A 71,832-nucleotide genomic window follows, 5' to 3' on the forward strand; every position below is an offset into this window, starting at 1 on the left:
ACAAGTAATAGGTGGTAGCATTTGTTAATTTACTGAAGTAGGTATCAACTTTATTTTCAATTTTTAGCACGAGAGAATAATGTTGAATGTGTTTCAATTGTTTGGACTTGCCGCTTTGCAACATAAAAAAGATGAATCTAATTACTTTGACATCGTAATCTTTAATTCTGCAACATTTTCAAATATTCTCCAGGAACTTATAAGCGAACGAATTAGATACAGGTCTCCCCATTATCCGAAAGTAAAGCGATATTATGAAACGCTACATAAGCTGAAAAGGCGTTAGTCGAAGAAGCATTAATTTATATGGGAAACATCTCCTCTTTTTTCGTAAAAGTGAAAATCCTCTTCAGATTTCTTTCAGTTAGAGAAAACAGGGACAGATGTAAGTCTTTTGCAAAAGCAAAGTGGCTAAAGCGAATTATCCAACACATATTTCTTGGTAACCTGACTCAAATAAGTATCAGATTTTGTGATTATTGATATAATAGATAAAAGCAGATCTAATGTTGGATTGAAAAGCAACTCAGTCTGTGCTTAGGTACTCTCTAATCAACATTCAGAGCAGCTCTTGATATATTTCTGTTGAAGGTATGATTTGAAACCATCCCTCTCATCTAGTAATCGAGACACTGCCACAGCTGCACAAGCTCCTTTCATAATGTTCCCACTCAGGACGGCAGGAATGCAATATTGTGTTTCATGTGGTTTCTCAAATGAAAACTAATCAGCTGTTTAGTGTTGTAATTTGAATGGGAATTAATTAGGTAGTTTCTGTGTGTAATGGACTGGAAATTAAACAATATTTTACAATATCGATATAATAATGAATGATACTCTTAAATAAACAGGAATCTCATGACAATTCTTTGAAAGACAAATTGACAAAACTGCGCGATCATTGTACTTTGATTTTAAAAATGCATCAGTCATTCAATGTGAATATTCAGCTGAAGACAATTTCCCTTCCTTTCAACAATGTACAACTTCCACAAATTCAAAATGAACAGGCATTGATAAAGGAAGGAACAAGCAGATGGCAATTCTATTTTCTTTACATAAACGTGTGATGAATTTTAAGTCAGTTTCATATATGGAAAAAGGAAACTTATTGTAGTTCGAAATACAATAAACGTTAGCATGAAGTGAAATGTAATTAAATCAATTCAACTGTGTTTACTCAGTTAAAATACAGTTCAATATTCAAAGTAATCGAGTGATTGTACTCTGCAATATCTTTACATTAATTCAGTGCTGAGATATAATTGCACATTTATACCCCTCATAGTGACGCAAAATTGTGCCAGGAGTTAGAGGAGGCAGGGGAGGTTCTTAATGAGTACTTTGCTTCAGTATTCCCGAGTGAATGGGACCTTGTCCTTTGTGAAGACAGCGTGAAACAGGCTGATCTCGTCGAACAGGTAGATGTTAACTCTGAGAATGTGCTGAAAATATTGAAAAATCACGGATTTAGATAAGTCTCCTGGGCCAGAAAGGATATAACTTAGGTAGTGATGGGAAGGGAGGCAAGGGTTTACTGTGTGTTGGCAATGATCTTTGTAGCCTCACTGTCCACTGGAGTCATACCAGATGATTGGAGGGTGGCAAACGTTATTCACTTATTCAAGAAAGGCTATTGAGATAACCCTGGGAATCATCGATGAGTCAGTCTTACATCAGATGTGGGCAAATTATTGGAGAGGATTCTGAGAGACGGGATTGATGATTATTTGGAAAAGTATAGATTGATTAGAGATGGTCAGCATGGCTTTGTGAGCGGCAGGTTATGCCTCACAAGCTTCATTGAATTATTTGAGGATATTACAAACACATTGGTGAGGACAGAGTAGTGGATGCGCTGTATATGGATTTTAGCAAGGTGTTTGATAAGGTTCCCCATGGTAGGCTCATGTGGAAAGTAATGAGGCATGGGATACAGGGAAACCTGCCTGGTTAGATAATAAATTTGCTGGCCCATAGAAGACAGGGTGAGATTACATAGACAGTTTTCAGCTTGGAGCATGGTGACCAATGGTATTCTGAGGGGATTAGCTCTGGAACCTCTGCTCTTTGTGGTTTTTGCAAATGACTTGGATGAGGAAGTAGAAGGGTGGGTTAGGACGTTTGCCAATGACACGAGGGTTGGTGGAGTTGTGGATAGTGTGGAGGGCTTTGTAGGTTGCTAGAGGACATTGACAGGATGCAGAGCTGGGCTGAGAAATAGCAGATGGAGTTCAACCTGGGAAAATGTGAAGTTATTCATTTTAGAATTTCAAATTTGAATGCATAGTTTCAGATTAAATGCAGGATTCTTGAAAATGTGGATGAACAGAGGGATCGTGGGGTGCACGTCCATACATGCCTCATGCTGACATCCAAGGTGATAGGGTTATTAAGGTGGTGAAGGTGTGTTGGCTTTCATGAGCAGGGACATTGAGTTTAAGAGCCACGGGGTTATGCGGCAGCTCTATGGATCCCTGGTAAAACTACACTTACAATATTGTGTTTGGTTCTGATCACCTCATTATACCAATGATGCAGAAGCTTTAGAGAAGGTGCAGGTGAGATTTACCAATATGCTACCTTATGAAGAAAGGTTGAGGGCTTTGGTCATTGCAGTGAAAGAGGATGAGAGTTTACTTGATAGCTTTGTATAAGATGATGAGAGGCATTGAGTGGACAATGAAATACTTTTCCCAACAAAGTGGCATAATTTTAAGTTGAATGGGGGAAGTTGTGGTGCGATGTGAGAGATAGTTACTTTATAGATAGTAGTGGGTGTGTGGAATGCACTGCCAGTGGTGGTAGTAGATTCAGATCCATCAGGGACATCTAAGTGACTCTTGGATAGGCACATCAATGATAGTAAATGAAGGTCATGTTGGTTAGTTTAATCATAGAGTATGATAAAAGGTCGGAACAACATCGTGGCCAAAAGGCCCTGTACTATACTGTACTGTTCTATATTCTATGGATGGAAATGAACGAATAATGATAAATTTCATCGTGGTATTTGACCGTGCAATCTGCAAAAATGACCAGGAATTGTTGCAGGGAAAAGTAATTAGGTTTTTCTAACTTTATAAGGCTGGGATTACACAGATCATTCAAATGAGCTAAAGTCATATTTTTAACAATGCGTGTTGCATTAGAAATAATGGATTCTTTTGTAGGTGTGTTAATTGGAAATAAAATGGATTTTTATATTACTATTATAGGTACTCGGGAAGATTGGATTAAATTCAAATATAAACTTCACTGCAGTTGTTAGCAAGACTAAACCAAAGCACATAATAATTATTGTCATGCAAATTCCTTAATAATTACTGTTAGAATCCTGAAAAAGGATATACTGTACCATTTTTCAAACAGTCAATAAATTAAATTGTGAACCTCAGTATACTTGTTACCCAGATCAATTATTATGCAATTATTGTAATGGTAATGACTTAATAACTAATGCTAAAACCTAAACAGATAAATTGGTTCAATACTTTGTAAGCATGTTGCTCTGAAATTGATTGGATATTTATTAAGATCGGTAAACTGAGAGATCAAATATAAGAGCTCGCTTAATAGAATTGAAGGAAAAAATGAGACAGTGTTTATTGAACAGGATTGTTTTTGTTTAAAAATGTAGTTGATTCAAGAAATAATATTTTTTCCTCCATTGGTTTTCTTGTACAGACATTCTTTAAAAGAAATTGTCATGATTCAATGTTGAGACACTTGTGTCAGAGTCTGCAAAGGGGAGAGTGAGAGAGAAGGATTTTTTTAAAAAGCAGATATGAAAGGAACTGGCGAGCAGAGGAGCTCCAACTGCAGTGTCTCACCCTGCCAACATCTTAGTGGGTGAGCTGGAACGCAGACTAGTCAAGCAACAAACTAATACAGTCATACGCACAGAATCATAGCTTACAATGTCCTAGACACCATCGTCACCATCCCTATAAGCCCTGTCCCACCGGCAGGACATGGATGTAACTGAAATGCTGGAACATATAGGGTTATGGACTAAGATCTGCAGAATGTGATCAATGTGATTTATTTGACACTTCTCCAGAATATTAAACTCCAGTCAAATTCGAAAAGTTACTCGTCATCCGACTTTAACCACAAACGTCAGATAAACAATTATCAGAAAGTTACAGCACAGATCGAGGCCACTTGGCCAATCCTGGGTACGTGTTGGCTGTAATAGAACTCCCCAGGCTTTACAGCTTTTTGTACTCACCATTGAGAGCAACAATTTTAGACTGTCCCTCTATGCTTTTGTAATCTGTTTTAAACATATTTCTTTTTCAGCTGCACACCTTGTTTCCTTGTTGCTTTCCCAGCCCTAACTCTATTCCCCGTGGCCTTGCGGGAGGAACATTTCTGCTAATTAATTTCTCCTGCATTCCCCCGTGTGACAGACTGTCTTTCTGTCTTTGTCTCACCCCCACTTTACTCACAACCTGTTACATTTCTGATGGTTCCCAGACCTCTGTAACTTTCACTGCGTCCCCCGGGTCAATGGCGCGAATTTTGAATTCTCTTCCTCATGAGATAATCAGAAATCTTTCCGGTTGCAGTTTCCCCCAGATTTTATTTTGAAAAGCAGAGCATTTGTGTCAGAGTCAAGTATTTGTGAGCCTTCATCCACTGTTCCGAGCATTTGGATGTAATTTATGACCCTCCCACAGATGTGTAACGTTACTGGATTGGCCATGCTAACATGGCAGTGTGCAATTTAGGTGGGTTGGGCTAGCCATGGTAAATGTGGGGTTATGGGGGTAGGGTGGGTGAGCAGGTCATTGCAGGCTGGATGGGCCGAATAGACTCTTTCTGCACCCACTGGATTCTGTGATTCTAACTAGTTGTGATTGTTGTCCAATTTTCCCCATGCCAGGTTCAATCAACTCAGACACATATGATTCTGTGGGTGCTCACTCACTCCTTCCCTTCAGTTTAAAATCAATTTCGCACTGTATGTGAGGGTGGGAATGGATTTGTAAATATAAATACTCCAACCGAAACCCGCACAGGTCAGGAACTGTTTCTGCTACTTTCATCACTCACAAAGAAGAGGAAAATAAAGGTTCAGTCACAAATCTTACAGGAACATCGCAGTTATAATCATCAAGAAACGCTGAACAGCTCAAAATGCTTTTCTCAAGAAAAGAGGAGGCTCAGAGACAGCCTGGTGCAAGTAGAAAGTAATGTGTCTGTGTGTTCAGAGATTTGTGGTTGAAATCATTGGGTTGGAAGCATGTTTCATTGCCCCAGATCATCAAAAGTGCTATCTAAATGTGCATCTTTCTTTCTATCTGTCGGAGTTAACAATCAGATGGACAGGTCAATGTCTGACTGTCTTACCAAATCCCTGATTGAATCTTCTCCCCTCACAAACTCAGGTGCCTCACCACTCATTGGGTCATGGAGAAAATCTGCCGTTACAATGAGAACTGTCTTTGCTGTCAGCTCTCCTCGTGCTTCCACCTAATCCCCACTTCCCTTCATTAAATGCCAGCAGCCTCAAGTCCACCCACATGGACATGTTAAAGAGCATGACAGGAGATTGGATTGAAACTGAGAGTTCAATAGCCCGAATGAAATAGGAAGAAGGAAATAAACGGTGATTGTGGATCCCAGGGGATACAGACTCCAGGATTAGTCCTTGTGGGCATTCCCGCAGTAATACAAGACAGCATTCCATGATGAGAGTTAAACCCGGGTGGCAGGAGAGGGAGCCACTGAACATTAGCAGGTTGAGCTCAAACACAGGAGGTTTGTTCAGTCAGTAACAGTGTGTTCGACATGGAGGTGAAGCGAGCAGTGAGGGGAAATGTTACCACAAGCTGATGATAGGTAACTTTCATTGGAACAGGAGGAGGCCAACCAGCCCCTCGACTTTACTCTGCCATTCATGATGATCATAGCTGATGTGTGACCTAACGTACAATTTTCAAAACCCTCTAATTTCATCAATAAACTCCTCTGCAACAGACAAGATGAGTATTGGAAAACTAAACATCTGCAAATGCTGGGAAATCATAAAATAAACAGAAATTGCTGTAAAGATTCAGCAGATCTGGCAGCATCTGTGGAGAGTGAACCTTTCAGGACCAGTGACCGGTCAGGTGGCCAGCTGCAGCTGAACCTTCTGCCTGTTCTGGAACACTCTCTGGAACAGGTTCTGGTGTGAGATTGTAAATAATAACTGAGAGAAACAGGAGGACAGGCTAAATCAGAATAAGGAATTAATTTAGCCCTCCCAGTGGGACACTCACCGACACAGTCACACTGCGGAGAGGCTGTTCACCTGCCCCACGTATGGGAAGGGATTTACTCAATCTTACAATCTGCTGAGGCACCAGAGATAGCACAGTGGATTTAGACCCTTCACCTGCTCCATGTGTGAGAAAGGATTCATTCAAAACTCTCACCTGCGGAGACATTACTGCATTCCCACCGGAGAGACGCCATTTACCTGCTCAGTGTATGGGAAAGCGTTCACTCAGTCCTCTGACCTGCTTAAACACCAGCAAGCTCACTCTGGAGAAAGGTCATTCACTTTTTCCCAGTGTGGGGGGAGATTCACTCAAATGCAACACCTGCGGAATCCCCAGTGAGACCACACAGGGGGAGAGGCCATTCAGATGTTGTGTGTGAGCGGGGATTCAGTGATTCATCCTGCCCACGAGACCCCAGCGTGTTCACACTGGTAGGAGCTGTTCACCCCTCTGTGTGACAAGGGATTTGCTGCGTCTTCAACACGATTGAGAGACCAGTGAGTGCTCACAGGGAAGTGGTCATCCCCTGCTTCATGTGGACTGCAGGACTCTGATTCTGATGTTACTGTCCATCAGAGTCAGGAGTGGACCTTGTACATGATTACACTGCTGGAGTATTGATGTTGTTGTTGTGAACCACATTAACTGGGCTGGAGGTGACTGAACTTACATTGCCACTTTCTGAACCTCAGGATGTCTCTCTGGGCAGTAATTTTCCACAAACGGCAATGTGACAATGAGCAGGGATCATCTGTTTTGATTTAAATTGTGATTGTAGCACGGCTGCTTCACAGCATCAGGTACAAGGTTTGAGTCCAGCCTTGTCCAACGGCCTGTGTGGAGTTCCCACATTCTCCCCATGATAGTGTGGGTCCCCTCCAGGTGCTCTGTTTTACTCCCACAGTCCAAAGATTTGCAGGTTAGTGGATCAGTCGTGCTAAATTGTCCACAGTATCCAGGATTGTGCAGAAGAGGTGGATCAGCCATGGGAAATGCAGTGTTACAGTGTTAGAGTGCTCTGGGCGTGATGTGCTTCAGATGGTCGGTGGGGTTTGATGGGCCGATGCTTTCCTTCCACACTGTAGGGATTTTATTCTATGATTGAGGATAAAGGCTACACAGCAGGGTGTCCTTGGAGAAGGAGCATGTGGTGTGGATCAATGCTCTGGATGCCTTTAGATAGGGGTGGGTACCGTAGGGGATATAGTGCTTTATCTCCACTACACCCCCCTCCGCACAACTCTACTTTGATTTAGTCCCTTCTCACCCTGTCCCTTGTAATGGTTTGCTTGGCCCATAATGGGCTTTGTTTACAAATACTCAATTGGTTACACAAATGGTTTACTGCTGGCGATTATATGTCTAGATTAGAGTGGCGCTGGAAAAGCACAGCAGGTCAGGCAGGATCCGAGGAGCTGGAAAATCAACGTTTTGGCAAAAGCCCTTTTCCAGCATCCCTCTTATCTAGGCTCCGGTTTCCAGCATCATCGGTCCTCACTTTTGCACTGCTGGTGATTATATGTTAACCAAAAGCAAAATGGCTTAATGATGATTTTGATGGTGGGAAGATTGCTATGATCACATTTCTTGGTCTGAGAAATGGTGAAAAAGAACGCTTCACAGCTCACAGAACGAGAACTGAAAAGCAGTTAAATCAAGCAAAAGGTTCAGACAGGAAGGGAATATTTCCCTGGAGTTTGAGTAGCTGGAAACTTTACATTATTTTCTTTAATTTTATTTGCTGTGCAAAAACTTTTACAACATTTTAAAATCAAAATTTACAAACCTTGTGTTAAAGATAAATGTTAAATAAAATCCATTAAACCATCCCTCACTGAAAACTGTTGTGGAGGTGCAATCTCCTGGAGAATCCCTGCCCACTTCTTCCTACCCGGGCTTCATGGCTAAAAACAGATCTGGGAGATAGCAGCAGCAGGAAACCAGTTGGCCTTTCAATCCTGCTCCACCATTCAATGGGAAACAGCTGACCATCCAGCTGAGTCTCCTGTTCCTGCTGTGTTCCAATCCCTTTTCATGACTTTACCTCGAAGAACTATATCTAAGCCCTCCTTTGGCTTCACTGCCTTTTGTTCCAGTGATCTTGCTGTGTTGCTGTGTGGGTGTCGGCAGGGGTAATGTGATGGTGCTGCCTCCTGGAGGATGCACTCAGCGTCCCTCTCCATCCTGCAGTTACATCAATTGGGTTTCAGCAACGAGAGTAGAACCCACTTCCAGGATATGGGCATCACTGGCTCAGCCTGCATTGATTGCCCATCTCTAGTTACCCTTGAGAAGATGGTATCAAGCTGCTGTCTTGTACAATTCACGTTTGGCGCAGAGAGACCGACAATGCTGTGAGGAGAGTGTTGCAGGATTTTGGCCGAGTGATTCTCTATCTTTGGTTCTTCAAATGCTGGTTAACTTAATCACAATCTGCATGTGATTTTGAGATTTCAGTCTGCAAATCTTCAACATCTAGCACCCTGTATAAAGGAATGTGTTCAGGTTAGAAATTCAGAACAGACTATTCTAGTTTCTCTGGAATATCTTTTCCCCTTTCTTCCCCCAAAGCTGTAACCCTCCAGCCCACTTACTCTCTCCCACCGTTCTGACTCTGCTACCCCCTAATGTACACCCTCCACATTCTCATGGAGTTGTTGATAAACAGATCCATGCCACCACTTCCCGTCCCTGGTTAGACTCTGCACCCTTTCTGGGTTCACTTCTTTACCTTTCAGTTGCTGCAAGTCAATAATGTAACACAAGAATGAAGCATAAGGAAACAGAAAGGAAGGTGGCATATCCTGGACAGAAGAGGAACCTTCAGTCTGGGAGAATGGGTCAGATCCTTCTTAGTTCCCCATTAGTTGATTCCTACCATTACAATGAATTGGGGATGGAGAGTGGTCCTACATGGGTGTAGTGACAGACCAATACTATGAGCAGATACAGTCAATCACAGTGTGAAAAACTTTCTGCAAAGTGTATTTACCCAAAGTACATGCTCCACAACCCGCCCACATTCTGTACATGTACAGTGCCAGGTTTCCCACACACGTGTGGTCCCTGCTTCAGGGATTGTGGGAGTTGTAGTCCCCATGAAGCCACTGGGGCCCTGACTCTGGAAAATCAATGAAAAGTGTGGACTGGAGGGTGTTGTGTATCGGATCCCCATTCAGACACACAGAACGTATGTACTGTCACTGGGTTTTACTGAGACACCTGCTTCCACAACCTGATTTTCTGATGTAAAGAATATAGATTCAGCCAACTGGGGCGTGGGGTGGTTCATAGGAGGAGCAGATTTTAAGCAGAGGTGGCTCAATGGTTAGCATTGCTGACTCACAGCATCAGGGACCTGGATTTGATTCAGCCTTAGGTGACTGTGTGGAGTTTACACGTTCTCCCCGTGTCTGTGTGGATTTCCTCTGGGTGCTCCAGTTTCATCCCACAGTCCAAAGATGTGCAGGTTAAGTGGATTGGTTATGCGAAATTCCCAGTGTCCATGCATGTGCAGGTTAAGCCATTAGCCATGAGAAATACAGGGAATGCATGAGTCTGAATGGGATGCTCATCAAAGAGTTCGTGTGGACTCCATGGACGATGACCCTGTTTCTACACTGTAGGGATTCTATTCCATTCTCATGAAGAAGAATGTACCTATCTCAATGTGCTGTGAATCTGTGGAATTCCCTATTCAAAACGCAGTGGATGCCAGGACAATGAGCAAATTTACTGAAGAGATACAGATGTTGAATTTGCAATGAGTTGAAGGGTGAGAGAGAGCAGGCAGGAAAATCCAGCTGACACCGAGGTGAGCTCAATCATCACCATATTAAATGGTGGAGCTGGTTCGAAGGGCTGCATTGCCTCCCCTGTGCCCAGGGCTTATCTTCTTACGGTAATAACTGGAAAGCTGAATCCAAAACTCACCACCTTCACCAAAGGAGATTTTCAGCAACAGCAGGATAGTCAGGTGGATTAGGATTTCAAACTTAGATAGTGAGGAAGCGTGTGGGAGATAATGATTTTACAATTTTAAACTGAGGTGAGTTAAAAATCACACAACAACAGGTTATAGTCCAACAGGTTAAATTGGATCATGATGAAGGAGCAACGCTCTGAAAGCTAGTGTGTTTCCAATTAACCCTGAGGGACTATAACCTGGTGTTGTGAGATTTTTAACTTTGTACACCCAGTCCAACACCGGAATCTCCAAATCATGTAAACTAAGGGGAGACACTGATTTATGGTTTTAGATTGTGTCGTACATTCACACTGTCCAGAATACTCTGTTGTGAATATCTATCCTGTACTTTATTACAAAGCCAAGGTCTCTGACAATGAAAACCACAACACCCAGGAAACTTTGCCTCACCTCGTAATCTGATAAACGACTTGTGTTAAGTCTGGTTGAATTTAGAATACAGTTGGGAAGAAGGAAGATTAAATCCAATCCCAAGATCCTGTGCTTAAATAAAGGAGACTACAATAGGATGAGGCAGGAGTTGGCTAATGTAGACTGGAAGCAAAGACTTTAAGGTGGGACAGTTGACAGACAGTGGAAGAATATCAATGAATTTTTCAAACTGCTCAGCAAACGTATATATCAGTGATAAGGAAGGACTGTAGGAAAAGGAGTAATCTACCATGGGTGGCTAAGGAAATAAGGGAGTTTATCAAATTGAAATAGAAAACATACAAATTGGCAAAGACCAAGGAGAAACTAGGAGATTAGAAAAACTTTAAAGATCAACAGAAAGCGAGATGGGATTGCGGGAGAAAAGTGACGAGTAGCTATCCCCAGGGCCAGAATAGCAGTTTACACTGCTAGAGGGGAACCTATTGTGTGGGGAACATATGACCTTTGTAATTGTTGAAACACTTAACTGTTACCATAGAGATAATCCTGATCAAGTTCAAAATCAGAGCACACTCCAAAAGCTTGTACTTCCAAATAAACATGTTGGACTATAACTTGGTGATGTGTGGCTTTTAACTTTGCCCACCCCGCTCCAACACCAGCTCTTCCACATCAGATCCTGACAGACAGCCCCACTGAAACTGAAGTGCCTGTCAGATACGTGACTGAACCACAGGGGTGTGGGGGGAGGGGTATGTGGTTTAACCACAAAGTGCTGAGCTGAACTCTACTTTTTAACAGTCATTGCCATGGAGATAATATTGAGACAGCGTCCATTCAAAACCACAAACCACAAAGGTATAAGAATGGGAGCCATACATCGGACAGGCAGGGAGTTACCTGATACTGCCTGGAGGTGTTCTGCATGTACACTATCCAGGTAACTGCCAAGTCTCATCAATAAAAGACTCAAAGAAGACCTCTCAAAGGAACAACAATTATCACGAAAGTGTTAGAGCTGGGTAAGCTAATGGAGGTAAAGGTAGACAAGTCTCTTTGCCCTGATGGAATACATCCCAGGGTACTACCAGAGGTGGTGGGAGAAATAGTAAATATATTTGGAGTCAGAGTCCTACAACAGAGACAGGCCCTTTGGCCCAAACTGGTCCATGCCAGCCAATATGTCCATCTACGCGAACCCCATTTCCCTGCACACTTGGCCCATATGCTTCTGACCCTTTGCTATCCATGTATTTGTCCAAATTCCTTTTAGATGTCGTTAATGTACCCAACTCAACCAATTCCACTGGCAGCTCAGTCCATATACATACCACCCTCTGTGTAAAACAGTTGCCCCTCAGGTTCCCTTTCAGAATTTCTCCTCTAACCTTAAACTGATGCCCTCCACTCCTTGATTTCCTGGGAAAAAGACTGAGTGCATTCACCTTACCCAAGCCTGTCACGATATTATACAAAGGCAGAAATAGATCTACCCTCTGTTTCCTCTGCTCTAAACAAAAACAAAACCTCGCTTGTCCAACCTCTCCCTCTAACTCAGAACCGAGCCCACTTCTTCTGCACTTTATCCAGTTTAATGACTGAAACCTACATTGCATTCATCACATTTCCAGTGTCTCCCCACGGCGCTGGAACCGACGTGACAACGCCAATGGATTAAAAGGCATGATCGATAATTAACCCATTTACAACAATCCCGTTTTCAAAGTACTTTCCATGGTGCAGGGATCCTTGTGTCTTTCTGGTTGCATGATTAATTAAAAACTTGTCCTCATACAAAACAAATCTGTAACTTAATTATTCCTGAGAAATGTGCCATGATTTTTCAGACTTTTAAAAACAAATGAAATCTCTCTCCAGAGTCACCACACTAACATGGACTTGGCTGTGTCTCAGTAATGTTTCCAGACACACTGACATTTGAAATATTCGCCCACGGACAGAATACACACCTTTCCTTCCACATGAAAAGGCCAATGATATTCAGATTGGCACGGATCAAGTCACCATCAAAACTGAACAGGAAGTTCAGTTTGAATTTCTCATCCACAAATCCGCCCTTTCAGTACTCTACAACAGAGAATACAAGTCGCTGAATTCAGCTTCCTTGCTCCTGCTGCAGACTAAGGACCAAAACAAAGGTGTGGCACGATGGCGCTGCTGCCCCACAGCACTAGGGTCCCAGGTTCGATTCCAGCCTTGGGTGACTGTGTGTGGAATTTGCATGTTCTCCCCGTCTCTGCGTGGGTTTCCTCCGGGTGCTCCGGTTTCCTCCCACAATCCAAAGATGCGTAGGTCAGGTGAATCAGCCATGTTAAATTGCCCATAGTGTTAGGTGCATTAGTCAGAGGGAAATGGGTCTGGGTGGGCTACACTTCCGAGGGTCGGTGTGGACTGGCTGGGCCGAAGGGCCCGCTTCCACACTGTAGGAAATCTAATCAAATCAAATTAATGAATCTGACTCGGAGCCTCCTGGGTGTTGGTGAATCCTCCCCCCACTTTCCAGGGTTTCCTTCCTGGTCAGACCCACATTATTTTTTTTTCCAATCTGGAACCTCTTATTTATTTCCCCTACACCGACCCTCTGATGAGAACCATCCTGCACACACTGGACAAATCATAACTGGTTGAACTAAAATGAACCAAATTAGAACTTTAATTGCAGGCCCACCTTTGTTCTTTTCCATAACATTCCTGAATCTTCACCCGAGTTCTGAGAACTTTCTGCAAAATGCTCCCCCCACTGATACGCCGACCACTTGTCACGATACCAGGGCAGGGACCATTCCACTGGGTCCTGTTCTCAGAGGGAGGAAGGGAGGGAGCTGCCAATGACAGATTAATCCCACACATCCACAGACTCTCTCCCTGGCACTGACCCATACTGCACATACGCCAACAATTGCCCAGCACTGCGCCCGAGCACCGGTTCCCCCCTCCTAAAGAACATGCTCCAGATCACACAGGTGCCTGGGTGATTGACAGCAGCTGTGCCCAATAGAGTGGAGGGGGCGGGGCTGGAGAGGTGGGACAATGGGATTGTAAACAACGAATGAATGTGGAGGACACTGGGGGATGGACAGGTCAGTGAGAGACAGGAGCAGTGCAGCAGCAGGAGGGGATCCTGGACAAACTGAGCAATGGGAGAGTCTGACAGGAGAGAAACTGTTTGGAGGCTCAGGCAGGGACAGCTGGGACACAGTATGGCCTGGAGGCTTGGGCATGTTTTCTAATGAGCCTCTTCAAAGCGGCTGTTACGAAACTCTGAACCCGATTCTCTTGGTCCAGAGGTAAGGACACAACCACCATTTCTTGGTGGGCTAGTGGAAAGAAGGGAAGATTTTCTCAATCTCTCTCACATGGAAACTCCATGAGCTCCTCCCACTTACTCTCTACGGTAGGGATGGAGGAGACAGAGCAGATGGGACGGGGTTTCAGGATATAGGGACTGCCTTTCAAATGGAACTCATCTGTGTTATTAACAAGAATCAATACACAGTCAATAACACAAAGCTGGTGTACGTGAACTTTATCCAGAATATTAACACCCATAACTGGGTGACGCAGACCCCAATGTACAAATTTAAGTCCTGGATATTAATAACTGCTTGGTGTGAGAGAAATCACGTCTCATGAACTTGTGTCAATTGTTTTGAAGTAACAACAAAGAGGATTGATAAGGACAAAGCGGTGGAAATGATCTACACGGACTTCAGTAAGGTTCCCCATGGGAGACTGGTTAGCAAGGTTAGATCTCATGGAATACAGAGAGAACTAGCCATTTGGATACAAAACTGGCTCAAAGGTAGAAGACAGAGGGTAGTGGTGGAAGTTTGCTTTTCAGATTGGAGACCTGTGACCAGTGGGGTGTCACAAAGGATCGGTGCTGGATCCACTAATTTTCATAATTTATATAAATGATTTGGATGTGAATATAGGAAGTAATGTTAGTAAGATGACACCAAAATTGGAGGTGTAGTGGACAGTGAAGAGGATTACCTCAGATTTAACGGGATCTTGATCAGATGGTTGAATGTGCTGAGGACTGGCGGATGGAGTTTAATTTAGATAAATGTGAGGTGTTGCATTTTGGAAAAGCAAATATTAGCAGGGTGTATACACTTAATGGTAGGGTCCTCGGGAGTGCTGCTGAACAAAGAGACCTTGGAATGCAGGTTCATAGCTCCTTGAAAGCAGAATCACAGGAAGATAGGATAGTGAAGGTGGTGTTTAGTATGCTTTCCTTTATTGGTCAGAGCACTGAGTATAGGAGTTGGGAAGTCGTATTGCGGCTGTACAGGACATTGCTTAGGCCACGCTTGGAATATTGCGTGCAATTCTGGTCTCTTTCCTATCAAAACAATATTGTGAAACTTGAAAGGGGTCAGCAAAGTATGACAAGCATGTTGCCAGGGTTGGAGGATTTGAGCTACAGGGAGAGGCTGAATACATTGTTTTCCCTGGAGCGTCAGAGGCTGATGGGTGACCTGAGAGAGGTTTATAAAATCAGTAGGGGCATGGATAGGGTAAATTCACAAGGTCTTTTACCTGTGGTGGGGAGGAGGCATGATGGGGGGTGGGAGACAGAGAGGAGAGACCGAGAGGGGAGGGTGATGGTTATTTTGTAGATCTACAACACAACCATGTTCCTGTTTTCTCCCCATCCCCTTCAATCCCTCTGAAGGGCTCAGAACAAGTGCACATTCCCTGGAAAGTAGAGTTTGAGGGTGATCAAGTGCTGAAGGTTGCATTTGGAACGCTGACCTTTATTGGTCAGTGCATATATCAATAAATGGACCTGGGTTCAATTCCACTGTCCTGGATTCATGTCTGTGGCCACAGACGCGCCTATCTCTGACCCTGACTATTGGATCCCCTGTTACGATAGCTCTGCCATTCTCCTTCGTCCCGTTCTGTGCAGCGGAGCTTTCTGTGGTGCACTGAACCTGGCTGTTGCTGATTTCCCCTGAGAGTCTACTCCACCTGCTCCCCCCTTATAGAATCCCAAGCGGTGCACAATATCTGTTTGAGAAGCGGAACGATCAGTGAGGAGTCCTGCACTTCCTTCCTGAGCCTTTTACTTGATCTGATGATCACCCATTCCCTTTCTGCCTGTGTAACCCTCACCTGCAGTGTGACTAACTCACTAACCGTGCTGTCCATAACATTCTCAGTATTGCTCCACAGTGAGTTCACTCTCAGCTCCAGGTCTGAAAAACAGTTTCCCAGTAGCTGCAGATGGGCACTCTTCTTGCACACATCGCCGTCACGGACACTGGAAGTGTCCCGTATTTCGCACATTGTACAAGAGGAGCACATCACTGGTCTAAGGTCTCCTGTCACAATGTCTCTCTAGTTTCAGTTAGTTACTCCCATTAGGAGAATCTAAATGCGCTAGCAACCTTCCTTCTCTTCAGACATTTCCATTATAATCAAAAGCCCCGATCTTTACTTAAGCTGACATTTTATACTTTAAAAACTGTTAAAAAAAACTCAGCAGGTTTCACTTACAACTTGGCTGTTCCCATTGGGACCATGTGAATTTCTGAATGGCCTGAACTAAAACTGAAGCTGTGGTTCACTTTCTCCCTGTCTCCCCTCGCTCTGTTTACACCCAACTCCAAAACACTCTCATTGAGCCAGGCAGCACCCTCAGTGCAGCCCTGTCATTTTCATTGTCTGCTCACACCTACACTGCCCTCAGCCTCCTGTACTGTTCCAATGCATCTCAATGGGAGCTCAGGGACAGCACCTCATCTTTCAGCTCAGCCCTTTGTAACCCCAGAGTCAACATGGACTTCAGCAGTTTCTGGATGAACAGACAGTTATCAGAACCTTGAACATTCCACCTGAAATGGTGCTGGAATTTCAGTCCATAAGGAATTTTAATGAGAAGTTTGCAGGGAATTGAAAATGAGGAGTTTACAGGTTAACATCATGAAGTGGGTGATTGGGTCTAAATCTGACAGTTCCTATAAAAAGACGAGGTGTCATTTGGATAGGTCTACACTCTCTCTCACGCCAATAATACCTTCCACAGCTGCAGGGCCAAGAATTGAACACAAATCCAAAGGGTGATCCAACCACAGTTTGAACATCTTCCTGCTTTTTGCTTGAAAAAAAACAGATAATTTCCCACAGACAGAACAGACACACCTTTCTCCTTCCACTGTTAAATGTCAATGGTATTCAGATCTTGATGACCCTGCTGACGATAGAATATTGCTTCAGAGATCCCTGTCTCAATTATTCTCAATTAATATCCTATAAAATGAATTCACAAAACAAAACTCACAGTCAGTGCAGACTGAACAGTAAAGACAAAAATTTCTCTTTGTATGTTTTTGATGTGTAAATGCTCCGCTTTCAATCACCCCTTCCCCACCCAGGAAGAGGATATGTCCATGTGCCTCGCTGTACCTTGCCCCAAATAAAGATGGTGGCCTAACCCAGGACCAATCACCGCCTGAGAGCCACAACTATTTTCCCATTTGCTGCAAAGGTGGGACCAAGAGTTTCTAATTCAGGTCCATCAACACGTACAGGGTGTAATTAAACCCTCCCAGTCTCAACTGGATCCAACTCCCTTTTCCCGTTTCCTCCTCCTGCACACACCAAGGGTCATTCTAGGTCCAGTGACCCTTCCTCAGAACCGAGAGCAGCTGGGAAAATTAGAATCCCTACAGTGTGGAAACAGGCCATTCGGCCCAACAAGTCCACACTCACCCTCTGAAGATTTTCTCAACCAAACCCATTCCTCGACCCTATTACTCTGCATTTCCCCTGACGAATGCACCTAACCTATACATCCCTGAATACTACGGGAAATTTAGCTGGGCCAATTCACCTAACCTGCATATCTTTGGACTGCAGGAAATAGGGGTATAAAGAGTCGATAATAGGTGAGAACAGTGCCCAAAATAAACTGTAACATTTGGAAAGACAAAGGAGTGAATAACAATCTGGCTGGGAGGGTGCATAGCTGTTAATGGAGGGCACAGGAACCTGTGTCTGGCACCATCTCAGTAGATGTGGTGGAAACGGCAGCTGATGATCTACGTTCTGCGACAAAAAAACCCTGAACTTCCAGCTGCCTGCTACTTTAACACACGAGTCTGTTCCCTGGCCAACATCTGTCTCATGCTTACTGCAGTGTTCCAGTGAAGCTTGATGCAAGCTGGCAGAACACTGCAGAACATACCAAAACGCCCCCGTATTTCAAGGACTGCAATTACCCCTCCCATGTGGTCAACAATACTCTCCAGTGTATCTCCACCACTTCCCACACCTCTGCCATTGAACCACACCTCTCCAACTGCAACAAGGATAGAATGCCCTAGTCCTCACCTTCCACCCAGATACAACGCATCAGCCTCCGCCATTTCCACCACCTACAATCAGATCCCACCAGATATATTTCCCTCTACATTCCTTTCATCATTCGACAGAGACGATTTCCTGTGAATTCCTTGTCAGATCCATCCACCCTCCACTCCCAGCACCTTCACTTGCCAACGCAAGAGGTGTAAAACCTGTGCCCACACCTCCCCCTCACCCATAATGGATCCTTGCACATCCAGCAGAGAATTTCCAGCACATTCAAACACCTCACCTATTATGGCCTTTGATTTTGATGTCGTCTCCTCTCCACTAGGGAGTCAGACACCAACTTGCGGAATGTTTCAGGGAACATTTCTGGGACACATGCACCAACCAACCCCACCATCCTGTGGCCGACCACTTCAACTTCCCCACCCACTCCGCCAAGGACATGCAAGTCCTGGGCCGTCTCCACCAAAAAATCCCAGCCGCCTGAAGGAAGAAAACCTCATCTTCCACATTGGGACCCTTTAACCACAGAATGAAGGTTCCCTCATCTCCCCTCCCCCACCTTATCCCAGATCCAACCCTCCAACTCGACAACACCCCCTTGAGCTGTCCCACCTGTTCAACTTCCTTTCCAATTATCCACTCCACCCTCTGTCCATTACCCTCCACCTACATCTTCCTATTGCCTTCCTAGCTCCCTTCCCACCAACCCCACACATCCCTCTTATTTATATCTCAGCCGTGCTACTACCCCCCTCTCTCTACAATCCTGGCATTCCTGATGAAAGGCTTATGCCCAAAACGTCGATTCTCTTGCTCCTGAGATGCTGCCTGGGCTTTTCCAGCGCCACACTTTAATACAAGCTGGAAGAACAACATCTCCTCTTCTACTTGGGGACCCTGCACCCCTCTATCCCCAGTATCAAATTCAATAATTTTAGGTGCTGAACTCTCCAATGTCCTAGCGCCCTAGCCTCTTAACCCACATACCAGTCCTTTTTATCATATTGCCTGCCATTATACACTACATATGGTTAGCCACTAACAGTCCCCATAAACAGTTATTCACCCTCCCCCCAGTCAGATTGTTATCCACTCCTTTGTCCAACTGCTCCCATCTCTTTGGACTCTATCACCACCTATCATTTACTCCTTAACCCCAAACTTCTGCATATAAACTGACATTTCTTTTCAGTAACATCAGTTCTGAGGAAGGGTCAGCGGATCCAAACATTAACTCTGATTTCTCTTCACAGATGCTGCCAGACCTGCTGAGTTTTTCCAGTACCTTTTGGTTGTTGTGTGAGATTTACAGCATCCACAGTCCTTTTGGTTCTAATTTACCAGGAATTTCTAATTCAGGTCTAGCCGCCTAAAACCGTGTGTTTATAAACACTCCCAGTCCATACAAACTCAATTTCTCTCCCAGTCTCTGCTGTCTCTCTCACTCGCTTCACATTCACTGAGTACACCCGCACCACAGTGACACTGCACCTGCACAGTTCATGGTCACATGTTGGCCCACTGGACCCACCCCTCATTCACTCCCATTGGCTGGAGGATCACACCAACTCTCCTATTGATCTGAAGCTGCCATCAACCACCCAGGCCCCATTGTGACAAAAGTTGTGCGCTCCGCCCAGGAGTATTGGAGGCTGAAGGGTGACCTTATAGAGGTTTATCAAATCATGAGGGGCATGGATAGAATAAATAGATAAGGTCTTTTCCCTGGAGTGGAGGAGTCCAGAACTAGAGGGCATAGGTTTAATGTGAGGGGGGAAAGATTTAAAAGGGATCAGAGGGTCAAGTTTTTTCACAGCAGGGTGGTGCGTGTATGGAATCTTCTGTCAGGGGAAGTGGTGGAGGTTAGTACAATTAGACCATTTGGCATCTGGATGGGTATATGTATTGGAAAGGTGTAGTGGGATCTGTGCCAAGTGTTGGCGAAAATGGGACGAGGTTAGGTTAGGATATCTGGTCAGCATGGACTAGTTTGTCCAAAGGGGCTGTTTTCATGCTGTACATCTCTATGGTTCTGCACTGGCATGATCTTCAACATTCAGTGAAAGGGGGCAGTATCATAGAGTAGAGGAACTGGGGGCTATTCAGCCCATTGGGGCTGTCCACTCGCCCTCTGGAGATGGTGCCAGTCTGTCCCAACACACTTCCCATTTGCCTGTAGTCCTCCAAATCCTTCCTAAAAAGAAGCTAAATTGCAAATTTGTTTTGACAATAATTACTGAATCTTCATCCAGCTCTCGTTCAAACTGATCCAGATGCTTAGAACTTACGGAATATAATAATGTTCACATTTTTAACCTGCATTATTTGCCAATTACTTCAAAGTAGTTCCTAAAAATTGTGACGTTAATAATTTCTCCCTCTGTCTCTTTAAATTAAATATCCTGGAAAGAAATCTGCTCCTGGTTGAAATCACTGCTTAACCTTCTGAGCTCCAAGGAGAATTATCTGACCTTCTGCTAACTTTCCACATAGAGAAACTTATCTTAATTTTAATGTTTCAGTGTTATTGAGATGGACAGCACAGAAACAAACCATTCGGTCCAACTTGTCCATGCCGACCAGATATTCTAAATTAATCCCGACCCATTTGACAGCACTTGGCCCATAACCTTCTAAACCTTTCCTAATCGTTTACCCAAATCAGATGCCTTTTAAATGTTGCAATTGTACCAGCCACCACACTTTCTCTGGCAGCTCATTCCATACACATACCACATTCAGCTTGAACACAATGCCCTCAGATCCCTTATAAATTGTTTTCCTAACTCCTTAAGCCTGTGCCCCATAGATGTGGACTCACCTAACCTGGGAATAAGACCCTGGTTGTTCACCCTATCCATGTCCCTCACAATTGTATCAACCACTGAGGTCATCTCTCAGCATCCGATGCTCCAGGGAAAACAGCCCCAGCCTATCCCTATATTGCTGAAACCCTCAACCCTAGTAATATCTTTGCACATCTTTTCTGAACACTTTCAAGTTTCACAATATCATTCCGATAGCGGGGAAACCAGGACTGAAAGCAGAATTCCAGAAGTGGCTGAATCAATGTGCTGAACAGCCACAAAATGCAGTTACAACTCCTGTACTCAATCCACTAACCAGTAAAGGCAAGGATACTAAAGCCTTCTTCACTACCCTGCCTATGTATGATTCCACTTTCAACGAACTATGAACCTGCACTCCAAGATCTCTTTGTTCAGCAACAACTCCCAAGGATCTTCCCATTAAGTGCATAAGTCCTGCCCTGATTTGATTTTCCAAAATGGAGCACCTCACATTTTTTTTGAATTAAACTCCATCTGCCACTCCTCAGCCCATTTGTTTGAAGTCCCATTGTAATCTGAGGTAACCTTCTTCCCTGTCCACTGCACCTCCAATTTTGGTATCGATGTAAAGTCACTGATCATACCTCCTATATTCACATAGAAAACATTTACAGAAATGAAAAAAAGCAGTGGACCCAGAAACGATCCTTACAGCATATTGCTCATAGAACAAAGAATATTAAAATACAGTACAGACCCTTCGGCCCTCAATGTTGCACCGACCTGTCATACCAATCTGAAGCCCATTTAACCAACACTATTCCATGTACGTCCATATGCTTGTCCAATAACGACTTAAATGTACTTAAAGTTGGTGAATCTACGACCGTTGCAGGCATAGTATTCCATACACTGACTACTCTCTGAGTAAAGAAATTACCTCTGACATCTGTCCTATATCTACTACCCCTCAATTTAAAGCTATGACTCCTCGTACTCGCCGTCACCATTCTTGGAAAAAGGCTCTCCCTGTCCACCCTATCTAACGATCTGATTATCTTGTATGTCTCTATTAAGTAACGTATCGACCTTCTTCTCTCTTAACGAAAACAGCCTCAAGTCCCTCAGCCTTTCCTCGTAAGACCTTCCCTCCATACCAGGCAACATCCCAGTAAATCTCCTCTGCACCCTTTCAAAGCTTCCACATCCTTCTTATAATGTGGGGAACAGAACTGACACAATACTCCAAGTGCAGCCTCAGCAGAGTCTTGTCCAGCTGAAGCATAACGTCATGGTTCCGGAACTCGATCCCCCTATTAATAAAAACTAAAACACTGTATGCCTTCTAAACAACCCTGTGAACCTGGTTGGCAACTTTCAAGGATCTGTGAACCTGGACACTGAGACCTCTCTGCTCATCGATACTCCTCAGAATCATACCATCAGCCCAGTACTTTGCATTCCAGTTACTCTGACCAAAGTGAATCACCTCACACTTGTCCGCATTAAACTCCATTTGCCACCTCTCAGCCCATTTCTGCAGCTTATCTAAGTCTCTCTGTAACATACAACATCCTTCGTCACTATCCACAACTCCACCGACCTTCGTGTTGTCTGCAAATTTACTAACCCACCCTTCTACGCCCTCATCCAGGTCGTTTATGAAAATGACGAACAGCAGTGGATCCAACGCCGACCCTTGCGGTACACTACTGGTAACTGGACTCCAGGATGAACATTTCCCATCAATCACCACTGTCTGCTTTCAGCAAGCCAATTACTGATCCAAACTGCTTTATCTCCCACAATCCCATCCTTCCGCATTTTGTACAATAGTCGACTGTGGGGAACCTTATCGAACGCCTTGCTGAAATCCACATACACCACATCAACCAGTTTACTCTCATCTACCTGTTTGGTTTCCTTCTCAAAGAAGTCAATAAGGTTTGTGAGGCACGACCTACCCTTCACAAAACCGTACTGACTATCCCTAATCAAATTATTCTTTTCTCGATCCTATCTCTTATAACCTTTTCCAACACTTTACCAACAACTGAAGTAAAGCTCACTGGTCTATAATTACCAGGGTTGTCTCTACTCCCCTTCTTGAACAGGGGAACCACATGTGCTATCCTCCAGTCTTCTGGCACTATTCCTGGAGACAATGATGATTTAAAGATCAATGCCAAAGGCTCGGCAATCTCCTCCTTGGGTTCCCAGAGGATCCTAGGATAAGTTCACTGGGCCGGATGGGTTTTATCTATTTTCACACTCTGCAGGATTTCTGATACCTGTTCATTATGAGCCTCAATCCCACCTAGTCTAGTAGCCTGTATCTCAGTAATCTCAACAACATTGTCGTTTTCTAAAGGGAATACTGTTGAAAAATATTCATTTCGTGCTTCCCCTATCTCCTCTGACTCTACACACAACTTCCCACTACTATCATTGATTGGCCCTAATCTTATTCGTCATTCTTTTATTCCTTAAATACCTATAGAAAGCCTTAGGGTTTACCCTGAACCTATCTGCCAATAATTTCTCATGTCTCCTCCTGGCACTTCTGAGCTCTTTCTTTAGGACTTTGCTGGCTATCTTGTAACCCTCAAGCGCCCTAACTGAGCCTGCACATCTTATCCTAACATAAGCCGCCTTCTTCCTTTTGAAGAGAGATTCAATTTCCTTTGTAAACCACAGCTCCCGCACTCTACAGCTTCCTCTCTGCCTGACAGGTATATACTTATCAAGGACAAACAGGAGCTTTTTCTTAATCTTTGAGGGTCCCTATTCTCTGCCTGGTTACTCGTTTATCCTTAGTGTATTTCTGGAATCTCTGGATTCTCTGGGAACCTATTTCCCAAAGCTCTCTCATGTCCCGTTTTTGCTGTCCTGGTTTCCCTCGAGGAGACTCCGACTGCCCCTATACTCCTCCAGGAATTCACACAAACACAGGTGTCTGCACCTGCCGTATCCCTCCTTCATTTTCTTGACGAGACTCTCAATTTCTCACGACAGGCAGCATTCCCTACACTACCTATTAAGGCCTTAACAGGAACATACTGTCTGTGTACTCTCGTTGTCGCAGGCCTATGGACGCAATGGCAGATGAGGACAAAGAAGCAATCATTATCAGTAAAAAGGTAATGCTGGGCAAGATAAGAGCCTAAATATAGATGGGTCGCCTGGCCGTGATGGAATGCATCCCAGGGGACGTTAACAGATGGCTGAGGGTAAATAGCAAATGCACTCGTGATAATTCACTAAAATTTGCTGGACTCTGGGACAGTTCTGACAGATTGGCAAGCTACAAATGTGATGCAAATATTTTAAAATGGACCTGTTAGGGGACCTGTGGGGAAAATGCCCGATCTCTTAAGGAAGAAATAGTGAGCTATGTTGATAGAAATTATCTCATTGAGCAGACACAGCATCGATTCATGAAAGGTAGACTTCACTAAGATGAGTGGTAGAGCAATGTCTGCAGAGGCCACTGTCAGTCTGCACAGGGTTACAGATAGGTTAAGTGAGTGGGTAAGGATCTGGCAGATGAAGGACAAGGTTAGGAAATGTGAAGTCATCCATTTAGGTCATACTAACAGCAAACTGATGATGAAATGATGAAAACTTGCAGCACGCTGCTGTACAGAGGGAGCTGGGTTTCCTTGTGCATGAATCACAGGAAATTGGTTTGCAGGTGCAGCCGGTAAATAAGACAGTGAAGGGAATATTGTCCTTCATTGCTAGAGGGATGGTTATGCTGCAGCTGTACAGGGTGCTGGGGAGGCCACACCTGGAGTACTGTGTACAGGTTTGGTCTCCTTACTTCAGGAAGGATGTACTGGCACTGGTGGGAGTGTAGAGGAGGGTCACTAGTTTCAGTCAGGATTTCAGAGGGTTGGCATATGCGGAGAGATTGAGGAAACTGGTAGTATGCTCATTGGAATTTCGAAGTATGGGAGGTTGGATAGGAAAAAAATAAAATTATGAATGGAGTAGATAAGATAGAAGCAGGGAGGTGATTTCCGCTGGGGGTGGGTCAAACTAGGGAGCAGAGCATCAAAATAAGGGGGCATCAGATTTAGGACTGAGTTCAGGATGGACTTCTTCAGATAAATCTGTGAATCTGTGGAATTTGCTGCTGAGTGCAGCAGTTTCGGTTATCGACTTGACTATCTTTCGGTCAAAAGATAGATTTGTGAACAGGAAAGGAATTAAGGGTTATGGTGAGAGATCAGGAATGTGGACCTGAGGCCATGAAAAGATCAGCCCTGATCTTATTGAATGGCAGAGCAGGCTTGAGGGGCCAGGTAGCCTACTCCTGCTCCTCTTTCTTATGTTCTTATGTTCCCACTTTCCAGCCTGGGAATAGCAAGGGAATATTGAAATTTCTCACCATGTACTGTCAAAATTCGCCTTTGTCCAATTTAGAGCACTGTTTAGATCTGGTCTATTATTTTCTGTAACTATTTTAAAACTAGTAGAATTATCAGAGAACCCTGACAGCGTGGAAGTAGGCCATTCAGCTCATCACAACCACACTGACCCTCAGAGACTCCTACATTACCACTGTAATGTTGCATTCCCCACGGCTAATCCACCTAGCGTGCACATCCCTGAACAATATGGGCAATTCAGCCTGGAAAATCCACACAACCTGCATATCTTTAGATAGTGGGAGGAAACCAGCGCAAACAGATGAAATCCACGCAGATAATAACAACAAGGTGATCATCCCTTTCTTCTTTCCCAGTTCCACCAAAATAACTTCACTGGACGTACTCCTAGAATTATCCTCTCTTCAGCACAACTGTAATGCTACCTCGAAATAAAAAGGCCACTCCGCCTCCTCTCATGTCCCCCTTCCTATCCTTCCTCTTGCATCGATACCCTGGAACATTAAACTGCCAGTCCTACTCATCCCTGAGCAACATTTCTGTAATACTCATGATATCATAGTCCCATGTTCAAAACTATACCGAGCCCATCTGCCTTCCCTGTCAGACCTCTTGCATTGAAGTAAATGCAGTGTAACTTGTCAGTTCTACCTGGTTCTGTGCCTTGCCCTTGCCTGCCTTGACTGTCTGACTTCTGAACTGTACCAGCCTCAGACATACCTCTTTTCTCACTATCTCTTTGGGTTTACCCTCACTGGATTAATGCCACCTGAGTAACACTAGCAAATCTCCCTGCCTGGATATCAGACACCTTCCAATTCAGGTACAATCCATCCTTCTTATGCAGGTCAACTCTACTCCAGAGGAGATTACAATGATCAAAAGATGTGAATCCATCTGCCCTATACCAGCTCCTTTGCCAATCATTCATCTCCTCCATCCTGCTATTCCTACTCTCACTAGCATGTAGCACCGGAAGTAATGCAGATATTATGGTTGAGGACCTACTTTTTTATATTCCAGGCAAATTTGCTATATTCTCTCATCAGGACTTCTTCTTTCCCCTTCCTATGTCATTCGTACCAATGTACAATGACCTCTCACTGGTCATTCTTCCCTTTGAGAATATTCTGCTACCTGTCCGAAACATCCTTGACCCTGGCACCAGGGAGGTACCACCCCATTCTGATGTCTCACTGTCAGCTGCAGAAACAGCAGTCTGTGCCCAACTACAGAGTCCCTTATCATCATTGAGCGTTTGGAATCTGATATACCTCTCATTATAGTAGAGCCAGTCTCAGTAGCAGTAACTTGGCTGTCAGTGCAAAATTCCCCTGAGAGTCTATGACCACCTGCATTATCCATAATAGTATACTTGTTTCAGATGGGCATAGCCACAGGAGACTCCTGCTCTACCTATCTCCCTCTCCTACCTGTCCGAGAGGTAACCCATCTACCTGACTGCATCGGCAGTTTTCCGGCCTGAAACTGCCACCTATCACACATCCTGACTCTTGGTAAATTCTTCAGTACCATTAAGCACCGCTCCATCTGATCCATGTGATCCAAGAGGATTTGCATCACTTCCTGCAGGCTATCATCAGGATCATTCAAACTCCCCCTACTCTCCTCCAGGAAGTGCACATCGCTGTACGAATGGCCATCTCTGCACCTTAATCTGTAGACCCAGAAAAAGGCAGAGTCTTACAGCTTTACAAAAGACTGCTTTCGAATACATTAGTACCTGTATTTTATATTTAAAACATTCAACCAAAAGATCATAACAGAGGCATTTAGACTAGTAAACACTCACCCTACTGAATGTTGCGGATTTTAAAAAGTAAAACAGAGTAAGATTTACCTTTTAAGAGACTGAAACCCACTGAGCTGATCCCCGGCTGTGAGTCACAGACATACAGCACGGAAACAGACCCTTCAGTCAAACTCGTCCATACCGACCAGATATCCGAACCTCATCTCGTCCCATTTGCCAGCATTTGGTCGATATCCCTCGCAACACTTCCTATTCATATACCCATCCAGATTCCTAATAAATGTTGCAATTGTACCAGCCTTCACAACTCCCTCTGGCAGCTCGTTCCATAAACGTCGCATGAAAAAGTTGCCCCTTAACTCCCTTTTATATATTTTCCCTCATGCTAAATCTATGCCCTCTAGTTCTGGACTCCCTCACTCCAGTGAAAATACCTTGTCTATCTATCCGATCCATGCTCATGATTTTATAAACCTCTGAGATCACTCCTCAGCCTCTGACGCTCCAGGGAAAACAGCCCCAGCCTATACAGCCTCTCCCTATATCTCAAACCCTCCAACCCTGGCAATATCCTTATAAGTCTTTTGTGAACCTTTCAAGTTACACAACATCCTTGTGATAGGTGGAGAACAGAATTGTGCACAATATTGCAAGAGTGGCCAAACCAATGTCCTGAACAGCTGCAACATGACCTCCCAACTCTCTTACTCAATACTCTGACCAATCAAGGAAATCATACCAAACACCTTCACTATCCTATCTACCTGCGCCTCTACTTTCAAGGAGCTGTGAACCTGCACAACAAGGTCCCTTTGTTCAGCAACACTCCCCAGGACATGACCATGATGTGTATCAGTCCTACTAAGCTTTCCTTTTCCAAAATGCAGCACCTCGCACTTATCTGAATTGAACTCCATCTGCCACTCCTCAGCCCATTTGCCCATCTGATCAAAATACCATTGAAATCTGAGGTATCCTTCTTCACTGTCCCCTCACCTCCAAGTTTGGTGCCATTTACAAACTTACTAACTATACCTCCCGTGTTCACATCCAATTCATTTATATAAATGATGAGAAGTAGTGGACCCAGCACCGATCCTTGTGGCACTCCACTAGTCACAGGCCTCCAGTCTGAAAAATAATCATCCATCACCACCACCCTCTGTCTTCTTCCTTTGAGCCAGTTCTATATCCAAATGTCTACTTCCGTGAGACCTTGCTAACCAGTCTCCCATGGGGAACCTTGCCGAACACCTTACTGAAGTCCATATAGACCACATCTACTGCTCTGCTCTCATCAATCCTCTTTGTGACTTCTTAAAAACCAGATCGAGTGTGTGACACATGATTTCCCATGCATGAAGTTATGCTGACTATCCCTAATCCGTCTGTGCTTTTCCAAATACACACAAATCCTGTCGCTCAGGGCTCCCTCCAACACCTAGTCTAGCACAGCGTCTGTAGTTCCCGGGTTTGTCCAAACCGCCCTATTCACCAAAGCGGTTTCCTGTCCCCTTTTTGCCTTACTGATTTTACTCTGAAGTATGCTCCTCTTGCCTTTATACTCGAAGGATGTTTGTGTTTTTTGGATTGGAATAAATGCAAAATAGTACATCTTGGTAAAACTAACGAGGGCAGGAATTATACTGATTAAAAGTTGGGCCTCGGATAGTGATTTGGAACAAAGACACCGAGGGGTTCAGATCTTTGAACTGTGTGGCACATGCGGACAGGGTGGTTCAGAAGGGCTTTAGCACATTCGCCTTCATTGCTCAGATCTTTGAATATAGGAGTTGGGACGTTATGTTGAGGTTGTACAGGACGTTAGGGAGGCCTCTTCTGGAATACTGTGCCCAGTTCTGATTGTGCTGTTACAGGAAGGATATTAATAAATCGGAGTAGGTTCAGAAGAGATTTACCAGGACGGTAATGGGAACGGAGGGAATGAATTATAAGCAGAGTCTGGATAGGCTGGGTCCTTTTTCACTGGAGCACAGGAGGCCGAGGGGTGACCTTATTGGAGGTTTATAAAATCCTGAAGAGTTTCAGTAAGGTGACCAGCAGATGCCCTTTCCAGGAGGGGGCGCGATTCAAGATTGGGGACATACTTTTTAACGTGAGAAAAGGAAGGCTTTAAAAAGAAGTTCTGGATTTTACTTTTTGTTTCTGCACAGCGAATGGTTCACACGTGGAATAAACTTGCAGAGGACATGGTAGCTGTGAATACAATTACAATTTCAGGGTGGCACAGTGGCTCAACGGTTAGCACTGCTACCTCTCAGCGCCAGGGACATAGGCTCAATTCCTGTATTGGGTGACTGTCCATGTGGAGTTTGCATATTCTTCCCCATGTCAGCGTGGGTTCCTCCAGGTGCTGCCGTTTCCTCCCACAATCCACAGATGTACAGGGTAGGTGAACTGGCCGTGCTCAATTGCCCATAGTGTTCAGGAATGATTGGGTTGAGTGAATTAGTCAGGGGTAAATATAGAGCAAAAGGGTAGGGGAATGGGATTCTAATAGGAAAAAACCATTTGGACCCGTATATCAATAGAGAATGCTCGGATGGACTTGGACCAAGTGGAGGCAGAAGCGATCAGTTCAGTTCGAATTTATGGTCGACACGGACTGGTTGGACCACAGGGTCTGTGTCGATGCTGTGTAACTTTATGATTCGTTATCTCTGTAAATTCCTCTCTGTTTGGAACTCTCCCTATCAGTGCCACCTCATCCAGCCTTACAAATCCTCCTCATCTCTATAATTCCACTCCAGCCTCAAAATCAAAAAAACCTCTATCACAAATATCTCTATCTCTGTAACATCCTCCATCCTCACAATCCTTTCCAACTTGCATCTCCTCCAGCTTCATTATCCTCCCCATGTCTAATCCCCTCCAGTCTCTCAAAGCTCTGCTATATGTGCATTTCGTTATTTCCAGCTTTCAGGATGCCCAATGTTTATTTCTCACTTGATGATTGCCCTTTACAATTCCTGCGCTGAGCTTCTGAATTTCCTTTTAAACCTCTGTGTCTCACTTTCCTTCCAAAAATAATTGACCAATCACGTGTCATCTATTCTAGTATCACCTTTTCTGACGTGAGGTCCAACGGAGCCTGTCATATTCCTATAATAAACATCTCAGCGGTAAACAGAACAGAAAAATGCTCTGGTGGTCCATCGGGTCTGTGAGAAAGAAAACTACCACCGACGTATCCTCATCTATTTTCCAGTACTTGTGGAAAAGTGTCATCTATCATGGCATAGCAAGTGCACACTAAATACATCTCAAATGTTTTGGGGATTTGTGTCTCCCACCCTCACAGACAGTGAGGTTTATTGCAACTGTTGCTCGATGACGACATCACCCACAGGAACACAGAGCAGCTGGGTCTGTGCAAACCAGAGGTCGCCCACACATTGGGAAGGATGGCAGGGTCCCTGCGAGGATGCACAGGAGAGTTACCAGGATGGTTCAAGGAATGGGGGATTTTAGTTGCAGGAACATGGGTGTTGTTAATACATATCAAGAATATCCATCTATAATAGATGGACTCTCATTCTCAACCTCTCCCCTTGCCTGTGCTGTGGTAACCTTCAGGTTAAACCACCACCAGACATCTGTCCCTAATAACAGAGAGGCCCTATGGTCTGGTAGGACAATACTGACTTTACCTTTCACACAGTGATGCCACTGTGCATCGGCGGTGGAGAGAGGGAATGCTGAAGGTGGTAGATGGGACACCACTGTGGCACAGTGCTTTGTCCTGGAGGATGTTCGCTTTCTTTAATGCTGTTGAGGGCTGCACTGATGAAAGCAAGTGGAGAATGTTCTAACACAATCCTGATGTGTGCCTTATAGAGAGCAAAGAGACATTGGGGAATCAGGCGTTTGGGGAAACTGAGATTGTTCTCCTGGTAGCAAAGGAAATTGAGGGGAGCTGAGAGACAAGTGCTTATAAAACATATTCATTAGGATGTTAAACCTTACACTCATCAACTCATCATAAATGGATTACTGGACACATATTGAAGATTTAGGGGAGATCTATTGACAGGACGTTTTGATTCAAAGGAGAATGTTTATGCAGAAAATGGAATTGAGCTGGAACAAAATACTCACACACAGTGCAAATATCCAGGTCCTGATGAATGGAGTAATTCAATCAGAGTTTGGCGTTACAATTACTGAGATTGCCATCTGAATATCCACCTGTAGTATCCTGTAATACAAGTTTATAAAATCTCTCACTGTCAGGTCAGGTTAGAAACTCACACCATCCCCTCCTCCTAGTCATGGATGACTGTACACATTACCCCTTGTGGAGACCAGCAGTCAGTTCAGGGGGAAATCTGTGTGGGTTTCTATGAGTTTCACCTTGGGACTTAATGTGACTGAACAGGGCAGATCTTTGACACATGGGACAGAATGTTCCAAGAGTCAGTGAGATGCGGACAGCAGGATTTTCTTCCTTTTCTTTCCTTCCGTGCTGCCACTGTGCCTCATCAATAAGACATGGGGGGTGAAAGGCTCATGCAGCTTGATGGGCAAGTTGTCTCCATTCTGATCAATGGGCAGCAAGATCCTCCCAGTCATTCCAAAGAATCTCTCTGAAAAGACAGCATCTCAGCATGCTTCCCACTGTCCGGTGATCCCTGGAAAGATTTAGAAGAATGAGGGGGGAAATCTCCTAGAAAATGTAGAACAGTAAACTTCCAAAAGGATTATAAACAGTTTACAGAGAGGGATTCGGAGAAGTGGACAAGTTGGTAAATGGAGCACAACTTGGGATAATGTGAAGTTGTTCATTTTGGAGGAGGTAATAAAAGAACAGAGGACTATTTAAATGGTGGAAACTGTAGAAACCTGCAACACAAAAGGGACCAGGGGGTAACTGTGCAGGAAATACAAAGTTAGCACACAGTTACAACAGGTCATCAGGAAGTGGAATGGAATATTATTCCTTATTTCAGGGGATTTGCAGTATAAGAGTTTGGAGTATATACCTGAGAGCCACTTTATATAGTGCGAGTGAGACCACATATGGAGTAATGAGAGAAGTTTTGGTCCCTTTATTTAATGAAATACATCACTTCATCGGAAGCATTCAGAGAAGATTGACTGGGATGATCCCTGGTTTGCAGGGACTATCTTTTAAGAAAAGGCTGAAGAAGCTGGGACTTGACTCTTTGGATTTGGGGGAGAATGAGAGGGGATCTTATTGAAACATATAGGTTTATGAAGGGATATGATAGGGTAAATACTGAGAGGATGTGTCCCATCATGAGGTTACCTAGAACCAGATTCTGGGTCAGTTGCAGAATCAAGGGTTCTGTTTTAGATTTGTCAACTTTAATGCAACACAGACATGGGTAAGGGGTTTCAGTCGCAATGGAGCTGGGGTGAGGTGGACAAAAGCAACATTTTAGAGATTGGAATTCCTGGTGTTTGCAATTGTGTAGATGTCTGATCAGAAGGTCACCTTGGGGTCAGAATATGAGAGCAATATTGTGAAGTTCTGCCTCAGGCATTTCCCAGTAAGAGGGAGGGGCTCAGCAGTAAGGGAAAGGAATTTGTAATAGCAACTGAAGGCAAAGGGTTTAACCATTGCAGTGTTTCATTGGAGGAAATTGCAGCCAATCGAGTTGGAGGCGTGTGGTAAGTAGTTTGATGAATGAGTAACAGTGGAGTAATGGAGAGGGATGATAGGGAGAGAGAGCTGGGCATCGTCAGTGTACATGTGAAACCAATACGATGTCACCTCCAGGCAGTATGTAGGTGAGATACAGGAAGGAACAAAGATAGATCCTGGATGGACACCACATATGAGGAATTCAGAAAGGAAAGGGAGAGTGGAGATGGAGCAGGAGTTTCCAACAACCGTGAGGTCAAATATTAGTTCTTAGCAGAATTGGAGAGAAGGACATAACCAGAAAAGACAGACAGAACAACAAACAAGATTTGTGAATTGGGGAGGGGGAGTGATGAGGAGCAGCCCAACTCCAAAAGCACTATTCCTACATCAGTGACATCACCCAACTCCACCCTCGTCTCAGCTCATTTACTGAAATACTCGTCCATCCCTGTGTTATCTCCAGACTTCGTTATCCAAACACAGTCCTGGCCAGACTCCCACATTCAACTTACATGTAATCTCAAGAGTATCTAAAACCCTCCTGCCGAAGTGCTCACTTGTACCAAAACTTGTTGATCCATCAAAAGGCTCCTATTAACAAGCAACAATTTAAAATTCTCACCCTTGATGTAATTCCTGGCTGTGAACATCCCTGTCTCCCCGCACCACACAACCTGTGAGACCCCGACAACTCATTTTCTTTCAGACTCCCAAAGATGCATTTATTCATTGCTTCACCAGTCTGGCTGTTTCAACACGGTCAAGGGAACACAGTCTGGAATTCGCACCCTGACCCTCTCAGACTTGCTTTCCTCCTTTAAGGTATTCCTGAAAACCTGCTTATTTGGCAATACTTTTGATTACCTGACCCAATATCTCCATCAGAATGGGGATATGTCAGAAATTCTCAATTTCTGTGAAATTATAAAAATGATAAAAATACAAACCGTTGTTGATTTGCACACACATTGTCAACTCTTCACTGTCGCTGAGTGAATAATCTGTAACATCTCTTACCCAAGAACATTGTGGGAGCACATTCACCACACGAACTGCAGCTGTACAAGGAAGTCAAACATCACCCTCTCCACAGGCAATGGGGCTTTGGCATTAATCACTGGTGTCTGTGGAGAGAGAAACACATCGTTGATATTTCAGGGAGTGCTAAATGCATTACAGGAAGAGAGAATGTTGCAGAATTTGATGGTCAGAAATGGAAGGAAAACGCACTCTTTTGTCGAAAAAAAGAATTATTCACTGTCAAAGATACTGTGGAAAATTTAGTCCGTTGAGAGAGCAGCACATTGTCAGGGGTTGGGCAGCAAAGGAAAATTAACTTACAAAAGGTCTGTGAAAGTAACAGAAAAAACACTAAACAAGCCAAACAGCCTGTGCCCAAAGACTTTAACTCCCCTTCCCACTCCACCAAAGATATGCAGGTCCTGGGCCACCTCCACCGCCAAATCCCAGGCATCTGATGCCTGGACGAAGAACGCCTCATCATCTGTGTTCAGATCCTCCAACCACATGGGATCAATGTGGATTTCACCAGTTTCCTCATTTCCACTCCCCCCACCTTATCCCAGATCCAGCCTTCCAACTCAGCACCGCCCTCTTGACCTACCCTACATGTCCATCTTCCTTCCCACCGATGAGCTGCTGCCTGACCTGCTGTGCTTTTCCAGCATCACACTCTTTGACATTGAAAATATACTGACTCTGAGACTCTGTGTAAATCCTAGCCTATCACTCCCTGCCAAGGAAGGCTGCGCATGTGTCCCCCTGCAGCTTTCCCCTCTCAAAGTTGGCAGCCACACACGTGTCCCACGGATCACTGCCCCCAATAAAGATGGCGGCGATCACTCACGCCTTTCACCATTTGGGCATTTTCTCATTTGCCACAAAAACGGGCCAGGGATTTTCAAATTTGTGTTTTCCGATGTGCACTAAGTTCTGTAAAACCTCTCAGCCCGTTCCATTAAAATTTCCTTCTCTTCCTGGTCAATATGTCTTTCCTGAACCATGCCCTGCACCTTCACACATTTCCAATGGCTTGGTCACAACATCACAGTGCTGCCAGTGAAGCTTATCACCTGGTATCACTTTATTCCTAATGAAGGGCTTTTGCCTGAAACGCCGATTTCGCTGCTCCTTGGATGCTGCCTGAACTGCAGTGCTCTTCCAGCACCACTAATCCAGAAGCTTATCACGTGGTTGAGTGTAGCCACGCCCCTAATTCACTCAGACCAACCGGCACAACCTTGTCTTCCAGCCCCGTCCCCATCCTCTTATTGGTCCTGCTCTGAGATCAATCACCAGAGGCCCTTTGTGGGCAGGAGCATGCTCAGTGCTTCCTGCTTTTGCTGCTGTTCATCAGGTATAAGAGAGTGTTCATTCCTGTTTCTCCTAATGTCAGACATTAACAACAACGACCTCCATTGTATGGAGCCTTTCGCATGACAATTCTCCTAAAGTGCTTCACGAATGCTGGAAACGTTGATTAAAGATAACAACTTTAAGATACATCTTTGAGGAGTACAAAGGGGGTTGGGAAGGATATTGAAGAGGTTTTTAGATCAGTCAAACCGTCTAAAGATCAGCCCACCCAGACCCATTCCCCTACATCTAACACGACGTGCAATTTAGCGTGGCCAATTCACCTAACCTGTACATTTTTGGACTGTGCGAGGAAACCGGAGCACCCGGAGGAAACCCACACAAACACTGGGAGAATGTGCAAACTCCACCCAAACAGTTGCCTGAGATGGGAATAGAACCCGGGTCTCTGGCGCTGATGGGCGGCAGTGCAAACCACTATGCCACCGTGCCGCCCATCTGGAGCTCCAAACACGGAGTGATGTCTGTGGAGAACAGCTTACAATGGAGACAGTTAGTGGCTAACCATAGTTTAGCAACCCCATGTTCTAGCCCCCCTGCCCCACACACCAGGCCTTGTTCTCACAGCCTGTCATTACACACTACCTATGGTTAGCCACTAACAGTTTCCATTAACAGCTCGTCGCCCTTCCCAGGCAGATCGTTATCCACTCCTTTATCCAACCCTTCTTCTCGCTCTATCCCCACCTGTCCTTTACTCCTTACATCCTCCCCTAAACCCTACCTTCTGCATATAAACCAACATTTTTTCTCTCAGTATCAGTTCTGAGGAAGGGACGCTGGATCTGAAACTTTAACTCTGATTTCTCATCACAGATACTTCCAGACTTGCTGAGCATTTCCAGAACCTCCTGGTTGTTGTTTCTGATTTACATATTCGGCAGTTCCTTTGGTTTTAATTTACCGGGAGTTTGTAATTCAGGTCCAACAGCCCCTGTCCCAGTCTCTGCTGTCTCTCCCAACCCCAAACAGTGACACTGCACCTGCACAGCTCATCGACATGTGTCATCTTGCTGGCCACACCCCTCATTCACTCCGATTGGCTGCAGGATCACACAGACTCTCCTCCCATTGGTCTGGAGTTGCCGTCAATCAGCCGGGCCCCATTGTGATGAGAGTGGAGGGCTAATCCCTCTCTCTGCCCTGGGATGAGCTTCATCATTCACAGTGAATGGGGCAGTATCACAGATGACAGGGCCTGGGGGCTATTCAGCCCATTGGGGCTGTACTCTCTCCCTCTGGAGATGATGCAAATCTGTCCCAATTCCCCTCCTATTTTCCCACAGCCCCCCAAATCTTTCCTTAAAAATTAAAATTCCAAGTCTCTTTCAGAATACCTGCTGAATCTGTGTCGTTCAGAATGTTCCAGATGCTCAGAACTTACTGAGTACAATAATGTTCACATTTTCACTTTGTATTATTTGCCAATTACTTGAAAGTAGTTACTAAAAGTTGTGACAGTGTTAACAATTCCTCTCTCTCCACAAATTCAAGACCTTGGAACCAAATCTGCACCTGGTCAAAATCACTGCTTCACCTTCTCAGCTCCAAGGACAATTATCTGTGCTGTAGCTTGCTCTCCACAAGAGGAACGCATCTTAGTTTATTAACATCATAGACATATACAGCACAGATACAGAACTTCGGTCCAATTCATCCATGCCAACTAGGAATCCTAAACTACTGGAGTCCCATTTGCCAGCTATTGGCCTGTGTACATCAAAACAATTCCTGTTCACGTACCCAATCGGATGCCTTTTAAATGTTGTGATTTTATCAGCCTCCACTACTTCATCTGGCAGCTCATTCCATACAAACACCACACTCAGCTTGAAAACATTGCCCTTAGATTCCTTTTAAATCGTTGCCCTCTCAACCATGTGCTCTAGTTTTGGACCGACCTAACATCAGGAAAAAGAACCCCGTCTGCTCACCTTATCCATGCCCCTCGTGATTTTATAAATCTCCATGAAGTCACCTCTCAGTCTTGGATTCTCGAGGAAAATTAACCCCAGCCTATTCAGCCTCTCCCTGTAGCCCAAATCCTCCAAACCTGGCAACGTTTTTGTAAATCTTGTCCGAACCTTTTCACGTTTCACAACATCCTTCCCAGAACAGGGAAATTCAAACTGAAAGCAGAATTCCAGAAGTGGCTTAATCAATGTCTTTTAAATGTTGTAATTGTACTAGCCTCCACCCCTTCCCTTGGCAGCTCACTCCAAACATGCACTGCCATCAAACTGTCTAACTCTGGCAAAGACCTTGCAAACATATTCTGAAATGTTTCAAGTTTCGCAACATCATTCCTGGAACAGGGAGATTGGAACTGAAAACAGAATTCCAGAAGAGCCTTTATCAATGTCCTGTACAGCCACAACATGACGGAGAGCAAAACAAACGCTGCATTCACTCCCTTACCTACCTGTGACTCTACTTTCAAGGAACTATGAACCTGCACTCCAAGGTCGCTTTGCTCAGCAACACTCCCCAGGACCTTACTAGTAAGTGTATAATCCCTGCCCTGATTTGCCTTTACAAAGTCCAACAGCTAATATTGATCTAAATTGAACTCTATCTGGCATTCCTTGCTCCACTGGCCCATCTGATCAAGATCCTGTTGTATTCTGAACTAACCTTCTTTGCTGTCCACTACACCTCCAATTTTGGTGTCTTGTGTAAAGCTACTAACCATATCTCATATTCACATCCAAGTCATTTATTTAAGGACCCAATAATCGATCCTTGTAGCACATTGCTGCTCACAGTCCTCCAGTCCACAAAGCAAACCTCCAACATCACCCGCTGTCTGCTACGATCAAGCCAGTTTTGTACCCAAATGGCTTGTTCTCCCTTCATTCCATGTTATGTAACCTTGCTAAGCAATCTGCTTTTTGGAACCTTGTTGAATGTCCATATTAACAATGTTCACAGCCTGGTTTAATCAATTTTCTTTGTCACTTCAAAACATTCAGTTAAGTTAGTGAGACACGATTGTGCACGTACAAAGCCACAATGACAACAGGAGAAAGTGAGGACTGCAGATGCTGGAGATCAGAGCTGAAAATGTGATGCTGGAAAAGTGCAGCCAGTCAGGCAGCATCCAAGGAACAGGAGAATCGACGTTTCGAGAAGGGTTGATGCCCAAAACGTCGATTCTCCTGTTCCTTGGATGCTGCCTGACCTGCTGCGCTTTTCCAGCAACACATTTTCAGCTCCACATTGACAACAGTCAATGATTATTCCTTACTCTTCCAAATAGATGGATATCCTGTCTCTCAGAATCCCTTCCAACAACTTGCCTGCCACTGACTTCAGGCTCACTATACTCTTGTTCCACGGCCTCTCCTTATCACCTTTTAAAAATAATAGCACCTCACCTGTCACTATCAATGATACAAATACCTCAGAAGTGGCCCAACAGTCACTTCCCTAGATTTCCAGACAGTTCCGGGATACATCTGATCAGGTCCCAGGGCTTTATCTAAATTGAAGCGATTCAAGACATCCAGTAACACCTCCACTGTAACATGGATACTTTTCAAGTTCTCTCTGTTTATTTCGCCAACCTCTCGATCTTCCATATCTTTCTCCAGTAAAAAGGACGTGAAATATTTGCATATCTTTCACACCCCCGGTGGTTCCATCGACAGCCTCGTTAATCTTTAAGGGGTCCTATTATCTTTTGTCTGTGATATATTTGTTTAATCTCTTTGGATTCTACTTAAACCATTTCCTGAAGCTATTTCATGTCAAACAGCATCAGCAGCAAGCAACAGATCTAAACGATCCCACAACCAATAGATCAGATCGGAGCTCTGCAGTTCTGCCACACCCAGTTGTGAACAGTGATGGACAATTACACAACTCACTGGAGGAAACATCACAGATATCCCCACCCTTACCGGTGAAGGGGTCTCCCACGCCCACGCACCAGATAAAACAACAGCATTTGCAGCAATCCTCAGCCAGAAGTGCTAAGTGGGATGATCCATCTCACCCTTCGCCAGTGGTTTCCAACATCACAGATGCGAGTTTTAAGCCAGTTTGATTCAGTTTGAATAACATCAAGAAATGGTTCAGTCGTGCAAAGGCTACGGGCCCTAACAATTTTCTGGCAATAATACTGATGGTTTGAGCTCCAGAACTTGCCACCCACCAAGCCAAGTACCACTCCAGCACTGGCATCTACCGACAATGTGGAACATTGCCCAGGAATGTTCATCATAAAAACACAGGGCAATCCAACCCAGCCCATTTCCATCTATCAGTCCACACTCGATCAGCAGTAAAGTGATGGAAGATGTCATCAACAGGGCTATAAAGCAGCAGCTGCTCAGTAACAGCCAGTGAGTGACACTCATTTTAGTCTCCACCAGGGCCACTCAGTTCCCGATTGTGTTACCGCCCGATTCACAATCTGGCAACTAACTGAATCCCAGAGGCGAGGTGAGGGTGACAGATTAGTCCCACTCCAAGATCATGATTTCTAGCTGATTCTACCCTTGTCTCAGCTCATATACTCTCATCCATCTTGTGTTATCTCCAGACTTCAGTATCCAAAACACTGCTGGCCAGCTTCCCACATTCAATCTCCCTGTAATCTTAAGAAAAACTAAATCTTTGCTGCCCAATTGCTCCCTCGTACCAAAATTTGTTGATCCATCAAAAGGCTCCTATTCATACTCAACAACATACAGCCACAGAGATGTACAGCATGGAATCAGACCCTTCAATCCAACCCGTCCATGCTGACCAGATATTCCAACCCAATCTCGTCTCACCTGCCAGCATCCGGCCCACATTCCTCAATTTAACATTCTCACTCTTGACTTAATTCCTGGTTGTGATCATCCCTAGCTCACCGCATCACACATCCTTGAAGACCTCGACAACCCATTCTGTTCGAGACTCCCAATGATCTGTTAATTCATTACTTCACCTGTATGGCTGCTTTTACAGTTGTCAAAGCAACATTTTCTGAAATTCGCAGCCAAAACCTCACAGGTCTGCTTTCCCCCTTTAAGACATTCATCAAAGCCTGCTTATTTGGCAATGTTTTTGGTCTCCTGACCTAATATCAACAGTCTGTGACCTTATGTCTAAAGTTCCCAATAATATTTTTTGTGAAATTATAAGCAGGATAATAAAACTACAAACTGTTCTTGATTTGGACATTACCTTCAAATCATCACTGTTGCTATAAAGAATACTCTGTAATGTCTCTTACCCAACCACATTGTGGGAGCACCTTCACCACTGCAGCTGTACAAGAAAGTCAAACATCACCCTCTCCACAGGCAACAGGGATTTGGCATTAATCACTGGTTTCTGTGAAAGGAGAAACACAGTTGATGTTTCAGGGAGTGCAAAACAGATTACAGGGAATGAAAATGGTGCAGAATTTAATCGTCAGAAATGGAAGGAAAATACACTTGCTTATTGGAAAAAAGAATTCTTGACAGTCAAATATTTTGCAGAAAAAAATTAATAAGCAGCACATGGTCAGGGGCTGTGCAGCAGAGAAAAATTAACTTAGAAAAATGTCTGTAAAAGTAATCGGAAAATACTAAACAGACCAGAAATACACCCATTGTTCGATACTGAGCAAGCCAGATATTGACAAAGTGCTCATAAGGGAGCCCAGAGATGAAGCACAGATGTATAAGCTGTTATGATCCCACAGTCATATAGGCGTATAGCACCGATACAGACCTTTCGGTTTAACTCATCCATGCCAACCAGGTATCCGAACCTCATCTATTCCCATTTGCCAGCACTTGGCCCATATCCGTGTAAACGCTTCCTAATCGTATCATGTGTCCAGTTAGATGCCTTCAACAAGTTTTAATTGTACTAGCCTCCACCACTTCCTCTGGCAGCTCATTCCACCCGCTGCATGAAAGAGTTGCCCTTTAGGCCCCTTTGAATTTTTGCCCCGTTCACCCTAAAGCAATGTCCTCTACTTTTGGACACCACTACTCCAGGGAAAACACCTTGTTCATTTACCCTGTTTATGCTCCTCATGATTGTATAAACCTCCATAACATCACCGCTCAGCCTATGGCACTCCAGGGAAAACAGCCCCACCCTCTTATGCTTCATCCTGTCGCTCAAATCCTCCAAACGTAACAACATCCTTGTAAGTCTTTTATGAAACCTTTCAAATTTCACAGCACCCTTCTGAAAGGAGGCAGGCCAGAATTTCACACAATATTCCAAAAGTGGCCTAACGAATGTCCTGTACAGCAACATGACCTCCCACATCCTATACTCAATGCTCTAACCAATAAAGGAAAATGCTCTGAACACCTTCTTCATCATCCTATCTACCTGCAACTTGACTCGCAAGGACTATGATCCTGCAGTCTAAGGTCTCTTTGTTCCGCTAGTGTCTCCAGGGCCTTGCCATTCAGTGTATAAGTCCTGGGCTGAAAAACGTGTTGCTGGAAAAGCACAGCAGGTCAGGCAGCATCCAAAGATCAGGAGAATCGACGTTTCAGACATGAGCCCTTGATGCTGCTTGACCTGCTGTGATTTTCCAGCAACACATTTTTCAGCTCTGATCTCCAGCATCTGCAGTCTTCACTTTCCCCTAGTGTATAAGTCCTGCCCTGACTTGCTTTTCCAAAATGCAGCATCTCACATTTATCTAAATTAATCCATATCTGATCAATATCTCACTGTAACCTGAGGTAACCTTCTTCATTATGCACAATACCTCCAATTTTGAATGACCTGCAAACTCAGTTACGATAGCAAGTCATTTAAATGAATGACGAAACAAATCCAGAAATAAACATCCATTTCTCTGAGTTTGAATGTGCTCTGTGTAAATCCTGCCCAATGACTCTGTACGAGAGAATGGCTGCACATGCGCCTGGCTGCACCTTGCACCCTACAAAGATAGCGGCCGCACACTTGTCCACTGAATCGTTGCCCCAAATAAAAAAGCCAGCAGTCACTCAGGCCTGCAGCCCCGTTTACTACAAACAAGGGACTGGGATGTTCAAATTTGTGTTTTCCGACGTGCACAACATGTTTGTAAAACCTCTCCGCTCATAGAAACAGTTTTTCTCTCGTTTCCTTCTGTTTATTTATTTATATCCTTACCGTATCCTTTCGCTCGATAACTTCCCGAGCATTCATTACAGCGACTCTCGGCCGCGCGCGAGTGTGATCACGTGTTTAGCCTACTTCTGCTCCTCGTTCACTTTGATTGGTTGGAGGACCAACCTCCCGCCAGGTCCTCCAGTACCGCCCACCGTCCTTTCATTGGTCCGGTGAGGACATCAATCACCCGGGGTCCCTTTGTTGGGTAGAGCATGCGCAGTGCGTCCTGCTTTTGCTGATATGTTGGGAAATGTAATGGGAGAGTTTACTGAGAGGAAGGATACCTTTGTGTGAGCTCTGAAGTAGATTTCCTTTATTAATGGAGGGAATTGCCTTCCTACTCACGACTGCATAGCTGTGATTAATGAACCAATGCCATCTGAACCAGTACATAAACACACCATTTTCACAACATCTGAGATCTTCATCACATTGTATCACACTCTTCTTTGGAAATAAAAAAAGCATGAAATGGAGCCTCAAGGAATCGGAGCAGGAGTAGGGCATTCATCCCCTCCAGTTTGTTCCCCCATTCTATCATGGCTACCAGATCATGGCTGGGCCAACTCCGACCTCAACACCTCTTTAATGCTTGATCTGCATAGCCCTCAACTGCTCAATATTTCAAAAATCTATCTGCCCTCTTTTAGAATATTTTGAGATAGAATCATAACTTCCCTACTGTGTGGAAACAGGCCCTTCGGCCCAACAAGCCACACAACCATCTGAAGAGTAACCAAACCAGATCCATTCCCCTACCACATTTAACTTTCACAATTGTTTGGGCTAGAAAAGTCTAGCCATTCACTGAGAGAAAATAATTCTTTACCTTTTTTACAAAATGAATGTTCCCTTATGTAATGTCCCCTGGTTTGAGACTTCATTGGTGCTAGAAGATCTAGTCAACATCTACCCAGTCAACCTCCTCAGAATCTTGTTTCCATAAGATCACCCCTTATATTATGTGGGTGGCACAGTGGTTAGCACTGATGTCTCACAGTGCCAGAGACCTGGGTTTAATTCCTGCCTCACGTGACTCTCTGTGTGGAGTTTGCACGCTGTCTGCGTGGGTTTCCTCTGGGTGCTCCGGTATCCTCCCACAATCCAAAAAAAAAGCGCAGGTTAGGATAATTGGCAATGCTAAATTGCCTGTAGTGTTAGGTGAAGGGGTAAATGTAGGGGAATGGGTCTGGGTGGGTTGTGCTTCGGCGGATCGGTGTGGACTTGTTGGGCCTAGGGCCTGTTTCCACACTGTATGTAATCTGTTTGTTGAGATTCTATTGTATAATGAACTAACCTGTTTAGCTATTCTTGATAGGTCAACCTTTTTGTCCTCGAAGCAGCTAGCTGAATCTTTTTTTGAATGGTCTCCAATACTGATTTATCCCTTATTAAATATGGGAGTTAACATTGCGTACAGTACTCCAAGTGAGGTCTCAGCAACAGCCAGTGTAGTTAACCAATCCTCACTCCATGCAAATACGTCACCCCTGACACAGTGAGCTCCTGTATTATGCAATTAACTTTTCTGTAGCACCTGATCATTTGCATTTCTAAAATCCAAATACAGAACATCATTGGATTGCCCTTTATCAGCCCTGCTTGTTATCTCCTCAATGAAATGTCGCAAATTTATCATAGTGTCTCTTTCACAAAACCCAGTCTACCATGTTTAATGATAAGCTTTTCTAAATGTCCTGCTATTTAATACTTTAATATTCGACTCTGCCGTATTACAAAAACAGATATTAAACTAAGTAGTCTATAGTTTCCTGATTTCTGTCTCCCTTCCCTTCTTGAACAGGTGCATCAATCCACTGGATGCTTCCTGTATCCCCTGATTCTGGAATATTTCAATCGATGCCTTGAATAACGCTGCAGTCAGGTTCCTTAAAAATGTTTGATCCAGGCCATTCGGTCCTGTCTGCCTTTAGTCCGATTAGTTGTCCCTTGTAACAAAGACTGTTATAACATTTCAAAAGCCTCTGATTTCAAAAGCACAATGTGATCCAAGTTGTCTTCTAATCGGTGCTGTACTAATTCTTTCTGATCGAGATGACTGGGTTGGCATGTGTGCAGGTTGTAGCAGGACCTCTGACTGCCACAAACCGATGTGGGGGAACAGCTCCTGTGTCAGTGACAGTGTTGTTGGTCTATTAGAGGCAACAACATTCAGACTTCACGAAGCAACTGCGAACCAGGGCTGCAAACCCACAATCCGAAGAACTGCAGGTTAGTGAATTGGTTATGCTAAATTGCCATAGTGTCCAGCGATGCACAGTTTCGGTGCATTCATCAAGGGTAAACATTGAGGAATAGGTTTGGTTGGGATACTGTTTGGAGGGTCGGTGTGGATTTCGTGGGCTGAAGGGCCTGTTTCCACAATGTAAGGATTCCATGCTCTGAGTAATTTTGGGGATCTAATAGAATCCTGGTATTCAGAGGGTTCTCTGTTAGTTAAAATAGTATTGTGCACTCCACTTATGTTACCTTCTGAAACAATTTGAGGTAGACTGCTCTGTGCAATTTCACAGAACAGATGCTCTGGAACCAATCATGGAACAGCTATTTTCGACCTGATAATATGATTGATTAATGAGCTCAAAGTGAAAGACCCTTTTGGTAAGATGCAATGCAGCATGATAGAATCTAGCTTTAGGGTGAGGAATTTGGTTCTTCAACTAGTATCTAAACTTAAAGGCAGTGACAAGGGGATAAGGTAGTAGTTCCCTAAATTGGGATGGGACTATAGTTACAATATTAAAGCAGAAGAATATATTCAGTTATTTTATAATTCTCAACAATATATATTAACTTGTAAAAGAAATGCATGATGAACAGCGGTGCATAGCTGAGGGAATTATGAGTGACATCAAATTGAAAGAAAAGATGTACAAAACTGCAAAGATGATGGTAGACTAGAAAGTTTCAAAATTTCAAACTATCGAAGGATGAACAAAAGGATGGAAGATATTTTGTCCCTTGTCAGAGAGACTGTTGTAACATCTTTTCTCACATTTAATACCTTGCTTATTTCCCAGCATTAGGGTCGTAACATTAGCTTCTGGATTAGTAAGATAATTGGGCAACTTAACCCACCAGTTACTCAGCCTAAAACACAGTGCTCTTGTGATGCTGTGGTAGTGTCTCCAACTTTGAGCCAGAAGGCCTGGAACTGTCCCACCTGCTCCAGAGGTGTCAAAATGAATTGAAATAGGTTGATTGGGAAAGCAATATGAGACAAACTTCAGTAATTGAATGGACAATCTTGAGGGTCTCTGGAAATTCCAAACTTGACTGTTTTGTATCCTCACCTGAGGCCTGATCTCAATTAATCTGCCTCATTTAAATGGAATTGCCTTTTCTTGTTTTGAATATAATTGAAGTATGTCCTGTCTGCATGCCCCCTTATACAAAACATGTTGCAATCTGTCAAAGAACAAGATTGAAAACTCCGATCAGCTGATAACCTGTTCAAGGGGTTAAACCAGTGGCCTTTTCCACTGGGACAGTAGGCGATACAGAATTGATCCCATTTCCCATGAAACTGAGACAGGTGGTGGTGAACTTGCTGGAATGACTTCCACCGAAACATTTTAGAATTAAAATAAATTACTTTGGTTGCGGTGCAATTGAACTTAGTGGGGAGTATAGCCTGTCATTTCTTTGTTTTTGTCATCGCAGAAGAAATGAGAGCAGCCCAACGCCAGCCGAAACTGCGGAGAAACTGCCAGATATTAAAATGCGTAACTCCGCCTCATTAGCCAGTCTGACTGAGTCATCCAGACTCAAACATCATGACTGGAGGTGGGATTTTTGTGTTCACTGTGGATGCTTTTACAGAATTCAAAATTAATGCATAGCATATTTCTTGAGAACTGAAAACAACAAATACTGCAGCTCACAGGAGCGAGCCAATGGCTGAGTGGTATTACTGCTGGACTGTTTATCCAAAGATCCAGGTTGCATTCTGGAGAACCAGGATCGAATTCTGCCACAGGAAATGGTGTAATTTGAATTCAGTGAATATCTGGAATTAAGAATCTCATGACCATGAATCCTTTGTGGGGTTACAGAAAACCCATCTGGTTCACTAACGTGCTTGAAGTAAGAAGATACCATCCTTACCTAGTTTGTCCTACATGTGACTCCAGACACACAGCAATGAGCTTCACTTTTAACTGCCCATTGGGCAATTAGGGATGAACAATGAATGCTGCTCAGCCAATGACAGTCTCATCCCATGAACTTTTTTTTTTAAAAAAATCGATGGAGAGAGCAAGCTAACATTTTGAGTCTAGATATTTCTTCATAAGATCTCTGATCGAGTCATCGAGACACATCGTTAGCTTGCTTGGTCTCCAGGGATGCTCTCTGCCCTGCTGTCAGCTCCAGCATTTGCTGTTTTCAGGACAGATTCCACCGTCTGTAGTAATTTCCTTCTATACTTCTTCATTATGTTGTTTATTAAATGTCCATTAAACTGCAGCTACTACTCAACACCTTACCTACAGAGTAATATGGCCCTGGTGTCTGAAGCCTGCATTAACTTGTTCAATTACACCATAGTTTAGGACAATTGCAAAATGCCACTGTGGCTGAAAAGAATAGAATCATAGTCACCAACATGGAAATGAACCCTTCGGTCCAACTCATCCATGTCAACCAAATTTCCCAAACTATGCCAGTGCAGTTTGCCTGCATTTGGCTCATATTCCTCAACCTTTCCTATTGATGTACCTCTCCAAAGGTCTTTTAAATGTTGTAACTGTACTTGCATCTACCACTTCCTCTGGCCGCTCATCCCGTGTCCCAACCAATCTCTTTGTGAAAACGTTGGCAACTGATAGTTTCACTGTTGACTACGGTGTGTGAATCATTGGGGATGATTGTTCGTTCAGGACCACCCCTGTCTGAGCACAGCTTGAATGTAGCTTGGGCCTCCTTGTGGGTTACCACATGCTGCTCAAGGCTTTCTGTTTGTGCAGCGCAGCTGTCTATGGTTGGGATGTTGTGGAAGGAAGGAGGAGGCATTAAGGAATTAATGAATTTATGGAATGTGGGTGTCACTGGCTGTGCGAATATTTATTCCCTCATTCTAATGCCCTTGAGAAGGTGGTTGTGAGCTCCCTTTTTGAATCACTACAGTCCGTGTGGGTTGTAGACCTATTGGTCGTGCTGTTGGGAGGGAAGTCTAGAATTTTGGCTCAATGACGCTTCAGGACTGCTGAAAGATTTTCAACTCCAGATGGTAATGGCTTGGAAGGGAACCTACAGGAGGTGATGTTCCCATTAATCTGCTTCCCTTTTCCTTTTATTTGGTATTGGTCATAGGTTTGGAAGATGCTATTGAAGTGTTATGAATTGATGTAATGTATCTTGTAGATAGTACATGGTGCTGCTCTTGGCATCAGTGGAGGAGGGAGTGAATGTGGTGCCAATCAAGAAGTCTGCTTTTTCCTGACACTGTCAAGATTCTTGAGTGTTCTTGGAGCTGCACCCAAACCTAGCCAGTAGTGAATATCCTATTGCACTCCTGAGTTGATTCTTGTAGATGGTGGACAGGCATCAGAGATTCGGAGGGTGGTTTACTTACCGTAGTTATATGGAAAGTCCACTTCAATTTCTAGTCAATCGTAAACCCCCAGAATGTTGATGGTGGGGGATTCGGTGATGGTAGGTTTGAAGAAAGAGACTGCAATGTTTTTGGTGAAGGAGTTTCAGGCTGAAAGCTAGGGAGGGGGGAATAAGGTAGAGGCTAGAAATGGATAGGTGGGGAAAGATGCTGCAAAGGAGACATCACGGTCTTTTCTCTGTGCTGGGTCCAGCTGGTCTGCTGACACTATTGTAGAGATATTGTGGCTCATCTCACCAAATCAAACAGCCTCTCCCCATAGACTTTCCAATACCATGCCTATTAAACACCTTGTATTAGTCCATTCCTCTTACTTCCTCCTTTTGAAATAAGAACGTTAGAGCATCATAATTAGGAGCAGGAGTATTAAGGCAGCCCCTTATACCTGCTCTGCCATTTGATACAGACATGGTTAATCTTATCTTGGCCTGAACACCAGTTTCCCGCCATCCCTCCTTAACTCTTCAACCCATTACTAATTAAAAACCTTTGTGTCTCTTATTTAAATTTACTTCATGTCCCAGAATCCACATTGTTCTGAGGTAGTGAATTCCCAAGATTCACCATCCTCTGAGAGAAGTAATTCCTCCATCTTTCCCTTTATTGTAAACTTATGACGACTCATTGTAGATTGAATCATCTTCTCTGCATCTACTTGATCAATCCCTTGACCATTTTATAGACCCTCAATGATACCACCTCTAATTCTTGTGCTGCAATGAATATGAATGCAAATAGTGGTTGGAGTTCAGCTTGTGACATTTTAATAACTGTGGCAGAGGATGTTTGTTCAAAACTGAGCTGGACAGTTAGTGCTTTTCAAATAAGAAATACTTGATGAGATTAAGTACATTAATATATTGGAGTTTTGTTTTTAGGAAGACTAAGTGTTGGGAAGATTTGGTTAAGGGAATATTGCAGTCAAAGCTGTGGAAGATTAACCTCCACCCATGTGTGAGGTAGTACATTGTGATCAAAAGACTAAAGAGGCCACGTCCTCTTTGGAAATAAGTCCTTAAATAGGGCAGAGGGATCTGGAGATAGGAATGAGTCACTAGCAGCAAATGGCACCGGTTTGTGAGGTTTGATAGAAAAGTAGATCATTGGTTTATTTCTGGGGTAACAGACTGGAAATGTGTTAGATATGTGTAGAACCATGGACAGATCACCCTTGGAGCACTGCAAACAGTTCTGATCTGGGAAGATAAAGAATAGTTACTGGAATTATATCCAAACTGAATTTGAATTAATCCAGTAAGATTGGGCAGTCTTGTCTCATTGAAAAAGAGTGACATGGTCCAGTTACGTTGGATCGAGTAGACATGGAAAAGATGTTTCTGCTTGCGAATGACCGAATCCACCGAATCTGTAGATATAATTGTAATCACTATTAAATCTAATGGGGAATTTGCAGAGGGCGACAAAGTCTTTACCAAAAAGGGGTTTGAATGTAGAACTTACTTCATCAGGAATAATTGAAGCAAATAACAGATGAATTCAAGGAGGAGCTTGGAATACAAGAAATCGAAGAAAACTATGTTGATGGGTTTAGGTTTGGAAGGAAGCCTGAGTAAATCACAAATATTGAGAACCTGTTTCTGTGTCCTGAAACTAAGCATCTGTGTTGTTCTGTGACATTTCTATAGGAGCAGCAGTGGAAGCAGTAAACAAGGCAGCTCACCCTTACCATTCTTGGAAAAAATTCAGAAACTCTGGCCACACAAAAGGGAAATAGCTCTCTTGAGGAGGTGGTTCAAACAGTGGCCAACGACTCGATCCGCAGAGACAGTGTGCCTTCATTACCTGGTGAGAAAGGTGAATTCTTTAACCAGAAATGATGTTTTGTCCTTCCACTGATCTCATGACTGAAACGGGGAAATATGTCTCTTCAGTTAGATGATTTGAATCAATCAAATCTTTTGCTACGTTAGCACTCCTTCCCTACCCAAAGGATCTGTGGGTCAAATAGGCACATGTCCTGCACTGATTTATTTCAAGATTCCTTTATTCAGTCATGTGCTTAAGCTATTCAATCCAACTTCCTTGTGTTTCCCTTGGATCTGTGGTTGTGCAGAAGGAAACTTAAACAATGTGTGATTCAATATGAAAGTTGTGTTGAATCAATAATTGTACCCCCACTCTGCTCCTTGAGCAGATAATTAATCCAAAGATTCTAGCTCAGCCCCTAACTTCAATTTCAAGTTCTAAACCTTTCAGTGAGCAATGGAAAATAACAAAGAACAATGTCAATCATTTATTGTCTCTCCAGACTCTGCTTCTGTTGCCACTGAGTAATCCCATGAGTTCGACAAGTCAATGACGAAAGATGAGATTGAAGAGAAATCCGTCCATTCCCTTCTGCCATCAGAGAGCCATCACCGCTTTCATATGGGGACGAAACGCAGCCAGCAGCATGATTCAGATGAGGACATAGTGCGGGACCAATCGGCTTCTCCAATGGATTAGGGTGAGTGGTGGTATCAATTACTGGGATCTCAGTGCTTGGAATAGTTGCTCCTCTCCATGTTCGAGGTATCTTGCCATGAGATTCAGATGGAGAGGACGAGGACCATATGGTGTAACGAGTGTAAGCCAACAGTTGGGCGGGGCCTAAGTTTTTGAAACAAAAAGCGAGTCCCACTCAGTAACAATGTGCCCAGAGTTTATCAATCATGAAGGAGAATAAATATTTCACATTGTTAATCTTTGTGATCGAGTTACCATGTCGTGAAGACAAAGATTAATATTTAATGGGATTCATTGCTCCCCCAATCAGATAAACACAAGGCAAATTTGACTGCGAAGAATGTCCCTGCGTTTACACGTTTCTACTGTCCATTAAATGTAATAAGATGCAAAAGATGTCCTTGCAGACGAATTTGATTTGAACAAGAGACATTTGTGTAGATAATAAGAGATATTCTAACTGGAAGGATATGTTTAGTGATATCCTGCACGGATCGATGTTGGATCCCTCTTTATTCACTGTTCATAATGAAAGGAAAGCCACATTCAAAATTTGGGACCACTCTGCAGATTACTGCGATTCCAAGTATAGGTAGATGGAAGCACAGCAATACAAAGCAATCTTGATAGATTCAGTAAATGAAAAAACAACGACAGATGAGTTTGTGTCGGCGAGTGAGAGGTTGGATCAAAATAGGATATTTCTTGATTGTGAAAATAGAAAGAGAGTGATTGATCCAGCTGTATAGTTTATGAAAATGTCACAGACAGGTTCAGAAAAATGATCAAGGGGCCGGTGGAATGTTGACATTGATCTCTGCAGAAGATGAGAAACCAAAGGATTAGAAGTCATGCTTCAGCAAATCCGAACCTGGGTAGACCAAGCTGTCAGGGCTGGGCACCATGGCTTAAGGAGAGGATCACTCTGAGTGGAAGGGCAGTGTAGATTTACTGAAGTGATATTTGGATTCCAAGGCTGAACTGAAGAAGAAAGATTAAACAGATAAAGTGTTAGAGTCAGAACATTGAGGTGTGATAACGGGGAACACTTTTATACACAGAAATGAATCAAGTTTGATAAAGTTCCACACACAGCAATTGATTGGAAATCATTTGCAAATTTTAAATCTGAGATTGGTCGATTTTGAATGAAAATGCTGAAGGATTATGGGACAACGACAAGGATTTGTCATGATGAGGAAGATTACCATGATTTGGTTGATTGGTGAAATAGGCTTAAGAAGCAAAATAGCCTCCTCGTGCTCTGATGTTGATGTAACCATGACACCCTTATTCTCTGCAAGTGCAACTCCTGTTGTGTTTTTGGTTATTATCAGAACCTGGCAGCAAGTTAGTGACTGGAGTCCTGACCAGAAAATCATCAGGATGAGGGACTTCACTGGTCTTAATGTGTTTCACAGATGATGAAATGACACAGCCAGCACTCTCCTTCCCTCTCTTCCCCTCTCTGCCCCTCACTCCTCCCCTCCCACCCCCCTCCCCCACCCACTCGCGCCCCCCGGCTACCCCCTCTTAATCCTCCACCCCTCTCCCCACCCCTCTCCCACGCCTCTCTGCCTCCCCCGCCCCCTCACCCCCCTTGCACCCCCAACCCCCTATCGCACCCCCTCCCGCACTCTCCCTCATCCACGTCTCGCCCCCCCGGGCCACCCTTCCACCCATTCACCCCCCTTTTCCCCCACCTCGCCCACCCCATCGCCCCCTCATGCTATCCCCCTCTCACTGCCCCCCTCTCGCCCCCTCACGCTCCCCCTCTTGTTGCCCCCCTCTTCCCCTCCACCCTTTCGCCCCCACTGCACCCATTCACCCCATCGTCCCCCTTCTCGCCCCTGCTTCTCACCCCCCTCAACCCCCCCTTTCCCCACCCCTCGCACCACTTGCCCCCCCTACACCTGCCCACCACCCCACGCCTCACCCCTTGCACCCCCCTCGCCCCCTCTCGCTCCCCCATCCCCCCCGCCCCCATACCCCCCGAGCACCCCCTCGACCCGCCTCCCTCAAACCCCACCCCCCTTACCCCGCTAAACCCCTCCCGCTACCACCCTCCCGCTAGCCCCTCCCACTATCCCCCTATTCGCCCTCCCTCTCTGCCTCTCTCCGTCTGCCCCCTCCCTCTGCCCCCTCCCTCTATCCCCCTCCCCAGCTCTCTCTCTTTCTTTCTTGCCGATCCCGCGCTGCCACTCTGCCACTCTCGCTCTTTCTTGCAGCTCTCTCTCGCACTCTCTCTCTGTCAGCCCTCCCTCCCTCACATCCCTCTGTCTCTCACTCGCCCCCTCTTTCTCTTGCTCTCTCGCTCTCCCCATCTCTCTCTCTCACTCCTTCTCTCTCTCGCCCTCCTTTCCCCCCTCTCACACCCCGTTTCTCTTCTCTCTCTCCCCATCACTGTCATTCTCTCTTGCCTCTCTCTCTCTTGCGTGCGGCCCTCTCTCTCTCTTACACCCACTTTCGCCCCTCTCTCTCTCTATATCTCTCTTTGCTCCCCCATCACCATCGCTCACCTCTCTCGCTCTCTCTCTATCCTTCTCTCTATCATCTCTCCCTCTCGCTCCTCTCACTCTCTCTCGCTCTCTCTGTCACCCCTCTCTAACCCCTCCCTTGCTCCTTCTCGATCACTCTCTGCCTCAACCTCTCTCACACACCCTCTCTCCATCTCTCTTTCCCTCGCTCTCTCACTTTCTCTCTCGTATTTGTCCCCTCTTTCCTTCTTTCTTGCAACTCTCTCCCTCTTTCTCTCATTCTCTCTCGCTCATTGCCTCTCTCTCTCACTCAGTCTCGGTCACTGTCACCCTCATTCTATATCACATCCCCCTCTCTCTCTCTCTCTCTCTCTCTCCGTCTCGCTCCTTTCTCTCTCTCCCCATTCTATCCCTCTCTCTCCCGCCCCTCTCTCCCTCTTGCCCCTCTCTTTCTTCGGCACCTATGTCTCTCTCTCTCTCTCGCCACCTCTCTCCCTCATTCGCTGTTGATTCATTGCTCTCGCATCCTCTCTTCCTCTCTCACCCCTCTGTCGCAGTCTCTCTGGGCCTTCCCTCTGTCTCTAGCCTCCTCTCTCTCTCTTTCGTCTGTCTCTCATTGCTCTACCTCTCGCTCGTCCCGTCTCTCCATCTCGCAATCCCTTCTATCTCGCTCCCTCTCTCTCTATTGCGGCCTCTCTTTCTCACTCTCGCTCTCCATCCTCTTTCTCTGTAGCCCTCTCTCTCTATCCTGCCCCCTTCTCTCTCTCTCTACTAATCCTCTCTCTCCTGCGTGCACTCTTGCTGTGTCTGACTCTCTCTCTCTTGCCCCCTCTCTCCGTCTCTCTGTTACCTCTCTCTCTTGCTGCCTCGTTCTCTCAATGTCTCTCTGACTCACTCGCTCTCTCTCTTGCTCGCCCCCTTTGTTCATCTCTCTATGCCTCTTGCTCTCGTTCTGGTTCTCTCTTGCTGGCACCCTCACTCGCCCCCCTCCCACTCGCCTTCCTCTCTCTCACACCCCTCTCTCTCTCGCCCACCCTCCTTATCACACTCGCCCCCTCTCTCTCTCTCAAACCCTCTCTCTCTCTAGCACCCCCCTCCCTCTCGCCCCTCCCTCTCTCTTTCACCCCCTCACCCCTCTCTCTATCGCCCCCCTCTCTCTCTCGCCCCCTCCCTCTGTCTCTCTCGCCACCTCAGTCTCTCTCTCCCACCCCTCCATCACTCTCTCTCAACCTCACCCTCTCTCTCTTTCTCGCTGCCTCCCTCTATCGACCCCTTCCTCTCTTTCTCGCCCCCTCTCTTTCTCGCCCCCCTCCCTCTCTTTCTCGCCCCCTCCCTCTCCCTCTCTCTCGCCCCCTCTCTCTCTCTCGGCCCCTCCCTCTCTCTCTCGCCGCTCCCAATCTCTTTCACCCCTCATCCCCCCGTCTCCTGCTCCCTCCCGCTCTCTCACTCGCCCCCCCGATTCTCTCGCCCCCCTCTCTCGCCCCCCTCCCTCTCACTCTCTCTCGCCCCTTTATCTCCTACTCGCCCCCGTCTCTCTGCCTCGCACCCCTCCCTCTCTCTCTTTCTCGCCCCTTGCCACTCTCGCCCCTCCCTCTCTTTCTCACCCCCTCCCTCTCTCTCTCGCCACCCTCTATCTCTTTCTCGCCCCATCCCTCTCTTTCTCGCCCACTCCCTCTCTCTCTCGCCCCCTCCCTCTCTCTCTCGCCCCCTGCCTCTCTCTCTCGCCCCTCCCTCTCTCTCTCGCACCCCTCCCTCTCTCTCTCACTCCGTCCGAATCTCTCTCGCCCCTCCTCCGCCGTCTCTTGCTCCCACCCCCCTCTCTCACTCGGCGCCCTGACTGTCTCACCCACCTCTCTCGCCCCCCTCCCTCTCTCTCTCTCTTGTCCCCTCCCTCTCTCTCTTGTCCCCTCCCTCTCTCTCACTTGTCCCCTTCCCCTCTCTCTCGCCCCCTCCCTTTCTCTCTCGCCCCCTCCCTATCTCTCTCGCCCCCTCCCAATCTCTCTCTCGCCACTCCTCTCCTCTCACTTGCTACTTCCCCCTCTCTCACTCGCCCCCGTTTCTCGCGCCCCCTCTTTTGCCCCCCTCACTCACTCTCTCTCGCCCCCTCCCCCTCTCTCTCTCCTCCCCCTCTCTCTCCCGCCCACACCCTCTCTTTCTCTCCTCCCCCTCCCTCTCTCACCCCTTTCTCTTTCTCTCTCGCCCACACCCTCTCTCTCTCATCCCCTCCCTCTCTCTCTATCTCACCCCACCCCTCTCTCTCTCGACCCCCCACCCTCTGTCTCTCTCGCCCCCTCTCTCTATTGCCCCCCTCCCGCTCTCTCTCTTGCCCCCCGCTCTCTCGCCCCCCCGCTCTCTCTTGCCCCCTCTCTCTCTTGCATACCCCTCTCTCTCTCTCGCCCACTTCCCTCTCTCTCTCTCTCGCCCCTCCCTCTCTCTCTCTCGCCCCACTCCCTCTCGCTCTCTCGCAACACCTCCCTCTCTCAGTCGGCCCATCCCTCTATCTCTCTCGCCCGCTCCCTCTCTCTGTCGCCTCTCTCTCTCTCTCGTCCCCCTCCCTCTCTCTCTCTCGCCCCCTCCCTCTCTCTCTCTCGCACGCTCCCTCTCTCTCTCTCGCCCCCTCTGTCTCTCGCCCCCTTCCTCTCTCTCTCGCCCACTTCCTCTCTCTCTCGTCCCCCTCCCTCTCTCTCTCTCGCCCCTTCTCTCTCTCTCTCTCTCTCTCGCACCCTCCCTCTCTCTCTCTCTCTCTCTCGCCCCCTTCCTCTTTCTCTCGCCCCCTTCCTCTCACTCTCGCCCCATCCCTCTCTATCTCGCCCCCTCGCTCTGTCTCTCGCCCCTCCCATTCTCTCTCTCACCCCCTCCCGTCCTCTCTTGTCCCCTCCCTATCTCTCGTCCCCTCCTTCTTTCTCTCTTGTCCCCTTGGTCTCTCTCTCACACCCTCCCTCTCTCTCACACCCCACCTCCCTCTCTCTCACGTCTCACGTCCCTATCTCTCTTGCCGCCTCCCTCCATCTCTCGCCCCTCTCCCACTCTCTTGCTCCCTCCCCTCTCTCTCGACCCCCTCCCTCTCTCTCTCTTAACCCGTCCCCTCTCTCTCTTGTCCCTTCCCTCTCTCTCACGCTCCACTCCCTCTCTGTCTCGCCCCCTCCCAATCTCTCTCGCCCCATCCCTCCCCCTCTCTCTTGCTACCTCCCCCTCACTCACTCACCATCTGTATCTCTCGCCCCCTCCCTCTCTCTCTCTCACGCCCTCCCCCTCTCTCTTACCTCCCCCTCTCTCTCTCGCCCCTTTCTCTCTCTGTCGTCCACACCCTCTCTCTCTCTCGCCCCACTCCCTCTCTCTTTCTCGCCCGCTTCCCTCTCTCACTCTCTCACCCCCCTCCCTCTCACTGTCTCGCCCGCCGCTCTCTCTCGTGGATTCTCCCTCTCTCTTTCTCGATTCCCCCTCCCTCCCTCTCTCTCATCCCACTCCCTCCCTCTCTCTCGTCCCCCTCCCTCCCTCTCCCTCACCCCCCTCCCTCTCTCTCTCTCTCGCCCTACTCCCTCTCGCTCTCTCACACACCTCCCTCTCTCTCTAGCTCCCCTCCCTCTCACTCTCTCGCCTGCTCCCTCTCTCTGTCGCCCCCCTCTCTCTCTCTCTCTCGCCCCCCATCCACTCTCTCTCGCACCTCCTGCTCTCTCTCGCGCCCTCCCTCTCTCTTGCTCCATCACTCTCTCTCTCATCCCCCTCCCTCTCTCTCTCTCTCTCGCCCCCTCCCTCTCTCTCTCGCCCCCCTCTCTCTCTCTTGCCCCACCTCCCTCTCCCTCTCTTGCCCCCTGTCCCTCTCTCCCTCTTTACCCTCTCTCTCTCGTCCCCTCCCTCTCTCTCTCTCGCCCCCTCTCTTTGTCTCTCACACCCTCTCTCTCTTTCTCTCACGCCAATCTCTCTCACTCCCTATCTCTCACTTTCTCGCCCGCTCCCCCTCTCTCCCTCTCGCGCCCCTCTCTCGCTCCCTCCCTCGCTCCCTCCCTCTCTCTCTCTCCCCTCTCCCTCTCTCTCCCATCCCACTCTCTCTCGCCTCCCTCTCTCTCTCGCCCGCTCCCTCTCTCTCTCTCGCACCTCCTCCCTCTCACTTTCGCCCCCTCCCACTCTCTCTCTCACTCGCCCCCTCCCTCACTCTCTCTCTCTCGCTGCCATCCCTCTTTCTCTCGCCTCCCCACCCTCTCTCTCTCTCCCGACCGCTGCCTCCCTCACTCACCTCCATCCCTCTCTCTCACCCCTTCCCTCTCTCTGACCCGCGCCCTACCCCTCCCTCTTTCTCTCGCCCACCCTCTCTCTCTCGCCCCTCCCCTCTCTCCCTCAACTGCCATCCCTCTCTCTCGCGCCCCCCTCACTCTCTCTCTCTCTTGCCTGCTGCCCCTCTCTCAACCACGCCCTCCTCCTCCGACTTTCTCTCGACCCCGCCCTCTTTCCCTCGCCCCCACCCTCACTCTCCCTCGCCCACCATCCCTCTCTCTCTCGCCTCCTCCCCCTCTCTCTCGCCCCCTCCACTCTCACTCGCCCGCTCCCCCACTCTCTCGCCCCCTCCCCCTCTCTCTCGCCCCTACCCTTCTCTCTCTCGCCCCCGACACCACTCTCTCTCGCCCCTGAACCCTCTCTCTCTCGCCCCCGCCCCCTCTCTCTCTCTCTTGCCCCGCGCACTCTCTCTCTGGACCCCGCCTTCTGTCTCGACCCCGCCCTCTCTCTCTCTCGACACCCGCCCTCTCTCTCTCGCCTCTCCGTCTCTCTCTCTCTCTCACACCCCCTCCGTCTCTCTCTCTCTCTCTGTCACCTCCTCCGTCTCTCTCTCTCTGTCGCCCCTCTGTCTCTTTCTCTCTCTCTGTCACCCCCTCCGTCTCTCTCTCTCTCTCGCCCCCTCCGTCTCTCTCTCTCTCGCCCCGTCCGTCTCTCTCTCTCTCGCCCACTCCGTCTCACTCTCTCTCTCTCTCTCACCCCCTCCGTCTCTCTCTCTCTCGCCCCCTCTGTCTCTCTCTCTCTCTCGCCCCCTCCATCTCTCTATCTCTCGCCCCCTCCGTCCCTCTCTCTCTCGCCCCCTCAATCTGTCTGTCTCTCTCGCTCCAACCGTCGCTCTCTCTCGCCCCCTCCCTCTCTCTCGACCCCTCCGTCGCTTTCTCTCTCGCATCCCTCTGTCTTTCTCTCACTCGCCCCCTCCATCTCTCTCTATCTCGCCACCTCCGGCTCTCTCTCTCTCTCTCTCCCTCCCTCTCTCTCTCTCTCGCACCTTCCGTCTCTCTCTCTCTCGCCCCTTCCGTCTCTCTCTCTCTCTCGCCCCCTCCATCTCTCTCTCTCTCGCCCCCTCCGTCTCTCTCTCTCTCGCCCCCTCCATCTCTCTCTCTCTCGCCCCTTCCGTCTCTCTCTGTCTCGCCCCCTCCGTCTCTCTATCTCGCGCCCTCCGTCTCTCTCTCTCTCTCGCCCCTTCCGTCTCTCTCTCTCTCGCCCCCTCCGTCTCTCTCTCTCATTCGCCCCCTCCGTCTCTCTTTGTCTCGCCCCCTCCGTCTCTCTCTCTCTCTCTCGCCCCCCTCCCTCTCACTCTCTCTCGCCCCCTGCCTCTCTATCCCATCCCCTCTCTCTCTCACCCTTCCTCTCTCTCTACCTCCCCTTCCATCTCTCTCTCTCACCCCTCCATCTGTCTCTCGACCTCTGCTCTCTCTGTCCCCCTCCCTCTCTCTCTCTGTCCCCCTCCCTCTCACTCTGTCCCCTCCCCTGTCTCTCTCGCCCCCTCCCCTCTCTCTCTCGCCCCTCCCTCTCTCTCTCTCGGCCTCATCCCTCTCTCTCTCTCTCGTTCCCTCCCTTTCTCTCTCTCGCACCCATCCCTCTCTCTCTCTCTCTCTCATGCCCGCATCCCTCTCTCTCTCAACCCTATCCCTCTCCCCCTCTCCCCCACCCTCTCTCTCTCGCCCGCGCCCTCCCTGTGTCTCGCCACCTCCACTCTCTCTCTCTCGCCACAACCGTCTCTCTCTCTCACCCCGCCCTCTCTCACTCACCCCTCGCCCCCTCTCTCTCAACCCCCGCACTCTCCCTCCATCTTGTCCCCTCCCTCTCTCTCTCTCTCGCTCCCTCCCTCCCTCCCTCTCTCGCCCCTCCCTCTCTCTCGCCGCCCTCGCTGTCTCTCTCGACCCCCTCTCTCTCTCGCCCCCACCTCTCTCTCTCGCCCCCTCTCTTTCTATCTCTCTCTTGACCCTCCTTCTCTCGCCCCCGTCTCTCCCTCTCTCTCGCCCCCCTCTCTCTCTCACTGTCGCCCCCTCCGTCTCTAACTCGCCGAATCCCTCTCTCTCTCTCTCTCTCTCGCTCCCCTCCCTCTCTCTCTCCCCCCCTCTCTCTCTCGCCACCCTCCCTCTCTCTCTCTCGACGCCTCCCTCTCTCTCTCTCTCCCCACCGTCTCTCTCGCCCCCTCCCTCTCTCACTCTTGTCCCCTCCCTCTCTCTCTCTCTCTCGCTCCCTCCCTCCCTCCCTCTCTGCCCCTCTCTCTCTCCCTCTCCCGCCCTCCCTCTCTCTGTCGCCATCTGCATCTCTCTCTCGCCCCCTCCCTCCCTCTCTCTCTCACCCCCTCCCTCTCTCTCTCGACCCTCCCTCTCTTTCGCCGCCCTCGCTGTCTCTCTCGACCTCCTCTCTCTCTCGCCCCCTCCTCTCGCTCTCGCCCCCTCTCTTTCTATCTCTCTCTTGCCCCCTCCCTCTCTCGCCCCCTCTGTCTCTCTCTCTCTCTCGCCCCCCTCTCTCTCTCTGTCGCCCCCCTCCCTCTCTAACTCGCCCCATCCCTCTCTCTCTCTCTCGCTCCCTTCCCTCTCTCTCCCCATCCCTCTCTCTCATCCCCCTCTCTCTCTCTCGCCCCATCCCTCTCTCTCTTGCTGCCCTCCCTCTCTCTCTCTCGCCCCCGTTCTCTCTCTCTCTCTCTCGCCCCTCTCTCGCTCGCCCCCACTCCCCCTCTCGCCACCCTCCCTCTCTCGCCCACACTCTCTCTCTCGCCCCTTCCCTCTCTCTCTTGCCCCCTGTCCCTCTCTCTCTCGCTCCCTCCCACTCTCACTCGCCCCATGCCTCTCTCTGTCACCCCCTCCCTCTCCCTCTCGCCCCCTCACTCTCCCTCTCACTCACTCCCACTCTCTCTCCGCCTCCCTCTCGCACTCCCTCCATTCCCTCTCTCTCTCTTGCTCCCCTACCTCTCTCACTCGCCCCCTCCGTCTCTCTCTCTCTCGCCCCCTCCATCTCTCGCTCTCTCGCCCCCTCCATCTCTCTCTCTCTCGCCCCCTCCGTCTATCTCTCTCGCCCCCTCCGTCTCTCTCTCGCCCCCTCCGTCTCTCACTCTCTCGCCTCCACGTCCTTTCTCTCTGGCCCCCCACCATCTCTCTCGCCCCCTCCGTCTCTCTCTCTCTCGCCCCCTCCGTCTCTCTCTCTTGCCCCCTCATTCTCTCTCTCTCTCGCCCCCTCCATCTCTCTCTCTCTCTCGCCCATTCTGTCTCTCCCTCTCTCACTCCCTGCATCTCTCTCTCTCTTGTCCCTCCGTCTCTCTCTCTCTCGCCCCCTCCGTCTCTCTCTCGCCCCCTCTGTCTCTCTCTCTCTCTCGCCGCATCCGTCTCTCTCTCACCCCCTCTGTCTCTCTCTCTCTCGCCCCGTCCGTCTCTCTCTCTCTCGCCACCTCCGTCTCTCTCTCTTTCTCTCACCACCTCCGTCTCTCTCTGTCGCCCCCTCCGTCCCTCTCTCCCCCCCCTCACTCTCTCTCCCCCTACCGTCTCACTCTCTCTCGCCCCCTCCGTCTCCCCCTTCGCTGCTCTCGCCCCCCCCCTCCCGTCTCGCCCCCCCCCTCCGTCTCTCTCTTGCCCCCTCCGTCTCTCGCTTTCTCGCCCCCTCCGTCTCTCGCTCTCTCGCCCCCACCGTCTCTCTCTGTCTCGCCCCCTCCGTCGGGGGATGAGAGAGAGAGGGCGGGGGGGCGAGAGAGAGAGAGAGAGACGGAGGGGGCGAGAGAGAGAGAGAGAGGGGAGAGAGCCCAAGGGGGCGTGAGAGAGAGACACGGGGGGTCGAGAGAGAGAGACGGAGGGTTCGAGAGAGAGAGAGAGACGGAGGGGGCGAGAGAGAGAGAGAGACAGAGGGGGCGAGAGAGAGAGAGAGAGACGGAGGGGGCGAGAGAGGGAGAGACGGAGGGGGCGAGAGAGAGAGAGAGACTGAGGGGGCGAGTGAGAGAGAGAGAGAGACGGAAGGGGCGGGAGTGAGAGAGAGAGAGAGACGGAGGGGCCGAGAGATAGACGGAGTGGGCTAGAGAGAGAGAGAGATGGAGTGGGCGAGAGAGAGAGAGAGAGAGACAGAGGGGTCGAGAGAGAGAGAGAGACGGAGGGGGCGAGAGAGAGAGAGACGGAGGTGGCGAGAGAGAGGGGGGCCGGGGGTCGAGTGAGAGAGAGAGACGGATGGGGCGAGTGAGAGAGAGAGATGGAAGGGGCGGGAGAGAGAGAGAGAGAGAGACGGAGGAGGCGAGAGAGAGAGAGACGGAGGGGGCGAGTGAGAGAGAGACGGAGGGGGCGAGTGAGAGAGAGACGGAAGGGGCGGGAGAGAGAGAGAGAGAGAGACGGAGGGGGCGAGAGAGAGAGAGAGAGAGATACGGAGAGTGAGAGAGGGAGAGAGACGGAGGGGGCGACAGAGAGAGACGGAGGAGTCGAGAGAGAGAGAGTGAGACGGGGGGGGTCGAGAGAGAGAGAGACGGAGGGGATGAGAGAGAGAGACATGGAGGGGGCGAGAGAGAGAGAGATGGAAGGGGCGAGAGAGAGAGAGAGATGGAGGGGGCGAGAGAGAGAGAGAGACTGAGGGGGCGAGTGAGAGAGAGAGAGAGACGGAATGGGCAGGAGTGAGAGAGAGAGAGAGAGACGGAGGGGGCGAGAGATAGACGGAGTGGGCTAGAGAGAGAGAGAGAGATGGAGTGGGCGAGAGAGAGAGAGAGAGAGAGAGACAGAGGGGTCGAGAGAGAGAGAGAGAGACGGAGGGGGCGAGAGAGAGAGAGAGAGACGGAGGTGGCGAGAGAGAGAGAGGCGGAGGGGGTGAGTGAGAGAGAGAGATGGATGGGGCGAGTGAGAGAGAGAGAGAGATGGAAGGGGCGGGAGAGAGAGAGAGAGAGAGACGGAGGGGGCGAGAGAGAGAGAGACGGAGGGGGACGGAGAGGGAGAGAGGGAGAGAGATGGAGGGGATGAGAGAGAGAGACATGGAGGGGGCGAGAGAGAGAGAGATGAAAGGGGCGAGAGAGAGAGAGAGAGACGGAGGGGGCGAGAGAGAGAGAGAGACTGAGGGGGCGAGTGAGAGAGAGAGAGAGACGGAAGGGGCGGGAGATAGACGGAGTGGGCTAGAGAGAGAGAGAGATGGAGTGGGCGAGAGAGAGAGAGAGAGAGAGAGAGAGACAGAGGGGTCGAGAGAGAGAGAGAGATGGAGGGGGCGAGAGAGAGAGAGAGACGGAGGTGGCGAGAGAGAGAGAGGCGGAGGGGGTGAGTGAGAGAGAGAGATGGATGGGGCGAGTGAGAGAGAGAGAGAGATGGAAGGGGCGGGAGAGAGAGAGAGACGGAGGGGGCGAGAGAGAGAGAGACGGAGGGGGACGGAGAGGGAGAGAGGGAGAGAGACGGAGGGGGCAACAGAGAGAGATGGAGGAGTCGAGAGAGAGAGAATGAGACGGGGGGGTCGAGAGAGAGAGAGACATGGAGGGAGTGAGAGAGAGAGAGACGGACGGAGGGGTCGAGAGAGAGACGGAGGGGGCACGAGAGAGAGAGAGAGACGGAGGGGGCGCGAGCGAGAGAGAGAGAGACGTAGAGGGCGAGAGAGAGACGGAGTGGGCGAGAGAGAGTCGGAGTGGGCGAGAGAGAGAGAGAGAGAGACGGAGTGGGCGAGAGAGAGAGAGAGAGAGAGACAGAGGGGTCGAGAGAGAGAGAGAGAGAGACGGAGGGGGCGAGAGAGAGAGAGAGACGGAGGGGGCGAGAGAGAGAGAGAGACGGAGTGTGCGAGAGAGAGAGAGAGATGGAGTGGGCGAGTGAGAGAGAGAGACGGAAGGGGCAGGAGAGAGAGAGAGAGAGACGGAGGGGGCAAGAGAGAGAGAGACGGAAGGGGCGAGTGAGAGAGACGGAGGGGGCGAGTGAGAGAGAGAGAGCGATAGAGAGACGGAGGGGGCGAGAGAGCGGGAGAGACGGAGGGGGCGAGAGAGAGAGAGACGAAGGGGGCGAGAGAGAGAGGGAGGGAGGGCGAGGGAGAGAGGGAAGTGGGCGAGAGAGAGAGGGAAGCGAGCGAGAGAGGGAGGGGGCGAGAGAGGCTAGGAGGGCGGTGAGAGAGAGAGGGCAGGGGAGAGAGACGGCGGGGGAGAGAAAAGAGGGCGAGGGGCGAGAGCGAGTGGGCGGGGGTGAGAAAGAGATGGCAGGGGGCCAGTGAGAGAGAGCGGGGGCGAGAGAGAGAGGGGGAGGGCGGGGGGCGAGAGAGAGAGGGTTGTGGCGAGATAGAGAGGGAAGGGAGGGAGAGCCCACTCTCGCCCCCTCCGTGTCTCCCTCTCTCACTCGCCCACTCCGTCTCTCTCTCTCTCGACCCCTCTGTCTCTCTCTGTCTCTCGCCCCCTCCATCTCTCTCTCTCTCGCCCCCTCCGTCTCTCTCTCTCGCCCCCTCCGTCCCTCTCTCCCGCCCCCTCCATCTCTCTCTCTCTCTCGCCCCTTCCGTCTCTTGCTCTATCGCCCCCACCGTCTCTCTCACTCTCCCCCTCCCTCTCTCTCTCGAACCCTCCATCTCTCTCTCACTCTCCTCCTCCGTCTCTCTATCTCTCGCCCCCTCCATCTCTCTCTCTCTGTCTCGCCCTCTCCATCTCTCTCTCGCCCCCTACCTCTCTCTCTCTCACCCCCTCCGTCTCTTTCTCTCCACCTCCATCTCTCTCTCTCATCCCTCCGTCCCTCTCTCTCGCCCCCTCCTTCTCTCTCTCTCTCGCCCCCTCCATCTCTCTCTCTCTCGCCCCTTCCGTCTCTCGCTCTCTCGCCACCTCCGTCTCTCTCTCTCCCTCGCCCCTTCTGTTTCTCTCTGTCTCGCCCCCTCCGTCGGGGGAGAGAAAAGAGGGCGAGGGGCGAGAGAGAGTGGGCGGGTGTGAGAGAGAGATGGCAGGGGGCGAGTGAGAGAGCGGGGGCGAGTGAGAGGGGGCGGGGGCGAGTGAGAGAGGGTTGTGGCGAGACAGAGAGGGAAGGGAGAGAGAGGCCACTCTCGCCCCCTCCGTGTCTCCTTCTCTCACTCGCCCCCTCCGTCTCTCTCTCTCTTGACGCCTCCATCTTTCTCTCTCTCTCTCTCTCTCGCCCCCTCCGTCTCTCTGTGTCTCTCGTCCCCTCCGTCTCTCTCTCTCTCTCACCACCTCCGTCTCTCTTTCGACCCCTCCGTCTTTCTCTCACTCGCCCCCTCCATCTCTCTCTCTCTCTCGCCCCCTCCGTGTCTCTCTCTCTCTCGCCCCCTCCGTCTCTCTCTCTCGCTCGCCACCTCCATCTCTCTCTCTCTCGCCACCTCCATCTCTCTCTCTCGCCCCCTCCGTCTCTCTCTCTCTCTCTCTCTCGCCCCCTCCATCTCTCTCTCTCTCTCGCCACCTCCGTCTCTCTCTCTCTCTCTCGCCCCCTCCATCCCTCTCTCTCGCCCCTTCCGTCTCTTGCTCTCTCGCCCCCACCGTCTCTCTCACTCTCCCCCTCCGTCTCTCTCTCTCGACCCCTCCGTCTCTCTCTCTCTGTCTCGCCCTCTCCATCTCTCTCTCACCCCCTACTTCTGTCTCTCTCACCGCCTCCGTCTCTTTCTCTCCACCTCCATCTCTCTCTATCGTCCCTCCGTCCCTCTCTCTCGCCCCCTCCGTCTCTCTCTCTCTCGCCCCCTCCATCGGGGGAGAGAAAAGAGGGCGAGGGGCGAGAGAGAGTGGGCGGGGGTGAGAGAGAGATGGCAGGGGGCGAGTGAGAGAGAGAGGGAGGGCGGGGGGCGAGAGAGAGAGGGTTGTGGCGAGAGAGAGAGGGAAGGGAGGGATAGTCCACTCTCGCCCCCTCCGTCTCTCTCTCTCTCTCTGTCTCTCGTCCCCTCCGTCTCTCTCTCTCTCTCTCGCCCACTCCGTCTCTTCCTCTCTCACTCCCTCCGTCTCTCTTTCGACCCCTCCGTCTTTCTCTCACTCACCCCCTCCATCTCTCTCTCTCGCCCCCTCCGTCGCTCTCTCTCTCGCCCCCTCTGTCTCTCCCTCTCTCTCGCCCCCTCCATCTCTCTCTCTCACCCCCTCCGTCTCTCTGTCTCTCTCGCCACCTCCGTCTCTCTCTCTCTCTCGCCCCCTCCGTCTGTCTCTCTCTCTCGCCACCTCCGTCTCTCTCTCTCTCTCTCGCCCCCTCCATCCCTCTCTCTCGCAAACCTCCGTCTCTCTCTCTCTCTCGCCCTCTCCATCTCTCTCTCTCTCTCCCGCCCCTTCCGTCTCTCTCTCTCTCACTCGCCCCCTCCGTCTCTCTCTCTCTCGCCCCCTCCATCTCTCTCTCTCTCTCTCTCTCTCGCCACCTCCGTCTGTCTCTCTCTCGCCCGCTCCGTTCCTCTCTCTCGCCCCCTCCGTCTCTCTCTCGCCCCTTCCATCTCTCGCTCTCTCTACCCCACAGTCTCTCTCTCCCTCTCGCCACCTCCGTCTCTCTCTCTCTCCCCCTCCGTCCCTCTCTCTCGCCCCCTCCGTCTCTCTCTCGCCCCCTCCGTCTCTCTCTCTCTCTCGCCCCCTCCATCTCTCTCTCTCTCCCGCCCCCTCCGTCTCTCTCTCTCTCTCGCCCCCTCCATCCCTCTCTCTCGCCCCCTCCGTCTCTCTCTCTCTCACTCTCTCGCCCCTTCCGTCTCTTGCTCTCTCGCGCCCACCGTCTCTCTCACTCTCCCCCTCCGTCTCTCTCTCTCTCTCGACCCCTCCGTCTCTCTCTGTCTCGCCCACTCCATCTCTCTGTCTCGCCCACTCCGTCTCTCTCTCTCTCGCCCACTCCGTCTCTCTCTCGCCCCCGCCATCTCTCACTCGCCCCCGCTCTCTCTCTCTCGATCCCCTCCCACTCTCTCTCGCCACTCGCACGCTTGTTCTCTCCCCCCGCCCTCACTCTCGCCCCCCCGCCCTCTCTCTCTCTTGTCCCCTTCCTCTCTCTCTCTCTCGCCCCCTCCCTCCCTCTCTTCCTCACCCCCCTCCATCTCTCTCTCGCACCCTACTTCTCTCTCTCGCCCCCTCCCTCTCTCTCACTCTTGCCCCTCCCTCTCTCTCTCGCCCCCTCCGTCTCTCTCACTCTCCCCCTCCATCTCTCTGTATCTCTCTCTCGACCCCTCCATCTCTCGCTCTCGCCCACTCCGTCTCTCTCTGTCTCTCGCCACTTCCATCTGTCCATCTCTCAACCTCTCCGTCTCTCTCTTTCGACCCCTCCGTCTCTTCTCTCTCGCCCCCTCCGTCACTCTCTCATCCCCTCCGTCTCTCTCTGTCTCTCGCCCCCTCCGTCTCTCTCTCTCTCGCCCCCTCCATCTCTCTCTCTCGCCCCCTCCATCTCTCTCTCTCTTGCCCCTTCCATCTCTCTCTCTCTCTCTCCCCCTCGCCCACTTTCTCTCGCCCTCCGCTCTCCCTCTCTCTCTCTCACCCCTAGCCCTCTTTTCTCTCCCCCGCCCTCTCTCTCTCGCCACCCTCCTGCCCTCTCTCACCCCCTCCCTCTCTCGCTCTTGCCCGCTTCCCTCTCTCCTTTGCCCACTTCCCTCTCTCCCTTGCCCGCTTCCCTCTCTCCCTCGCTCTCTCTCCCTCTCTCTCTCGCCCCCTCTCTCTCTCTCGCCACCCTCCTGCCCTCTCTCGCCCCCTCCCTCTCTCGCTCTCGCCCGCTTCCCTCTTTCTCTCGCCCCTTCCATCTGTCTCTCACTCGCCCCCTCCGTCTCTTTCTCTCTCGCCCCCTCCGTCCCTCTCTCTCGCCACCTCCGTCTCTCTCTCTCTCGCCCGCTCCGTTCCTCTCTCTCGCCCCCTCCGTATCTCTCTCGCCCCTTCCATCTCTCGCTCTCTCTCCCCCACTGTCTCTCTCTTCCTCTCGCCACCTCCGTCTCTCTCTCTCTCCCCCTCCGTCCCTCTCTCTCGCCCCCTCCGTCTCTCTCTCGACCCCTCCGTCTCTCTCTCTCTCGCCCCCTCCATCTCTCTATCTCTCTCACCCCCTCCGTCTCTCTCTCTCTCTCGCCCCCTCCATCCCTCTCTCTCGCCCCCTCCGTCTCTCTCTCTCTCTCACTCTCTCGCCCCTTCCATCTCTTGCTCTCTCGACCCCACCGTCTCTCTCACTCTCCCCCTCCGTCTCTCTCTCTCGACCCCTCCGTCTCTCTCTCTCTCTGTCTCGCCCTCTCCATCTCTCTCTCGCCCCCTACTTCTCTCTCTCTCACCCCCTCCGTCTCTTTCTCTCCACCTCCATCTCTCTCTATCGTCCCTCCGTCGCTCTCTCGACCCCTCCGTCTCTCTCTCTCTCGCCCCCTCCGTCTCTCTCTCTCTCTCGCCCCTTCCGTCTCTCGCTCTCTCGCCCCTCCGTCTCTCTCTGGCCCTCGCCCCCTCCGTCTCTCTCTGTCTCGCCCCCTCCGTCGGGGGAGAGAAAAGAGGGCGAGGGGCGAGAGAGAGTTTGCGGGGGTGAGAGAGAGTTCGCAGGGGGCGAGTGAGAGAGAGCGGGGGCGAGAGAGAGAGAGCGGGGGCGAGAGAGAGAGAGCGGGGGGCGAGTGAGAGGGGGCGTGGGCGAGAGAGCGAGAGGGAGGGCGGGGGGCGAGAGAGAGAGGGTTGAGCAGAGAGAGAGAGGGAAGGGAGGGAGAGGCCACTCTCGCCCCCTCCGTCTTTCTCTCTCTCTGTCTTTCGTCCCCTCCGTCTCTCTCTCTCTCTCGCCCACTCCGTCTCTTCCTCTCTCACTCCCTCCGTCTCTCTTTCGACCCCTCTGTCTTTCTCTCACTCACCCCCTCCATCTCTCTCTCTCTCTCCCCCTCCGTCGCTCTCTCTCTCGCCCCCTCCGTCTCACTCTCTCGCCCCCTCCGTCTCTCTCGCCCCTCCGTCTCTCTCTCTCTCGCCACCTCCGTCTCTCTCTCTCTCTCGCCCACTCCGTCCCTCTCTCTCGCAACCCTCTGTCTCTCTCTCGCCCTCTCCATCGCTCTCTCTCTCGCCCCCTCTGTCTCTCTCTCTCACTCGCCCCCTCCGTCTCTCTCTCTCTCTCGCCCCCTCCATCCCTCTCTCTCGCCCCCTCCATCCCTCTCTCTCGCCCCCTCCGTCTCTCTCTTGCCCCGTCCGTCTCTTGCTCTCTCACCCCCACCGTCTCTCTCACTCTCCCCCTCCATCTCTCTCTCTCTCTCTCTCGACCCCTCCGTCTCTCTCTCTCGCACACTCCGTCTCTCTCTCTCGCCCACTCCGTCTCTCACTCTCTCGCCCACTCCGTCTCTCTCTCTCGCACCCTCCAACTCTCTCGCTCTCTCTCTCTCGTCCCCTCCATCTCTCTCACTCTCGCCCACTCCAGATCTGTCTCTCTCTCGCCCCCTCCGTCTCTCTCGCCCCCTCCATCTCTCTCTCGTGCCCCCTCCATCTCTCTCGTCCCCTCCGTCTCTCCCTCTCGCAGCCCTCCGTCTCTCTCTCGCCCACTCCGTCCCTCTCTCTCGCAACCCTCCGTCTCTCTCTCGCCCCCTCCATCTCTCTCTCACTTGCCCCCTCCGTCTCTCTCTCTCACTCGCCCCCTCCGTCTCTCTCTCTCTCGCCCCCTCTGTCTCTCTCACTCTCTCTCGCCACCTCCGTCTCTCTCTCTCTCGCCCCCTCCATCCCTCTCTCTCGCCCCCTCCATCTCTCTCTCGCCCCTTCCGTCTATTGCTCTCTCGCCCCCACCGTCTCTCTCACTCTCCCCCTCCGTCTCTCTCTCTCTCTCGACCCCTCCATGCCTCTCTCTCGCCCACTCCGTCTCTCTGTCTCGCCCACTCCGTCTCTCTCTCTCTCGCCCACTCTGTCTCTCTCTGTCGCACCCTCCAACTCTCTCGCTCTCTCTCTCTCGCCCCCTCCATCTCTCTCACTCCCGCCCACTCCAGATCTGTCTCTCTCTCGCCCCCTCCGTCTCTCTCGCTCCCTCCATCTCTCTCTGTCTCTCGACCCCTCCATCTCTCTCTGTCTCTCGCACCCTCCGTCTCTCTCTGTCTCTCGCCCCCTCCCTCTCTCTCTCTTACGCCCCCCGCCCTGTATCTCTCATCCCCCGCCATCTCTCTCTCACCCCCCGCCCTCCCTCTCTCTCGCTCGCCCCCGCCCTCTCTCACTCGCCACCGCTCTCTCTCTCTCGATCCCGCCCACTCTCTCTCGCCCCTCGCCCGCTTGTTCTCTCCCCCGCACTCACTCTCGCCCCCCCCGCCGTCTCTCTCTCTCGAATGCCTCCCTCTCTCTCGACGCCTCCCTCTCTCTCTTACTCCCCACCCTCTCTTTCGCCCCCTCCCTCTTTCTCTCTCTCTTGTCCCCTCCCTCTATCTCTCGCCCCCTCCCTCTCTCTCTTGCCCCCACCCTCTCTTCCTCACCCCCCTCCATCTCTCTCTCACCCCATACTTCTCTCTCTCGCCCCCTCCCTCTCTCTCACTCTTGCCCCTCCCTCTCTCTCTCGCCCCCTCCGTCTCTCTCACTCGCCCCTCCGTCTCTATATCTCTCTCGCCCACTCCGTCTCTCTCTCTCTCTCTCTCTCGCCCCCTCCGTCTCTCTCACTCTCCCCCTCCGTCTCTCTATATCTCTCTCTCGACCCCTCCGTCTCTCGCTCTCGCCCACTCCATCTCTCTCTGTCTCTCGCTACTTCCATCTCTCTGTCTCTCACCCTCTCCGCCTCTCTCTTTCGACCCCTCCGTCTCTTCTCTCTCGCCCCCTCCGTCTCTCTCTCTCTCTCTCTCGCCCCCTCCATCTCTCTCTCTCTCGCCCTCCCGCGCTCTCTCTCTGGCCCCCCGCCCTCTCTCTCTCGCCCCCTCCACCTCTCTCTCTCTCTCGCCCCTTCCATCTCTCTCTCTCTCGCTCCCCGCCCACTCTCTCTCGCCCTCCGCTCTCCCTCTCTCTCTCTCACCCCTAGCCCTCTTTTCTCTCCCCGCCCTCTCTCTCTCGCCACCCTCCTGCCCTCTCTCACCCCCTCCCTCTCTCGCTCTCGCCCGCTTCCCTCTCTCCTTTGCCCGCTTCCCTCTCTCCCTCGCCCGCTTCCCTCTCTCCCTCGCCCTCCCTCCCTCTCTCTCTCGCCCCCTCTCTCTCTCTCTCGCCCCCTCTGCCTCTCTCTATCGCCCCCTCCATCTCTCTCTCTCGCCCCCTCCATCTCACGCTCTCTCTCGCCCCCTCCATCTCTCTCTTTTTCGCGCCTCCATGTCTCTTCTCTCTCGCCCCCTCCGTCTCTCTCTCACCCCCTCCGTCTCTCTCTGTCTCTCGCCCCCTCCGTCTCTCTCTCTCTCTCGCCCCCTCCATCTCTCTCTCTCTCGCCCTCCCGCGCTCTCTCTCTGGCCCCCCGCCCTCTCTCTCTCGCCCCCTCCACCTCTCTCTCTCTCTCGCCCCTTCCATCTCTCTCTCTCTCTCGCCCCCCGCCCACTCTCTCTCGCCCTCCGCTCTCCCTCTCTCTCTCTCACCCCTAGCCCTCTTTTCTCTCCCCCGCCCTCTCTCTCTCGCCACCCTCCTGCCCTCTCTCACCCCCTCCCTCTCTCGCTCTCGCCCGCTTCCCTCTCTCCTTTGCCCGCTTCCCTCTCTCCCTCGCCCGCTTCCCTCTCTCCCTCGCCCTCCCTCCCTCTCTCTCTCGCCCCCCTTCTCTCTCTCTCGCCCCCTCTGCCTCTCTCTATCGCCCCCTCCATCTCTCTCTCTCTCGCCCCCTCCATCTCTCGCTCTCTCTCGCCCCCTCCATCTCTCTCTCTTTTGCGCCTCCATCTCTCTCTCTCTCTCGCCCCCTCCGGCTCTCTCTCACCCCCTCCATCTCTCTCTAAATCTCTCTCTCGCCCCCTCTGTCTCCCTCTCTCTCGCCCCCTCAGTATCTCTCTCTTGCCCCCTCCGTCACTCTCTCTCTCTCACGCCCTCCGTCTCTCTCTCTCTCACCCCAACCGTCTCTTTCTCTCCACCTCCATCTCTCTCTCATCCCCTCCGTCCCTCTCTATCGCCCCTCCGTCTCTCTCTCTCTCGCCCGTTCCGTCTCTCTCTCTCTCAACCCCTCCGTCTCTCTCTCTCTATCCGACTCCGTCTCTTGCTCTCTCGACCCCTCCGTCTCTCTCTGTCTCTCGCCCCCTCCGTCGGGGGACAAGAGAGAGAGGGCGGGGTGGCGATAGAGAGAGAGAGAGACGGAGTGGGCGAGAGAGAGAGAGAGAGAGAGAGAGACGGAGGGGTTGAGAGAGAGAGAGAGACGGAGTGGGCGAGAGAGAGAGAGAGAGACGGAGTGGGCGAGAGAGAGAGAGATGGAGTGGGCGAGAGAGAGAGAGATGGAGGGGGTGAGAGAGAGATAGAGATGGAGGGGGCGAGAGAGAGAGGGAGGGAGGGCGAGGGAGAGAGTGAAGCGGGCGAGAGAGAGAGGGAAGTGGGCAAGAGAGAGAGAGGGAGGGGGTGAGAGAGGGCAGGAGGGCGGTGAGAGAGAGAGGGCGGAGGAGAGAAAAGAGGGCGAGGGGCGAGAGAGAGAGATGGACAGCGGAGAGCGGAGGGCGAGAGAGAGTGGGCGGGGGGCGAGAGAGAGCGGGGGCGAGTGACAGAGGGCGGGGGGCGAGAGAGAGAGAGGGAGAGCGGGGGGCGAGAGAGAGAGGGTTGTGGCCCCTCCATCTCTCTCTCTATCTCGCTCCCTCCGGCTCTCTCTCTCACCCCCTCCATCTCTCTCTAAACCTCTCTCTCGCCCCCTCTGTCTCCCTCTCTCTCGCCCCCTCCGTCTCTCCCTCTCGCCCCCTCCATCTCTGTCTCTCTCGCCCCATTATCTCTCTCTTTCTCTCGCCCCCTCCCTCTCTCTCGCCCCCTCCGTCTCTCTCTGTCTCTCGCCCCCTCCGTCCATCTCTCTCTCTCACCCCCTCTGTTTCTCTCTCTCTCGACCCCTCCGACTCTCTCTCTCACTCTCTCGCCCACTCCGTCTCTCTCTAACTATCGCCCACTCCGTCTCTCTCTCGCCCACTCCGTCTCTCTCTCTCGCCCATTCCGTCTCTCTCTCTTTCTCTCTCTCGCCCACTCCGTCTCTCTCTCTCTCT

General features: G+C 49.3%; 1 long non-coding RNA gene across 2 annotated transcripts; it reads right to left on the reverse strand.

Annotated features, from left to right (window-relative positions):
* Positions 1-8,531: 8,531 nt before the first annotated feature.
* Positions 8,532-42,174, reverse strand: LOC140492409 (uncharacterized). 2 transcript variants are annotated; one of them, XR_011963566.1, is made up of 5 exons: positions 42,085-42,174; positions 33,595-33,701; positions 31,065-31,164; positions 16,813-16,920; positions 8,532-8,758 (listed from the first exon to the last, which is right to left on the reverse strand). It is a non-coding gene; the product is annotated as an uncharacterized lncRNA (long non-coding RNA). The 2 variants fall into 2 exon arrangements; XR_011963565.1 differs by lacking the exon at positions 16,813-16,920.
* Between the last annotated feature and the right edge of the window lie 29,658 nt (positions 42,175-71,832).

Source organism: Chiloscyllium punctatum, chromosome 21 (assembly GCF_047496795.1).
Source record: "Chiloscyllium punctatum isolate Juve2018m chromosome 21, sChiPun1.3, whole genome shotgun sequence".
Classification (NCBI taxonomy): Eukaryota; Metazoa; Chordata; class Chondrichthyes; order Orectolobiformes; family Hemiscylliidae; genus Chiloscyllium; species Chiloscyllium punctatum.